We start from the raw sequence: 72089 nt of genomic DNA on the forward strand, positions 1-72089 counted from the left end.
TGAATGTTCTCGTGCTGTAATGACCTTGGATATGTGCCTTGTTTGTACTTGCACCAACTCTCCACTAGGAGGCAAACTCATTCTACACATGAGAGGGGTCTTACAACAGGTGTGATTTTCCCTAATGATGCTTACATTTTAAGAACACACAGTTAATCAGTTACTATGGATCATTACGAATATGTTATAACTGGCTATATGCTGTAAATATGTGAATATGTACAAAGAACAATGTTACTTTGCTTTAGTAATGTTACATTATTTACTTTATTATACTAGAAACTAGTGTCCCCTGACCCCTGGTGGTCCGTGACCAACAGTAAGGGGTCTGTGATATAATTTGCCATGAATTATAAAATTGTGCTGTATCATTAAAAATGCATAACTGCAGATGAGGACCATTTGCACCAATGAAACAAGCATATTGTGTCCTTTTCTCCAACCCATGTTAACTTTGGGCCAGTGGAAACTCTGATAGCTACTCATCCTGTCAATCTGTCTCGAATCACTCACTTCACTCAGAGTGCAACAAGCTGCTCCTGCTACTGCTTAGTTTGGGTTATTAGCTAACCAGCTAGCTGGCAAGCATGGAGAAATATTTGAGTCAGACCCCAAGTGACTCTAAACCCAAACTACTCAAATTAAGAAAATATGACAACAGTTATATCGAGTTTGGTTTTATTGAGATCATCGATAGGAAACCAAAAAGCATCATGTGTCCTAAGGTGCTGGCAAACGAAGCCATGTTGCCAGTCAAACTTAATTGACATCTGATCATAAAGGTTTTTGATTATGGGGGCATCATTGGAAATGTTTGTACCCTGTAAGGAATCCCAGGCCCCCAAAAGTTTGAGAACCCCTGGGTTATACATCCAGTCACTTTGCTATAAGACGTTCGCAACCCTGCAAATGTTCTTCAGAAGAGGTAGAGTGCACACACTGCAGAGAGGCTACGTATAGCAATGGAATGTTTTGATTGGCTATAGCTCATTAGCAGAGAGGAAGGGTCGACACAAGCCTACAGTTGTCGTGAGAGGGCACACTTCCGGAAAAGTAATCTCTCTGTGGCGCCCCTCTGGCATATTATCTTGTGTCCTACCCAGTGGCTAATGCCACGGGCCACCCCTGCTAGTGCCAATCTGATGTTGACATATTTTTTTTACATTTCAAAGCTTAGGGTTTATATACAAGGTGATTGTTTATAAGTACATGGACATTCAAAAAGCACATGACAAACAACCTGGAATCCATTAGGACATAACATTAAGACATGGACACCATGGATACTTTTGTTGTATAGAACAAAATACTTCAGACATTAATGGAATATGTGTAAACCTTCAGCTGTGTGCGTGTGAGAGACAAAGAGACAGACACAGGAAGGGGAAGAAAGAAGGGGGGAACAGGTGCTCATCAGACCGGTGGGGGGTAGTCATGTGGGAGGGGAGGAACATGACATCATTTTTCCTCCTATATTTTGCAATGGCGTAACTGTCACAACCACACATATGATGATAGCATGCCCCAATCATCCAACAAACAGGTGACCACATATGCATGCATATACTTAACAACTCATGCGCACCCTTATGTGCGTGGAACAGGAACTTCTACACAAAGCAAATTATATGTTCAACCAACGCATTAATCCACAGTGCACTTGGAGCTTTGATGTCTGTTGTTGTCAGTCCAATCAGGTCAGCTCGAACATCTGTTAAGGCAACTTTAAACCATAAACTATATTTAATATTAGATCTATATTTATGATTGTACCTTCACCAGATGAAATGAATGGTCTGACTTCCTGTCCCCTTCTCTCTCTCACCTATTATCGTCTCTTTTACCCTGTGACGAACACCAAACCCCCACCCCCACCCCCTGACCTGCTGAGACAGCACACACCAACCTGTCTGTCAAACTAACTTAACAGGTGGTCCATTAACGACCGCCCTTCCCCCACCACACTCCCTTTCAACTGTACGAGACCCAACTCTCTCCCCAACCAAGTCACACACACACACGCACACGCACACACACACACACACACACACACACACACACACACACACACACACACACACACACACACACATATGTACAACAATACACACATGTATAAACCTTATGCATTATAATCCTTTTTCTAATGATCTCATAAGCTCATGTGATTGGGCCATTTTAAATTGAGGCATTTTTTTAAATTGAAATATATAATAAATGAAGCATAGTCAGGGACAGGATCATTCCCCTATCTGAACCTTTACAGATGCACAGGCCTAGAGAGGAGCAGTTATACAGGCCTCTATCACATGGAAATGTTTCACACACATACACATACTAACAAACAAGTTGGTATAATCAGTCTGTCTCTCCCTGTAGCTCATTAGAACAACTCTGCATTTAACTCAGCAGTTATAGCACTCAGTAAATTCAGGGCTTGAGTTGAGGTTGAAAAAACGGTAGGAAGAATTGTGGATGAAGTCTTACTGTTGTGTAGTTGAAGGGAATGAAAATACCTCACTAAAATATCCCATTCAAGTCGTAAGTAGGTCTGTAATCTGCCCTGTCACACACTGATAACCAGGACAGTGTCAGAGATAGAGGGGACTGCTAGTCACCAATGTCAGCATCAATGAATCAGTCAACAGATGACTATCAGCAAGTAGGGGTCTGTAGGGTTCTCTGTGGAGGGCTACTGGGAAGGGTTGGGGGAGAGTGTGTGTGTGTGTGTGTGTGTGTGTGTGTGTGTGTGTGTGTGTGTGTGTGTGTGTGTGTGTGTGTGTGTGTGTGTGTGTGTGTATGTGCTGGAGGTGGGGGTGGGAGGAGAGGGGACTGGTTTGACAGCTCCACACAGTTGGCATGACCCAGGAGGCAGTGGGGCAATGAGGGGGGAGCAAGAGAGAGGCAGGGACAGAGAGAAACAGAAAGAGAGAGAAGGATAGGGAGAATTCTGAGAGAGGTGAAGAAAGAGGAAGGAACTCTGGACCCTTTTCCCCAAAAATTCATCCTTCGGGGAAAGATAGATAGAGATAGAGATAGAGATAGAAATCGGTGCAATTGTCCAGAGAAATTGCCTGATTAAATGTGCCTGACTGAAGTTCTATCCCCCCTTCTCCGCCAGGTCTCTCTCTCTCCCTCTCCAGTTTTATCTTTAACTTACTCTGCTGTCCCCAAGGAATCTCACTGTAAGTAAGTATTCTGTTTTTTTCCGACACTTTCCCCATGCTTCAGAACTCTACGTCTATGAGTATGTCTGTATGTGCTTCTCTGTGTGTTGGAGTGGAAGTGTGTGCATTTCTGCGTGGACATATGCCAAGACATACAGATTTGCCCAGTGATTTGTACTTAATGATGTTGCTTATGCATGCTGAGCAGCTGGGCGTCTTGATCGATGCTGAAATGAAGTGGTCATGGCCAGGGACAATAATTATGTGTAAATCACTGAAATAATTCCTCTGCCATCCCTAGTAACTCCATCTTCTGTGCGCACACTTACGCTGTTGAACAGTCATTTGTGGGCTCAGAATGTTTTTCATGCAAATACCCCATGACTGTATGTTTATTTGTGGGAGTGAATCTGCCCAGTTGAATATATTTTCTCCTCTTTCACTTGATAGTAGGTTTTTTTTGCCGCTGGTAGCAATAGGACTCTCTACTGTGCCTCTGTTTCTGTCAGTCACCCTCTCTCTCTCATTCTCTCTCTTACACTTTCTCGCTGTTTCTCTGTGTGTTTCTATCTCTCTCTCTCTCTCTCTCTCTCTCTCTGTGTGTGCATGCCTTTATCTGTCTGTCCTTCTCTCTATGATTTTAGCATTTCTGTCTCTGTCAGTGTGCCAGCCAGTCTCTGGGGGATTAGTGAAGTCTGTCGTAGTTTTTGGATCCGTTATTGGGGCTTGTCTGAGTCGCGCTCATGCACTTAGACTTGTGTTTGCTTGTGTATTTCTTTGGTGTGTTTTCCTCGCTCTGAAAAAGAGAGAATATTTACGCACTGCTGACTGCTGAGTATCCCCCTATTCTCCTTGGTCATACATCTTTGGAGAACATTGTGTGTTCTTGCTTGAGTTCAGCTGAAAATTGAACTCTGCAGCTATGTCAATACCTCCTTCTGTAGTTCACATAAAGCGAGGGTGTCAAGAATGATTAGTATCCTGGACATACACAGATCTCACAGTTCTCTCTTTTCCTGTTCTGTGTTTTTTGTCCAGAGGGACATACAAGGTTCCATTCCTCCTGGGCTCTTCCTGTGGGAGATAAAAAGCCAGGGTCCCTCTCTCTCTACTTTTGTCCAGCCCTTCTCTCTGTCCTCTTTCTCTCCATCCCACCATCATGACCTTGCTGGCCTCTGAGAGGTCAATTCTCATTCGCAACAAATTCCGCTCAGGTAAGCGCCCAGGGGTCATGGGAGTGTGTGTGCAGGGTTAGTGGTGGCAGGGGACTGTTTGTGTATAAACCAAAGGCAGCCATTTTGGATCTGATTCCATCATGAGCTAGTGGTTGTCAGAAGCTATGGGACAGAAAGGATTATGGTTTTATGGCTCATTTAAATGACATACTGTGCCATTGTTTTAAATGTTAGACTATCTGGTTTTCAGAAGGATATGGTATTTTTCCACCATAGCTGCTTAGAAAGTTTGAGACCTGGCGGACAGATGTGTGTATATATTGGGATACTTTACACTGGTTTTGGATTTCAACTTTAATACTTCTCATCTTATTATAATTTTCCATTGTGCATATTATCTCATCAAAAGTAGGATTTGCCCTATAATGTTTCTTGCCTTTTAATCATTAGTTGTCTCAAGACTAAAATAAAAAAAATAAAAAAAAATGCAACCCATGTTCACAAGGGCAGCAGATAAAATATTATCTGCTGAGCATGACAAATTCTTAACTTGCCAAATATTTGTTACCATTATATTTAAATTTCCATCTGTGGATGTATTTGATTGTGTGCACTCTGCTTGCATAGTGGTATAGACTCAGAGCCTTAGTGTACTGTGGTGAGTGATGATTCCTTCTATTGTACTCACTGTGAGTAAGTGACATTGCACCACAGTCTCCCCCTCTTGAAGGACGACTGGACGTTAAACAGATTGGCTCTGCAGGCTTCCAACCGCACTGGAAGCGTGTCAGAGTTTGTGCTTCCCACCTAGACACCTCTCAAGAAATTGCTGGCAAGGCTCTCAAACAAGCATCCAGCCCCAGTGTTCACTTTTGGCACATCGCTCATTCAAACTTCATTGCACAAACCCCTTATCCATTCACACAAATCCCAGTCCCGTGCGTTCAACTTCCCTGGTCTTGGCCAATGAAGATAATTAACTATCATGAGAATAGTGGTTGGATGAATAGCTGAGGATGCGGTGTCAAGTCTCCATAAATCTGTGCCTTCTTCCTCTTAACATGATTGCATAGTGTAGCCTATGCTTAATGAAAACCCTAGCTCAAAATGTCACCATTCGTTTTCTTGAGTACTTCAGAATTTGATGTCACTGTGAGGAACCTTATCGCTATTTGGTACATGACCGTTGACACCAAGAGACTATGCCATGTTTTGTTTTTGTTTCGAGGAGGCTTTGTGTATGCGAGATATGCTTTAAGAACCTCACTCTTGCCAGAATGTCGACCTTTCATCTAGCCAAGCCCTTGGTTTGTCATGTTCCCTCATTAAAATGATAAGAGCCTTTTGAAATCCTGAGTGTCCAACAAAAAACGGGACTTCATATTGAATTCATGCGAATTGTCACAGGGGCTTTGGAGGTCATTTAGTCAGCACCTGTGGATAAGCAGATTGTCACTGTTTAGTCCCCTGTGGAATGTAGTAGAATGATGTTATTCAGACTGTGGCGTTCAGTGGGGGCTAAGTACTATGCTTAAAACATATCTTTTTGGGGTACGCCATGCTGTTTATCTCTCTTAAGAGACTTATAATGTGGCCTAGGCAGGATTCTGCTGCAGTTAATCCTTTCAGAATCCTTATGGTGGGATAGGGGGTAATTACAGTGCATAATGACATCGCCACACATCATCTGCTTGCAAAAAAAACATCAGATGTCATATTATACCCATATTGGCTAACTAACCTGTGAGAGTGTCTATTAGAGGAAGTGTTTCCTCGAATAAGCCTAAAAGCCCAAAACAATCACAATCCTATCACACCTTTCCCAGTTCAATTTTCTCTGCAGTATTTTTTTCCGTCTCCCCCCATTTGCTTGGTGGAAAAAAAGATAACGTGTGTTAGAATGACTGTATATTATCTTCCTAATGAAATATGACAGAGAATTGACTTTCATTAGGTCTTGGTGTTCAATGCATACCGATTACGGAGGATTTCTGGCATAAAACTTAAATTCGGGATAAGAAAAGTATATATTAAATAACAGAGCAATATTATGTGATTTTCTGAGAGGTGTTCTTTACATTAGCGTTTCACCATTCTTTTCATTTTATAGCTTCATGATACTGGCAGATTCGTAACCATTTCCCCTTTTAGCTTTTCATAAGAAAACTAGAAAATGTCTCACATCTCCTTGCCTTAGAATCCTCACACCACTGAAAAATGGTTGGGCCATAAGTTAACAGTAGATAAAACAAGGACAACACAGCTCTGTAAATCAACATGCGACTTCATCAGACACCAGCAAGGTTTACTGTCAGTTTTGAGAATGGGTCTCTGACTCTTTTGAAAGAAAGCGCTATCAGACAGGCAGACGCCTTATCTGCACCTGGAGGAGTCAGTTTAGCATGCATGGCAGCTGGCAACAGGCGCTACACTGCTGGCTGCACTTGGGGCAAGATGTTCTGTTTTACAGGGAAAGATCAGCTGATAGAGAGAAAGAGAGGAAGAATTTACTTAGCAGGCATGACAGAGAGACAGGGAGAGCGCTGGAGAGAGGGAGAGAGAGAGGGACAGCTGGAGGGGGGATGGTGGATGACAGAAATAGACATACTGATGGATAAATAGTTACCCTCCACCCTCCCTTCCTACCCCCTCTGCCCCCACGTCTCCTCTCTCGCTCTCTCGCTCAGATCTCAAAACTCAGCAGTGAGGTGCATGTTAGGAAGAGTCCTGATACTTTACATTGGGTGCTGTGGCTCCACCTGATGCCATTTAATCCTTCTTGCAGTCAGAGGGAGGCAGGGAGGGAGGGAGGGAGCAAATGGGAGAGGGGGACAAGGCATGTATGACTGTGCAAATATCTGATCGTCTACATCTTCAAGTGAAGGGATTCATTGACACATTCATTTATGGAAAAGCTCTCCATGGAAATCCTTGATATTGCTAGTGCAACACTGAACCAGACGGCCTGTCACCGAAGGCAACGGTTTTGTTTAGCATATCTAGCGTTCATGTTGTGCTTTGCATTGAACATTTTTGGGTTAGGCAAAGAATATGAAGAAACTTAATTCCTGTTCTTGTGTTTTTTCAGTTTTGCAGTTGAGAATTCAGAATCGAAGACAGCAAAATGAGATCAACGCTGATTCTGGTATGTGGACTTAACAGCACTATCATTACTTATGAGTCATAATAGTAGACATACACCCAGGGTACAGTGCATCAATTGACATTTCTCTTCCATTCTTTAGGGCTGAAAAGTTCTTGCCCGCCTAAGAAAGGGGAGAAACAGACGAGTCAAGCCGTGGTATGTCAATCAATGAATGAAGTGTTTAAAATGATTCCTTAGTGAGTATGTGTGTGTGTGTGTGTGTGTGTGTGTGTGTGTGTGTGTGTGTGTGTGTGTGTGTGTGTGTGTGTGTGTGTGGGTCCATGAGTGGGTATGTGCCTGAGATGAATGACTCGCTGCTATTGTATGTTTGACCTGCTATTTCCTGATTCAGCGTCAAACAGACGATGGCGCCACTCAGAAGTCGCCCCCTAGTGGTCTTACTGCAGAAACTGCACAAGGTGATGCTTCAGCTGGGAGCAGTGAGCTTTCAGTTATACCCAGTTCTCATGTTTCTTCATCCCTGACAGTCTACTTTTTTCAAATACCACAAACTGCATTTTAGTCTTGACGGATGACCTTTCCCTTAATCATTTTACCTCATATGTTAACTTCTCAACCATCAACCTCTCAATCAAAGTCTCTTGTGACTCCACCCACCCCACAACCTGTAACAATATTAGTATATCTGGATCAATTGGTTGGCAGACACGACTAAAGCTGTGTTTTACGGTGTTTGAAATACCACTGTACCATATTCTACCTCATTGTCTTCAAAAATTCTGAAATAACAACATTCTACATGCAAATAAACTACTAACTAAACGTATCACAAATCACGTGCATATGTTGTATATGAGAAAGTCACATAGTTTACCCTTCCGAGGCATGTTCTCAAATTTCTAGCCTTTCCAGCAATGGTACAATTATTTCATTTCACTTCACTCTACTCTCTCCTTCCTCCATTTTGTCCTCCTCTAATCCCTCTCCCCCGTCACATTCTTCTCCCAGCAGACCCGAGTATTGGAGGGGCTCAGAAGCAGAAGAGGGCGCGGCTGGCTGATGACCTCAGTGAGAAGATTCAGCGTCGGCCCAGCCCTCTGGAGCTCCACAAGAAGAACAGGGTGCCCCTGGAGAACAGTAAGTGGAACTCACCTCCCCACACCCCATTACACAGCACAGGCACAACACAACACACCTCCCCACACCCCATTACACAGCTCAGGCACAACACAACACAACACACCTCCCCATTACACAGCACAGGCACAACACAAGACAACTTACCTCCCCACACCCCATTACACAGCACAGGCACAACACAACACACCTCCCCACACCCCATTACACAGCACAGGCACAACACAACACAACACACCTCCCCATTACACAGCACAGGCACAACACAAGACAACTTACCTCCCCACACCCCATTACACAGCACAGGCACAACACAACACACCTCCCCACACCCCATTACACAGCACAGGCACAACACAACACAACACACCTCCCCATTACACAGCACAGGCACAACACAAGACAACTTACCTCCCCACACCCCATTACACAGCACAGGCACAACACAACACAACAGGGCAAAACTGGACACCTCAACACAACAGCACAACACAACACAACACAACAGAACAACACAATACAATGCGATGCAATGCGACGCAATGCGACGCAATGCAATGCAACGCAACACAACGCAACTTAACTGTTGCAATACATTTTCTTGCCATATAATTTGAAAGACACAAGATCAAGATGGTGGGATGAATTTCCAATGGTGATACTATGTACAGTGTGTTTCCCAGTATCCCACTCTGGAGCCCCTTCGTTTAACACCCATGAACAAAGGACAGGCCTACTTATCAGCCTACTGTATCCTGACATTAACATCAACACATCCTTTACATCCAACAAACCTTTAGTGCCATCGAAACACCAAAACCAATATATCATATCACTACAATGCAAAATAAAAAATGTAACAGTTATGCTGTCCTGAATCAGTTAGACCAGCTGAACAAGATCTCATGCCACAAGTTCCACTAACAGTCTTTACCCCTTTGAGCTCCATACTGTGCATGAAACAGTGTTGTCGTACAAACACACATGATTAATTACCCTTCTGTCCCCCCTCATAGCTTCAATCTCCTTCCCTGTGACCTCTGATGTCTTCGAAGACGACATCTCCTGCTCCTGCTCCTCTTCCTCCTCGTCTCCTGGGCAACTCGGGGTGCACCAATCCCCCGCTTTTTCTCTGTCGCCGGGGCTGGGCAGTGATCAGTCATTGAGTGACCTTTCACCTGTGAACACGCCTCTGAGCCACAGCCCAAACCAGGTAGAGGACAACATGGTGCATTCATTAACATCATTGATATGGTGACAAGAATCCCAATATTTTTCGTTGCATGAGAATACATTTACTGGATGCATATTAGAGTGCCTACTTGATTTGTGTGTTTTAACCCTCTTTGAAATTCTTTTTGCAGTGCAGCTTGGCGTTGCTCCCGGCAACCGAGAGCATCAACCAGCCAATGACCATGACTGTGGGTGAGACGAACTCCATGGCAACGACCGGGAGATCGAAAGGAATGTATATGACCTCTCAGACCACACCATTGCTGCCAAAGGTATGTTTAACTACCATAAGCACACACAAATGCACAGACAGACACACTCACACACACACACACACACACACATACACACACACACACACACACACACACACACACACACACACACACACACACACACACACACACTATTAAGTGCATAATTACACACACACACACACACAGATCTCAACGCCGCCTCAAATCCAAATGCCCAAATACATTCGGCTGCATAAATTATACTTAATTGGCTCCTGTTTTTCTCTCCTTCTCTCTCTCACTCTTCCTCGCCCACTTAAATTCTCTCCCTCAGACAGCTTCAGCTTCACAGCCCATCCCCCTTCCTCATTCCACACTGGGCTCATCCCTCAATCCAACCAGACCCCCTCGGCCCAGAAAGCCCCGGGATTCCAAGCCCAAGATGAGGGAGCTGAAGTACCACCAGTACATTCCCCCAGACCAGCGGGGAGGGGCAGGGAGCGGCTCATCCAGTAACTCCTCCCAGAAGAACTCCGCCCCCGCCCAGCCCATCGACCCTACCTACTCATGCCTCCTGCAACAGCAGCAGGTGTTCCTCCAACTGCAGATCCTCAACCAGCAGCAACAGCTCACCGTGGCAACCAGGTAACCTGGAACAGCTTAAGTAGCCCTACCTGCTTCCAGCCAACTAAATCATGCTAAAAGATGCATGCAGTTTTGGCTGATTTCTGTCTGCCGGTCTGGTTTTGATCAGCAAGGGAAATGCATTCATTTGATGTTTGTGCTGCTATTAACAGTTGTTACCCTTTATCTTTGATCCCCCTCTCTCACCCCCTCTCTCTCCCTTACCCTCTCTCTCTCTCACACCCCCCCTCTCTCCCTCTCTCCATCTCTCTCTCCTTCTCTCTCTCTCCTTCTCTCTCTCTCCCTCTCTCTTGCTCCCTATCTCTCTCCTCTCTCTCTCCCTCTCTCCCTCTCTCTCACTCTCTCTATTCCACTCTGTCTTCTTCTCTCTCTCTCCTTCTCTCTCTCTCCCTCTCTCTCTTGCTCTCCGTCTCTCTCTCTCTCTCCCTCTCTCCCTCTCTCTCCCTCTCTCTCTCTCTCTGTCAGCAGCGATAAGCAGGTGGTGAGGCTCTCTGCAGCTCCACAGCAGACTCAGCCCCCGGCTCCCCCGCCAGCAAACCCAGCGTCTCTGGACAGGAGTCCCCCTCAGAAGCCTGAGCTACTCCCTCCCAATCTGGATGACCTCACAGTAAGATCTTTTCAACTTTTTACTCTTCATCTTTGATATTCCTCCAGTCAGGAGCCACTGGCTCTTTAGACTTCTTGTGTGAGTTAGAGATGAAAACTGTCACATCGTTTTCCCCACCCTCTCTCTCTCTCTCTTTCTCTCTCTCTCTCTTCCCCTCACTCTCATTCCTAGGTGTCTGAGCTGCGACAGCAGCTGCGTAAGCGTGGTCTACCCGTCTCTGGCACCAAACCTGCCCTGCTGGTGCGTCTGCGCCCCTTCCAGCTCCCCCGCGCCTGCCTCACACCTGTCCCTCTGTGTCAGCTCGGTTCCTCTCTGGACTCCAGCAACAGCCCCACCAGCCACTCCCCTGAGCCTCCAGCCAACCCGGGACACGTCTACATCCAGTCCCCAGGTGTGGTGGCGAGCTTGTCCGATCCTGGCACGCCCAGCCCAGGCTTCCTCACCCCCACCACGCCCCCCTCTAGCTACAGCCCTGGCCTGCAGGCATCCTCCCCGCTGCCCAGTGGCGCCCCCTGGAGGTCAGAACAGGCAGCAGAGGAGCTGAGCGTAGAGCTGAAGATGAGGGAGAGGATGAGAAATCGTCCCAGGGACAGACCTCGAGAGATGGGCAGTGAGGTAAGGAGTAAATGGTTGATGGAACCATTAACACCACAAATCAACATACAGTACATATAGACACATTATTGCATAATGGTAGGGATGTCAAAATGATCTTGTTTAGTATTGCAATTCAAAAGGCCTTTATTACCACCATTAACTATCATGACCTGCTTCACATGCACAAATCTTCTATAAATGAGTGGCAATTCAGAGTGTTTGGTTTTTAAAAGTCGTCTGCAGTAACTGCAGGATGAGTGGGATGATGCCTCCTTCTTGCTCTGCTTTAGAATGATGTGTTCCTTGTCACAGCTTCATTCCTTATTTTCATATTTCAGCGAACCTCATTTACCTAATTTATTCCTGCCATACCACATTTCATGACAATTTGTAAATTTCAGAAGATGACAATATATTGGGGGGAAGAAAACAACAGTCAAAATACATACATGTTTTTGAAATGCTGCTTATCATATGTTTATGAGAATTTAGTGATATCACGCGTCAGGTAGGTCCTAGAGCCTGTTAGTTTCCGGGCTAATCAAAATTAGAAAGAAAATAATTTCCTTTTTATTGATTCAACACCATTTGTGTGGTTCATTGTTTCAAAATGCTTTTTTTTTTTTTTTTTTTACTTTTTTTTTATATGGATTTTCCAACAATGATACACAAAAAATAAGCAAACAAACCATACGAATCAAGTCAAAACACACCAAAAACAAGGATCAAAACTTCTCCCTCAACAAAAAAACTAAACAAAAAACACACAAAGCTTATAGGTCCTTCCATTCAGTCACAATGCAACAAGTTTCAAAATGCTTTCAATGAAAATATTTGAATACAATAAGAAATTGCAGTCAATCTCAAGTAATCACAGGAATGTATGCAACTTATTAGTCATTATTTAATCAATCGACCGCCCTAATTTTCATAGACAGGAACAGATGGTGACACCCTAAACAGGGGAGGAAATAATCCTGTTCTCTCTTTTCCAGGCTTCTGGAGCTTCCCTCCATCCGTTCCTGCAACAGGAGCCAGGATGCAGCCAGGGAAGAGCTGACCAGGACAGCCAAGCAGAGGTCTTATTCCCTCAGGTACGCCAGCAAATCTAGCACACTCAATCTAGTGTGCCTCTATTTGCACCGAAAAATGGCTGAATGAATATCTTAACCTTGCGCTGATTGCACAGATTAAAATGTGAGAAAAATCAGAGGCCGCTATGTTTGATGGAGGGCTTTAGAAGTTTCATGCTTCATTTCTTGAGTTCTCTGGGGGTTTGTCTCTCAAGCGTCAAAATTGATGGTTTGAAAATCGGAGTGGTGCTCAGGCTGTGGTTGAGAGAGATTAACCTCTCCGTCTCGTGCTTAATGGCATATGAATAGGTGTTCTGCAGCCAGCCATGTGACTTGATTGGTCAAGACTTTGAACTACCAAGGCAAATCACCGCAAGTCCCATGCAAAGTTCGCCCAGTGTTCGAAGTCTAGAGGAGGAGCTTCAGGAGGCCATCCAAAGAGTGCAAGTATGTGTTCACAAGACCCACATGGCTTGATAAGCCAAAACAGACACATAACAGTGCAGTTATAAAGACATGCCCATAAAGGAGGGCCTTGATCCCTTGCCTGCAGAAGTGCTTACGAATGCTTTATGTGGTAAATAACTCAACTCCGTCCCTAATGCATGTTGCATAAAGGGTTTCCAGGAGTTGTTGAGCATACACAATACATCACACTGTACACATAGCCTGACCTGTTTGATGTCTTAAGAGAGTCACGCTATTTATTTAGGTATTTCACAGTCCATTTTTTGTTGTCTTTCTTATGATAGATGACTCCTAATCAGTCCATTGATGATATTTTGGAAGGGACCATTGCTCATTCAGGTAAGCTTTACATGTGGTTCTGGAAATGTATTTTTGTTCACATGCAAAATCTGTCATCTATTTGAAAACTGTCATTACTCACAAACTTGAGCTAATGTCACCTGATATATAGTACAAAATAAATCAACACTTCATGCTTCATGCCACATTTTAAGACCCTCCTGATGCTTTTTTCAGGTGTTGCCGCCCCTGTTACTGCGATCCAATCACCTGTCAATGTCCTTGCCGGATCCTCCCCACCATCACAATCCGACCAATCGCAGGCACTTCAGAGCCAGTCCAGGGATGAGAACTTCCTCTCGTCCCCTCTCTGCTCCTCTCTGCTGTTAGAGCTTCCTCCCTCTCCGTCAAGCACCCTGCCCCTCACTCCCGCGCCCCCTCCCCCTCCTCCTCCTTCCATCTGTACCACCCCACCCCCGAGCACCAGCTCCAGGAAAAGGCGTGAGGTTGCCACCTTTGACCCCGCTGACTGGCTGGAGTCGCTGACGTCGGGGTTCCGACCTCTCACTCCTCCCTCTGCCCCGTTCATCGAGACTGACTTCGGCCTCGATTCAGATCTGAGCGTAAATCGGGTTCTGGATCTGATGGTAGAACAGTGGTGAAGGAGGTGTATACCTCCTATGTTTATCTGTGTGTGTACGTATGTGTTGATGTTTGTCTTGATGAGTCCCTATGTGAGTGAGTGTGTATGTAACTGGATGTGTGCTTGGGTTTCACCTTTATGTCAAAGCCACATACGACAGGTGAAACCACACATTGTTCCATGGATGCATCCATCGATCCATCCAAGCATTCTTCTACCCATCCATGCATCCATTACTGTCAACTGATGTGACCAAACAGATCATTACAGAGAAGCAATGACAGCAAGCCTGTGTTCCACGCAATGTCGAGAGACAGACACTGCTGAGAGGTAGAGTGAGTGACAAAACAGAAAGAAAGAGAGAGAGAGAGAGAGAGAGAAAGAGAGAGAGAGAGAGAGAGAGAGAGAGAGAGAGAGAGAAAGCTGCTTTGGTGACTCATACTGAGACAGAATCACACAAGCATACACATTCTGTATATACAATACAGGCACTTGTTATGTGCCTGGAAATCAAACACTTTAAAATGTATGTTGTAATACAAAACAAAATGTAAAAAAAGACAAAAAAGACAAACGAAACAAAAAAGAAAAATATGCGGGTTGCCTGTGGACAGTCTCATCGCCGGAGTGCCAGACGAACAGTCGGCAGGAGGCGGGAGTTTGTGCCAGCAGATGCTTTCTACACACTGTGCTTTCTGGCAGGGAAGCAGAAGCGCTCCCTGTGTGTGTGTGTGTGCTACGTTGGGCTGCTCCTGTATGTGTGTGTGTGTTTAAATGTGTGTGACTGAGTGTGTATTAGTGTATGTGCATTTGTGTGTCCAATCGAATATGTTCACCATACTGCGCATGCATTTCCCTCACACTGTATACCTAGGTGCCTGCGCACCCAAATGCACTTGTCTGTGGAACTGTACCATGTCTGTGAATAGCCGTAAGGATGTACAGTTTTATCAGATCAAAAAAGAACACATTTCTTTCCATGTTTCTTATTGTATGGTCTTAGTCAGGTACCGTGAGACAGCGATGCTTACTTCCTGGCGCTCAGTGAAAAGCTTTTTTATTAACTGCGCCTTGGGAGCAGCGCACTGGTTTTCCCACAAAACACTATTATTGAACTCGACCAGAGGTGTCCTTCTGAACCAAGGAACTGTGTGGACAGAGATGCTCCCCTAGAGCAGACGAACAATTTAAGTATAATACTTAACCCGAATGCCACTGTGGGCCAGCACAGCACTGAAGCTAATTCTTAATGCTAACATGAACAGCCATGGAATCTTACTGAATGTCTGATGTTACTTTAATCAGAAAGGCTTCTGTGTCTGTGTTGAATTTGTCCTCCCAGTGCACATTCTGAGTTTGGGGCTGCATGATTCTATTTACAGTTTGTCTGAGGTACACACAACAGACAAAGACATGGCCTTATTTGGTGAGACGTCCTCTACCAAACTTGATTACTTTGTGATGGGACCGCACAAATGTCACGAGCCTTTCTGAATGACTGCTTATGCCACTAATGCCTCCGTCCCTAAAGTAGCCGGGACAACATAATGCTTACAAGTGCAATATGCTAATATGTGAAGGGCACATCCACTGGGCAAAACCACACAGTATGTTTTAAATGTCCAAAATGTCCAAAGTAGTTATCAGAGAGGGAGAATGCCTTCCTCGTCGTTAGTTGATATTTTGTACCACATCAATTGTGAGTTCAGTCTTTATGATTAAATCCAGTGCTAAGGGGGTTACTATGTCTGATAATCAGAGATGCTGTCCTCACTTAGAATGCAGTGAGACACTGGAGAATCTAAGTGTCTATTTGTGAAATGTTTTGGTCTTTTAAACCTGTCTGCTCTGAACAATCCAAGAAAAAAAGATATACTTCCAGTGATTTAATTTACCCATTGGACTATTTATTAAGTAATTTATTCAAGCATTGGTCTCACTCCTGTTGAAATTGTATGTTTCTGAAAAAAAATAAAGTCTTAATTGATTTTTTTGCCCACCCACTCTGATGTGATATTTTATAACTTACAACTTTATAACACCATGTAAATAATTTCATTGACATTTAAAAAAAACAAGTGGGTCCTCAGTAAGTGACTGATTAAATGAGAATAAGAATTGTTTTGGGTTTGCATTTATGATGCTTCAATGAGTTCACAAACAACCAATATATATTATGTTTCAAAGCTATTCTAAAGTCACTCTTACAGCTTTGGATATACAATACAAACATATAAGTTATATAATACATGTACATATTTATGTAGCTTTATATAGCTATGCTTCATCACATTTATCACATGAATAAATAATTTAGTACAACAGATTACCATGATTTGGTACTTATAGCTAGAAGCTGAAAATCATGCCTGCAGAACTAAGGATATGATTGGATGCGGGTCAACTGGAGTAGAGTATGCTCACACAAGCGTAAAGAAGCAACCATACAAATACTACACACTGACAGTTTAGATAAATCTTTTGATCCTGACACCCCATTAATGATGCATTGCTCCCCAACTTTTACATGTCCCTCTTTGAAAATGTTTTGCACACTGGTTTATTAAATATTAAGCCAGTGTAATAAATACTGTTTACATAGTGTATGTCTACATAATTCATCCTATTCTCTAATGTCCAGGCTGGTTGCATTTGTAAGGACTTCAAAATGTAATATCTTGTCAAAATGGCTATATACAGCAGTTGCAGGTCAGGTGAATTCATTTTACAGCTATTTGGATGATCTGAGAGATTTCTCATCATTCTTTGTTTCACTGGGCACAGACTAAAAAGCTATAGCCAATACACTTCTATGCTTTGAGAAAAAAGTGGGCCTAGAACATTGGTCTTTAGGAGATAAAAACTTTCCTAGGTGGTAAGTAATGCAAGAAGAGGAAGAAGATAAAAGACATGCCGAGTAAAAATAAAAATAAACTTTGGTAACCATCTAACAAGGGGAATCTCATAAAATATATATCAGGCATTCATCTATCGAGGGGATAGTTGCGTTTTCCTACACCTAGATCCTGTGCTCGACATGGGTGAACAGCATTTAATGAGTTTCCATATAATGACTTCTGCAGTCCCGCGGATCTTGCTGTTCCCTCGCCTTGCCTCTGAAACCCCATTCTCCCACTATTTCATGGAAATTAAGAGCGAAAAGGTAGGCTACATTTCATATGTAAAGCAGCCCAATGGGTGGACGACCCAGTGTTTCTCTCCCTCTCTCTCACTCTCTGTTCTCTCTGCGGGGGATTGCTGAGACGTGTTCATGCTTTGATCGCCAGCAGAAGGTCAGGTTCATTCGATTTCCACGGTTCATCGCAGAGTTGCATGACTCTGGGTTCCGGCCCCCTGGGTAGCTAAACTGAGGGGAGCTTAATTGCTCTGGCTTCAGTGCCACTGCACACACGTCGGATTTAGCCGATCTAAACTAGCAAACGTCAATATCGCCATGTGGTAAAATGACCAGAATGTGCTCGGAGAGGGCCTTTAATCACTAAGGGTCGCTTACCTGCAGGAACTACAGGGAAACTGTTTTTACAGGCCTTTTCTGACCAAAGAAAGCCTTGCTTATCGGTTTTGTTGCAGTGTGTCGTTAAGCTGCAACCTCATGCGCTTTCATATTTTGATCAATCATATCTAAAGTAGGCAACCTGAAGCGATCCACTTCATACCACTGACTTAAAACATTATGTATGTTCGATCTTATGCCTCCCCTAGAAGATTCTTTTAACAGAATTTTGAGTAGATCAGATTGATCTGTCAGACAGCCATTCGGCAGAGAGGGGGTTGACACTCCACAGCCAGTCCTTAACAGACAGTCATTCATGGATGCATATATTCTTTTTAAAACTACCAATCATGTCTTCATTGGAAAAGTGCACAAAGGTGCATCAATCACCGTGAGTGACGTCTAATTTCATTGACTATTGAAAGGCAGCTCATAGTAAAGTCCACTGATCAATTGCATGGCGGTTCTCCAAAGAACTGTTTTCCGATCATATCCGAAAGAAAAATCTGAATCAATGTATCACATGTGCTAGGCGTTTGAAATGACCTTCTTCAAGGCATTTCTAAATGAAGGCCAAGCTTTTATGAGGTGTGTGGTTGCGTGTGATGGATGGTGTCAGTGGTATGTGCGTGTGTGAGGGTGTGAGGGTGTGTGTCTGAGCCTGTAGTCAAGGACTCCCCTCCCCTTCTTCTGTGCTCTCGTGCACAGCTGATTGGCTTAGAGGCGCGTCTCTGGAAAGCAGGGATGCAGCCAAGATGCAACAGGGAGTCACAGAGATGAAGGTGAGAGGATGACCTCTCCTCTATATTCTGTCCCTCCATGGTGGTGTGCTTTCTCTCTCATTTACTGTGTCTGTCTATTTATCTCCCTCGCCCTCAAACACACACACACACACACACACACACACACACACACACACCTAGTGTTGGGATCAGTGCAGCTTGAGTAGAGACACATTGCGGTATCTGTTTTCTCTGCTGGGTGTCTGTCTGAGCAGGTGGAGTCATGGCAGCCAAATGACCCAAATGAAAATGATTACATAACGACCTGCTCATAATCACTATGCATATGTCAACACGCTTAGCCACTGAAGGTCAAATGAATGCAGTTTACAGTGTGTTTAGCAAATGTCCAGTCTATTTGGGCCAGTTGGGTCTTGGTCAAGTTTTATCTCAACTTTAATCCACCCTTAAAAAGTCTTGTTGGATGGACAAAATGCTATGAAGGAAAGAAAGTGAAGATGGATTAGAGGAAGAGAAAGACAGAGACCATCGGCGCCATGCTAGATAATATTGAGTGATGGTGATGACTTTATACAGTACATGCTTCAGATAGTGATCTACGCAGAGAAGAGTGGTAATTACTGCAGCATAAAGACAAGAGATTCAGAAGATCCACATCAAGTGGCTATGATAACAATCAGTTGCATGCCTTTCTCTCTCTCTCCCCGTGTCTGTCTGTTCACATTGTTTCATTTTTTCTCTTTTCTTTTCTTCCTCTTCGCCGCTCACTCCCCTTCTGACTAATATCGTGTACATAGTATATTATTGTCTGTCCTACCTGCTCTCTCTTCACCGGTTCCTCTCAGATAATACATTTTTTCCCCTGATAATAATAATGGTAATATATACAGGGTCTTTGATATTTGCTCTAATAGTTGGCCTTCATCTTGGGGGGGCAGGGGGTGGATGCCTCTCTTGTGCTCATGCATATGAATGTTCGAGTAGCCCCTAATTCCCACCGCATGCAAGGTCAGTGTCCGCGAAGCTAGTCAGAGGGGATTCGCTTTATCTGAATACCCACACGCTAACACAGAGCCACGAGCATGTAAGAGCTTCCCCATAGGGCCATGGGATCAGGCTGTCAGGAATTACAGTTTTGCTGTGTGTGTGTGTCGGTGTGTGTGTGTGTGCCTGTGTGTGTGTGTGTGCCTATGTGTGGGGCTGCAGAGCGATGTTCACTCATATGCTAATCTCGGCCTGGGAAAGTTGGCGGCGACGAGAAGAGCGCCGCGTGGAGCCTCTGAGAGCAGTCAGCATGTCCTCCCTGCTGCTGAAGGGGCCGGCGTCTGTGCCAGAGCAGGCAGGCGCCTCTGTGCTGTGTGTCAAGAAACAGTGGCCAGATCCCCAGCAGCAGCACGACTGGGACCCCGGCGGCTTCTCCCCGGCTAAATCCAGCGCACCTGATGCTACCCATCAGACGGCCCATTTAAGACCTTAATTCACTGAATCAGATGTGTTCTAATTTGTGGGAAATTAAAGTTTGGCCGCTTGATGTTTGGAAGTGGCTGCCCCCTTGCCTGCAGTCAGTTCCATCAAGCGGTGAAATAAATCTGTGCAAATGCACACCTGGCTATTTGAAATCCCAGGAACCTTTGTCTCTGGAATTAATTGAAAGCCATCCATTCATTCAGTCATCCTCTTGTGCCCACAAAGGCCTGTGACAGGTCCTGCACTAGCCAGCATCACATCCAATACCCCCCCTCCCCCCTTTGCTGCAAGACTGTGGAGATGACTTCAGCTGGTCCTGCCCATTTGTGTCGCATCTTCACTGGCCTGTAAAATAACGCTGACTGACAGAGACTGACGGGGGGTTGGGGGTTGGGGGGGGTTGCCAGCCGCTAACACTTTCCGCCCAGTCCCCCTTGATTGATGGCACGGGAGCAGGAAGTCAGCTGTGTGGAAAAGCTGCCGTCAGCCTGACGAGTGGTACCAATCGTTTCCTAATTCCTTTGCATGTCAAATCCCCCTTTTTTCCACATGGCTTTGACCCAGCACTGGTGCCATATGTACCGTAACATCGGTCTCACTCAATTTCCTCTGGTGACAGTTAAAAATGTACTTTATATCAGTTCACAGTGATACGGCAAGGATATCTCGTCGACCTTGCCTTGCCATGTATTCATGTATAAGCATAAAGAGGGTATTTTTTTTGTTGCTGAGGTGTGTGTGTGTGTGTGTGTGCGTGCGGTGTAACGCCATTCAGACTAAGTAAGCCTGCTTTTTTCCCCCGCATGGTTTTTATTTAAAACGGACATGGCTGGGGGAAAAAAAGCTGGAGCCTGTGTAAACACATCCTCCTCTTTAGTATGCACGGGGTAGCGGAATGTGTGCCTAAGGCCATGTACAGTCATGATGGAAGATCTGTAAGGAAGACTACAGTCCCCCTTTTTCCACAATAGCCTCCCATTAATATTCATTAAAAAGCTCTGGGGGGCCAGAAGGGCAGTGGGGGAGTGCTACACTCGTCCTCCAGTTGGACTGAATGGTGCACCGTGCAATATGGAGTTCACAAGGGAAAAAAAAAAGTTCCCGTAGCAACTAAGCATTAAAAAGCACCACTCATCTACATACAACGGATAGTGAAAGAGAGAGGAAAGGTCTGAGTTTGAGCACAATGAAGGACTGAGAGCTGCCGGGCTTATCTCTCCGCGTGCCTCTCGCTATCCATCAGCCTTGGCTTTGCTTAGACCATCCATCCATTCCCCCCGCACAGGTCCGCAGGTCAGTGCACCTCTGCGATGCGTCGTTTTTACAAACGATCACAGCAGCCCGAGATATGATTTCATTAGCGCTGTATGCAAATAACAACAAAGAAATGGAACTGTGATGGGTGTGAGGGTAGAAGGCGTGAGATGAAATGAGGATGGGAAAAAGTAGCAGGGAGAGAGGAAGGGAGTGAGAGAATGAAGATTCACCTCCAGCTATCTGATGCATGTTTTAATAGAAATGTTCAGGGCCGCCTTACAGAAAAAAAAGCAGACGAGAGAGAGACACATTGAAGATGTTCATTAGATTTCTTCCTATATGCTGATTTTCTATCTCCTTCTCTCAGTTCTATCATTATGATTCCACTCACATCGGATGGGTGGAGGTGGTGGTGGTGGGGTTCTAGTGTTTAGGCTCATCCATTATCACTTGTTACTGTATTGTTTTGCACGTGTTCCCACTATGCCTATCTGTTTGTGTTATGATGTATGCCATAATTGCCTTGTCTTAGAGCAACTGAAGAATGTAATTTCACCTCTGTGGATCAATAAAGGCTCTTCTATTAAGCTCCATTCTGTTTCATTAAAAAGCATATGCTGCATTGCACTGCAGTTCTGCTGCTGAAATTAATGGGCAGGATGGGCCAATTAAAGTTGGGCTCTTCATGGGCGTGCTGATTAGGTTATTTAGGGCGTGAATTTCAATGAATGCCTTCCAAACATTCATACACTACTCCCTCAGGGAGAGAGAGAGAGAATGTGTGCACTCTGTGTATGTGTGTGTGTGTGTGTGTGTGTGTGTGTGTGTGTATGTGTGCGTATGGGTGTGTGTGTGTGCATGCGTGTAAGAGACATAATTACACCTCATAAATTACCCCGGGACTGCCTTTTTTACTGTCCCATAATTTGCTAGAAAAGAAACAAAGTAGTGTCTTTATCAGGGACCAGGCAGCTCTTCCTGTGGATTAAGCTCAGTAATATGAAGCACTAGACCCAGATCCTAGGACAGGATCAATCGCCTTTGGCAGCTGAGCATGTAGGAAATTACAGGCCAAAATGGACCACAGGCACTTGTAAGTCTTGGCACAACTGTGGGATATTATCTGTGAAGGACCTAATGGCCCCTTCTGTGGGAGAGACATGGATATGGAATTGAAATGAGACGTTTACATCATGAGGCTGTTGATCAATGCTTGGCAGTTTCTGTGGGCCTGCTCTAAAGGTGTATTGATCTATTGGTTGAGCTCATATATCAGGGGGTTAATGTGTAGGACAAACGCATTATTTCTGTGAAAGACCTTCACAAAACACCCCCTCTCCAAGTTGCTGCAGTGCATCAGGATCAAATGTTGCCATTTTAAAATAAAGACTGGGCTTAATCCCTCAGAGGCCACAAAAGAATAAAAAATGGCCACCAAGACCAAGGGAACTAAAGAATGAGAAAGCGCCGAGCTAAGAGAAGGCAGTGAAGACAGTTACTTTTTATACAAAATACAACATGATATTGCAATAGGAGTAATTTTACAGTTTTTCAGATAAAATGTTCCAATATTATAATTTAGAGGCAGCGCCGATGTAATGAACTCTATACATCACATGCTTCAGAAACGCTCTCCGGAGACAGGGAGAACAGAAGAGCAGCAGTGGGGCAAATCTAAAGGATGAAGACAGAGAGAGGGCGAGGCGCAGGATGATTATTGGAAGTGAGAGCAAAAGCTACTGCATCTCTGCAGACCCTTGCAGTGCTTCAGCTGTTTCTCTTTTCTATGTATGGCAAGGCCTGGATCTATCTCTCTCTCTTTCTCTATCCCCCTCTCTCTCTCTCTCCCCATGCCTTTATTATGAAGAGAAGCATGAACATCAGATGAATGTGGTGGAGGAGAACGGGAAGGAGGGCAAGCCTCGGCGCAAATTACACGCGTTGGAAGAATAGCCGATGACAGCAAAAGAGGATTCGTCTCTCTCTCTGTCGATTTGTTTCCTCCAATGTTCTCAAACTTTTCCATCTCAATTCCTTTTAATCATAGCTTCCTCTCCACTACGCGCTGCTCAGGGGGAGATGTGCCGTGGACGTCAATTTTCCCCCTTTGTTGCCTTAAGACTGTGGCGCTAACCCAATTTCCTGATGAATACCTCACCTCTGTAGTGATCAATCTACTGCTTGCTAGTTTCTGACGGCAAAGAGGATCCACTGGGGAGGAAAACATACATTTCTAGAGCCTGAGGGAATTTATTGTGCTTGTGCAAGTTTCACATTGACAAAATATATACATACACTTATGTCCACTGTAACTTTAATTCTCTTGACATCACACAGTTTGATTACTGCTGTTCACACATCGATTGCTATTGGTTTTTAGGGGCAGGGTCACGCGTCATTATACAGCCGTGTCAAAATATTGACAAGGTTAAAGATAAACCAAGCTTTCTCTGTTGCCTCTTTTACCTTATGAACATCGTGAAGCCAATGATTGGACATCTCACTCAATAACTAAACGGAACGCATGGGATTGCCATTCGAGACACGGCGTGGTGCATACAGCCAGGGCTCATGGCATGAACTCGATTGTAACTTCACCAGTCTGCTGTCCACCAGCTTGTTCTGGGTTAAATGAGTAGTGTGAAAAAAAAGTAGAGGCACCAGCGAGTATGTGGGAATTTGCTGTGGAAGACACATATTTATAAACACAGCCACTTTAGTTGTTTTATATGTAGACATGGTTGGGGAAGGGGATGTAAGGCACGTTATATTGGCTTGTTTGGGGGTGGAGGCAGGGCATTAGGTGAAGCCAGTCTATGGAACATGGCTCCAAAGTACCATGGTGAGAAGGGGTGGGGTGTTTGGGATGATGTAGTTATTCTGGCGTGGAATTCAGCCTCCCTTTGCTCGACACCTCCATCGATGAGCAGGAGGAGGACTTGGAGGAGGAGGAGGAGGTGGCAGAGTCGGGGATGGCTGCAGTCCTCACCCCCATCTTCTTCAAAGAGCACTCGTCTGTGACCGAGATGGAGCGAGAGAAGGCGGGACGAGGGGCTGCTTCTAAGAGAGAGAGAGAGAGAGAGAGAGAGAGAGAGAGAGAGAGAGAGAGAGAGAGAGAGAGGGAGAGAGAGTCAGGAGATTGAAGCACTGAGTGTGTCTGTAGTGAGTATATGTGTGTGACAGTGAAAAGAAGGAGGGAGAAACACTGTGTGTATATATGCCTTGGGAGGGAGATTACAACCAATTTTAGACTCATCGCAGACAAAATAATCTCCCTATGAATAGTGCATAACATGACAAACACAAAAAATACTCCCCTTGCCAACTGGATACCCTCATTTGTTCTGGGGTATTTCCATGTTTGCACATATACTCACTTGTTTGCATGGATATTAACTAATGCTGGCGGAACAGCTGCTCCTATTTACAACCTGACTTCATTGGGCAGCATGCTGCTGCCATAGAGACATCCTGCAGTAACGCTGTCCTGCCTGTGAGTGGCGATGGCGACACACACTGCCGGGGGATGAGCAATGACTGCAGGTCTATTACAGAGTGATGGTTCCCATCATGAGGGGAAAGTGGCAGGCTGCTGCTGGCCATATTGTGGACGCTGACAGGGATATTTACTATGCTGCTGCAGTACCACTGAATTACCATTAGAGGACAGTGTGGAGCCCATAAGAGCAGCACCAAGCATAGGCAGTCAGAGACCTGCGCTTCTTTGGCAGGCGCTCTCACATTGAGATGCATACACTGCCTCTGCTGCTAAAGCTGTACAAGCGCTAACACAAGCACACATTTAGGCACACGTGCGTCTGAAAGCCACAACTGGCAAGGTTAGAGAACCACCCCCTCACCTCCAACCCCTCAAGCGTGTAATTCTTTCTGCTCAGCTCTCACTTCAACTTGATTTTTCACTTTTTCCATTTGGTTGATGTGGTTGGTTGTATGAAATAGCAAACCAAGAGTGCCTGGGCAGGTAGAGATAGAAAGAGAGCCCATCAGTGCCGCCTCACATACACTAAATGTGGCTGGGACTGAATGAAAGTGTGACTGTGTTTTAATAAAAGGCTCCTACCTCCTGCAGCTACAATGCACTCTTACATATACATTTCTATGGCAACACACACAGCATATACTTACATACTCACTCTTAGTCACTCTCCTCTATCACCTTCTCTCTCCTTTTTGCACCCACACACACACACACACACACACACACACACACACACACACACACACACACACATACATACACACACACATACACACATCCCCAAACATATGCACACACACAGTGTGACATTTACAGTAAGTGCTGCATGGCTAGATATTTACGATGCAGATGTGATGATGGGGCTGAGTTCAGGAGGGTAGCTGCATTACACTATTCATCACCACTGACGCAGTGGCATTTACCACACACCATGGCAGAACACCTTACATGGCTCTCCACCATTCTCTCTCACCCTCTCTTTTCCTCGCTCATCATTCTCTCTCTTCTTTATCTCTCTTTCTCTTTCTCTCACGCTCTCTCTCCCCCTCTCTCTCACTCACTCACTCACACACACACCCACACACAGACACACACACACACACACACACACACACACACACACACACACACGCACACACACACACGCACACACACACACTCTCTAATAGCATCATTGCAAACAATCAGTGCTTTAACTGTACCTTTATTCTCTGTGTTTTTGAGTTTGTTATTGGTCTCTTCCTGCAGGTGTTTCTCGTACTCACGCACGTCCCCCAGGCTCATCCCTGGGTGGGGCAAAAACAGAGAGAAAGCGTGTCGGCAAACCACCCCGCTCTGAGTCACGCGTCTGACATACCGTATTATTGACTAAACGAGCTAGAGCATGAAGATGCATATGCTGTCAGCGGTTCTTCCATACGCAGTGTCTCCTCTAACATTTCAAAGCGAGCGGTGCATCTCACATCGCCTTTATCTTACAGCGCGTGCTTTTGAACCGTTGTCAGCTGGTTTATGAGTCTTGGTAATAAGCACAGGTTTGACCAATATTGTTTGTAGTGTAATGGGAGTTACATGAAGGGTAATTACCATGCCAGTCATCTAACCAGGCTACAGCCTGTCTGTGTCCCACTAGCAGGATGTCACGAATGGCCTGTGAAGAACATATCACAGCATGTCAAGTTACGTTACACACAGCACCTCTACATGATGCAACACCGGGACAATCAGAGAACAGCATGACATTGTCTTGTTGAGTTGTAGGTCATGGCATGATTTTTGTTAGAGTGTAATAGATTTAATATGCACGCTTTAGACTTTATGACATTATGTAGAGTAAAATGGCATTTGGCTGAGGGAATAATAAAATGGCTTTAATGTCACTGAGGGACTTTTCCTCAGCCCCTTTTACTGACAGTTTCCCATTTGGACAGGAAATAGCAATTTGACCACAACCTTCATCTTACTTCTTCACCACTGGAGTTTTTAAAAGGTAATAGGCAAAGGTGTGATGAGATTTTGAAACGAACGCTATTATGGGAGTTAATGCCTTGGCGAAACGCATAATGGCGTACTGTAAGGTGATTGCTGCGGCTGTCCAAGAACACCTTTCAAGCTTCACATCTCCATATGAACTGCCATCACTGGATTCCGCTCTCATCTCACCGCTCGAGCTAAATTTATGTGGCAGAAGGACACGGAGGGAGGGGCGCTGTTGTTCTCTGTTCCCTACCTTGTGGATGAATTCCTCAGTTCTGGTCTGAAGTCCGTACACCTCGAAGCTGCAGTGCACCTTCTTGTAGGAGCACATGATCGGCTTGCTGCTGTTCCTCCAGCCATCCACCAGGGGTCCGCGCCCAGTCTTCGCTGACACCCAGCTGCTGAGGTCCTGCCGGGGGTTAAGCATTTAGAGATTACCTGCTGAGTGAGCACCACACCAGAGGTGGCCCTGGGTGTGTGTGCCTCTGTGTGTGAATGAGTGTGTGTACATGCATGTGTGTGCATGTGAGGATCGAGTAAAAAGATGCTTACTGAGAGCATACTATATATTTTTGAGCAATTGGCGTGTGTTGGTGTGTGTGTGTGTGCATGTATGTGTGAGCGTGAGTGTGGAACAGGGAAGGACAGAGCAAACTGATGTTTATTGAGAGCCAACTGTATATTTTTCTGGTGGTTGTGCATTGGTGTGTGTGTGTGTGTGTGTGTGTGTGTGTGTGTGTGTGTGTGTGTGTGTGTGTGTGTGTGTGTGTGTGTGTGTGTGTGTGTGTGTGTGAGTGTGTATGTATGTGTGTATGTATGTGTGTACATGTGCGTGTTTCAAGGGAGGATGCAAGAGAAAAATAGGGCATCTACCTAAAAGGGCAACAAGCAGAAATCCCTTGGATCAGAGCTGACCCTGGGTTTCTCACTGCAAGAGCTAAAATAAATAATGGAGCTGACACTGAGTGATCTCAGACTGCACATCTTAGAATAGTGCACGTTTGATGTCTCCTGTGTTCTGACTGCAGGAGACATAAGCACGCATTATAATGACACAAGCTGTTACTGTGCAAACGTCAAACATAAAAGCAGTGTTCTGCCTAAGTGTGTAGGTGTGTGTGTGTGTGTGTGTGTGTGTGTGCGTGTGTGTGTTTGTGGTACCACTCACAAGACGTGTGGGAAGGTGAGGCTCACGTCACAGTTCAAAACCTGCTTGCCTGTATAGACCTTTTTCATACTATATGAGTTCTGTGCATGTGTGTGTGAATGTGTGAAATACACTTTAACCACACATACATTCATATGCGTAAGCTAATGAAAAACCCTGATGCTGCATTTCACAGAGATTAATTTTGTGCTAGCTAGACCAGTAGTGCAGGTTTACCAGCAGAACAGACAATCAGTAAACAGAATCTAGAATGCCTTTACAGCATATATGTGTTTTCATGCATGTGTGTATATGCGCTTAGATGTGCTTTAAGAATGTGTTTTTTTATGTGCTTGTACCTCTGACTTCTTGCGCTTACATGCGAGTGTGCTTTAAGAATGTGTTTTTTTATTTGCTTGTACCTCTGACTTCTTGTAGTGCTTCTCAGGATATGGATCCGTCAAAATGTCCAAAAAGCACACATTGTCTTTTGGGGTGGGGCTTCCTCCAAACACCTGAATGATCACAAGATAAAAAAGGGTGACACGTGTTTTAGCAGTGTTGATGGTCACACCTGAATTATCACAAGATAAAAACAGGGTGACGCGTGTTTTAGCAGTGTTGATGGTCCAAACTCTGCCTCGCAAAAACACCCCCACAGATGCACTGTCGCTCGCAGTATCACCAATGCACCTCTGGTGAATACTAGGAGGCAAACAACCCTTCATGACACACCTGACACCCACAAATCTGAAATCAACAAGGTGGAACAACCTGAAGAACAACCGGGGGTTCAGTGGCCCCCGGTGTGGTGTCCCATCGAGGCAAATGAGAGAAGACGCCCAGCATGTTATTTCTTATCATTAGGCCATAACTGTCTGGCTTTCACAAGGCCGAAGTGCTTTGGTGTGTTTAATGGCCGCTGCGCCTGTGGTGTAGCGCCGGCCGTTAGTCCTGTGTAGCTCTCCCCGCCGAGCTGACACTTTCATGTGTGTTATCTGTTATACCCGCTCCACCATACATCTTCCTGTGTTACGCAGTGCTAAGCCCGCGCGTGTTCTCTCATTCTTTCTCTCCCTTCGCCTTGCTGCGGTTTGAGTGGTGGCAGTGTGATGGAAACAGTGAGGGAACAACAGAAACAAACTCCCCCGGTCCTCTCATCTCCCAAGTATGCCGCTTGGAGCTGCTTCAGCGTGTTGGGGCTTGTTTTTTCTCTGAGCCTTTCTACCCCAAAAACATTCAATTACTTGGGGACTGTAGGAACAGTAATGACACCGCGATGGGCCTGAGCAGGTTCCCCTGGCTCTGCGTAACTGCCATTGCTCCAGGACTTCTCAACTTACACCAGTGAAAATAAAGATAAGATTGCAGTGAACACCATGCAAGGCAGCAAGGTCAATAAAGGTCATTGTGATGTTGATGAATAGGTGGTAATGCCCTATTGTGCTGAAAGCAACACCGGTAAGAGGATTAGTTTCTCTTTGGAGTAAAGACAGAATTGTGTTGCGCTAGTGCAAGACTCACATTATCGCTCTCCCCATTGTCGTTCTGGAACTTCGTCTCAATCCTTATGTTAAACTTAGGAATGAAGGAACACTGAAAGAGAGAGAGAGAGAGAAAGAGAGAGAAAAAGAGACAGAGAGAGAGAGAGAGAGAGAGAGAGAGAAGGTGGGTGGATTGGTGGCAAATACTGGTACAATTAAGATGAAAAACAAGTGAAGGAAAATAAAAGGATAAAATAGTATGTAAATCCAGCAAAGAAGGGACTGATCAAATGAAACAATAGCAGTCAATATAAATGTAACCTCGATCCCTGGCACCTTAAGAGAAACACGCTAGCACCCATGAGTTTTAGCCTCTTTGCAAGCACACCTGTCTCCCATGTCCGAGGTTGCAAGTTGGAGTCCGGTGTGGGACTGTGGCTATCTACACAATGCAGGCTACACAAACACAGAGGAGCCAAAGAACTAGACAATACATTGTAGGGAAGCTGCATGGGAAGACTAGAGGGGAGCAGAGAACCTGTGCTTTATCCAGAAGACCAGCAAATGAAAGGCTTATATTATACTGCATCCATCTAAGGGATAATATGTGAGCATACTTACTGAGTACTCTGCAGCACCGTGGGGTTTAGCATGAGAAACGCGAGAGGTGGGAGAGAGAGAGAAGGAGAGGGGGAGAGAGGTGGGAGAGAGAGAGGAGGAGAGGGGAGAGAGGTGGGAGAGAGAGAGGAGGAGAGGGGAGAGAGGTGGGAGAGAGAGAGAAGGAGAGGGGGAGAGAGGTGGGAGAGAGAGAGGAGGAGAGGGGAGAGAGGGGGGGTAGAGAAAGTGGGAAAAAATGGGCTGGTTAGATCAATGATGTCACTGGTGCATTAAACCTCTATATCTATAGTTTTCTTAAAGGACACCAAGTGTAGGACACACAACAAGAACAATACACACACACACACACACACACAACAAGAACAATACACGCGCACACACACACACAACAAGAACAATACACACACACACACACACACAACAAGAACAATATACACACACACACAGGCACGCACGCATGCGCACACACACATAAACACACACTGAGTCACGTGCCAGCATGAGCGCAGTCAATAGCACCATTCTTTAAACGCTGTGTATTGACAGTAGCCAAAGTAAATGGGACATGTGGTTCATTAGTGGTGCATTACCGGTGACAGATGAGGTTGTGTGCTGATGTGTTGGTGTGCAGAGTGTGTATACGAGACTCATTGTAGGTGTGCAAGCATCCGTGCACGCACGGTGCATGCCAATGGGAGCGTTTGACTGACCGGTGATGGTGTAAGGGTAGAAGTTCCAGGCAGTCTCTGTCACATAGAATATCCGTGGGATGAACCTCCTCATCCAGTCAGGCAGCTTACTGGACATGGGGAAACATGGGGGACATGGGGAAGACAGCGATGGGGGGGTTTGAGGTTAGAAATGCTGAGCTTTTGCTTCTTTTATTGTTAACAGCTATGCTGGATTTGAAGAGTTGAAACGGTGACGAGGGGGACAGATGGGGGATGATAACTCATTATGTTCTGCTGAGAAAGGCGCAGGACACCTTTTAAAGGTGTGTCCACATGCCCTTTGCATTAGAGGACGCAAGCAAAAGAGCACACAATAACAAACTATGCCTTTCGAGATAAGACGAGGTAGGAAAGGAATGGGGCTGTTTGTTTTCCCTCCCTGACCTGTCACCGGGAGGCAAGATGGAGAGCTCTTCAGATGGATGGACAGAAAGATGAATGGATATAATGATGGTGGGTAAACAGAACAAAAGGCATACGTTCAGATAAATGACAAGGAGGGTGTGCATAGAGATAAAGACCCCACACAACATTCCTAGACTGGCTCTAATCCAGCAAAGGGTTTAAATATCTTTCTGAGGTGGAAAATGCTCCATATACCTTTAGGGCATGGTGAGACAAGCATTAGTCAACCCTGGTAATTGAGCCAGTCAAGGTCATTAAGGGATCCAGAGGACCCCTAGCGGGGCTGGTTAAAAGGATGCAGGGATGAAAGATGGATGGTTAATATCTGAGGAGGAGCAGGAGAGGGATAGGAGGCGCAGAGCAGTGAGGAGGCCTTGGACAGGAGGTGCAGGTGCAGAGACGTGTAGTTAAGTTGTGATGTCAGGGGGTTAAACAGCACAAAGCAAAAGGATCGAAGGAGCAACTCAAACAGTGTGCAGGAAAATACTGGCAGAAGTAGACTTTTGTAGAACACATAGTACACAACATCAGGTATGAAATATTAGACAGGACACGTAACACACTAAAAATCAGTGGAATAGGGGTGACAATAATACAAGGGGGATTCTATTAGAGAGCAGGACAGATACAAGTAGCAAGAATAACGAGGACTGTGAGCAGACACAGAAAAAGGGCAGCCAGTGTCAATGTACAGGAAAGGTCAAGAAATTACAGATGTAACCTATGAAGAGGAGATGTTCATAAGCCGGCTACCACTGGGGTCAGTGGTGGGTTCACTGGCAGTGGGACAGCCTCACCTGCTGAGGTAGACGCGCTTCTCTGTGACCTGGCCGACGCCATGCTGGGGGTGTGTGTCTGGCTCGTTGCGGAGCACCTCCACCCCCTCCCCTCCCACACTCTGCTCACTGCTGTGTTTGCTGATCATATAAAGCTGACCAATTTGATACTGAAGGAGAGAGGTTAAGAGGTGGTGAGATAGAGGCAGGGGAAAGGGGTGGTGTGTGTGTGTGTGTGGTGTGTGTGACTGTGTGTGTGTGTGTGTGTGTGTGTGTGTGTGTGTGTGTGTTTGTGTGTGGGTATGTGTGTGTGTGTGTGTGTGTGTGGGTATGTGTGAGAGCGTGAGAAAGTCAGAAGTTAAAAGAGATTACAAGCAGAGAAAAGTCAAACTTCACCTTCACCCTCTTGCCGAGCCTATACAGTAGTTCTATTTAGTGGTTTTATTTTTGTTTGTTAAAATCCATGTGTTTAGCCTAATCGCTTTTAAATAAATATGCTTATTAAAACCGCTTCCTTCTCATAAGGGATTAAGGCCGCAAACTTTTTCATTCACACTGAGATTACAAAACCAATCTGTTTCCAAAAACATTCCTAATTTTTCAAGGGAAGCACAAGTGCATTTTTATTCAACGAGTGAGTAGGACCTATTTCACATTCTTAGAAGTAAGAAACACAGCTTCCAGTACTTGAAATGGTTTGTTTCAATTTTTGAATTAACGGGACATTTTTCTAGGATGGCGGAGTACTGGAGTAGAGAATAAAAAGTCATTACTCAAAGTCAAAGAGGGTAAGTGCTGTCAAAGAAAACACATTCATCTGGTGAGTGATGGGGAAAAATCCCACTTTTTTTGCATAATGTGAAGAAGACAAATGAGGTGTACATTCCCTGCGTAGCTGTGAACCCAATACCTATGGCTAAACTCAAAGACCATCCACACTAGGTGTGACTGCAAAGTGAATGTGTTTCCTGCAGCTATATTTAGCTCTAGTTAAAAGAAACAGACAAATTGTGGGGGAGGAGGGTGTATACAGTAAGAAATGACATTCAAGGAAATCCCCGGAAGAAGAAATGATTTAGAGCTCAGCTGGACTGAAGCTCGCTTTGTTGTCCTGTGTTAAACTCCAAGGTAAACTCCAGTAAACACTTGGACAAAGGAGGGAACCAGTTTGACTAGTTTTTGTGTGATTGGACAAAGACACACACACACACACACACACACACACACACACACACGCACACACACACACACACACACACACACACACACACACAACCACACACACACACACACACACACACACACACACACACACACACACACACACACACACACACACACACACACAGGGCTCCATGCATGCAAATAAAACATGATCTGTCAGAACACAGCAATTGTGTTTTTAATAATTCTGTGCCTCAGCTGGTTGTTAATTACACTACAGTGGTGTGTCATTATTGTAATTAACGATGCTTTTGAGACCCTAACTCTAACAACTATTTACAGTGAACTGTGATACCATGAAATTGCGAAAATTTCTTTCCATCACAATAACAAAACCCCTGAGTGTCTTTTAACCATTTGAAGATTTCGTTTGATCTAACTTAACCGCTAAAGTGCTGTGATGTGTAAATAGATCAATCTTGTTTGTTACAGCACTGCAGACTTTTCCCATAGTTCAGGTTGACATGGAGTACCTGCTTGACATCGACAGAGGAACAGCTACTTCACCGTTGATTGAAACTACATGCTTCACACACCATGTTTACACCTACAGTCTGCCACCAGACCACAGCAAATACAAGCATACTCAAAACGAACGGAACTTTGACTGCTCACTTACCTCGTCTACTGTCAGCGGCATACATACTCTGTACTCCTTGGTTAGCATTGTGAGTGAAGTGGTTGATAGCTATCTGTTGCTCTGTCTGGGTTCCTACCTCTCTTTCTTTCAGTATTCTATGCTCTATGTATACTAAACTGAAACATTTTTAAAAGTCTCAAAACCATTACGCTGACCTTCTCTTTCCTTTTTCTTCTTCCTTCCTCTTCCTTTCTCGGTCACGTTCTTGCTCTCTCGCTTTACTGCTGATGTCAGTTGCCCTTTGTGTCTTGCACTGATCACACAGTCAATGTGTATCCACAAAACTAATTTTATGTTCTCCCTCACTTTTTCTCATGTGTCTCTCATTAATCTCTTCACTCCTTATGTCAACATTCAGCTCTGTCCTTCGCAATCATTGCCAGCTCTTATTTGCCTTTGTCTTTAGCAGGCAACTGTCGCCAGTGTGAAACTATGTCTGTCTTTCTTTCCTTTTTTTCTTTCTCTTTCTTTTTCTGTTCACTACTGGCCTCTTTCAAGTGTAACTGCGCTGTTGTGTTGCGGAACGTGCCCCTCCCCTTATTTTACCTCTTGACTTCAGGTTTCAGTGAGTTCCTTCCCTCCACTTATCTCACTCCCCCCCTCTACCTTCAGCACTCCCTCTCTCTTCCCCTCCTCCCACCTCTCCTCACTCCCTTACCTGTGCTCTCCCACTCCCATGCTCTCTCTCAATCTCGCTAATCTCTCCCGCTTTCTGGCTCACACACACACACACGTACAGTAATGCTGACACAATCACACACACACACACACACACACACACACACACACACACACACACACACACACACACACACACACACACACACACACACACACACACACACACACACACACACACACACACACACACACACACACACACACACACACACACACACACACACACACACAGTATCCTCTTTTTTGGTTCATGTTTAAGCTGACACTTACTACTCATCTTTAAGAAAATTTAAAATACAAACATCTGATATACATGATAAAAATAAGCTCAGTAAGGCAACTGTGAAGCTACTGTGAAGGAAATACACATGTAAACTGAATCTAGGTCATCAAAGATAGTTTCAGACTCTTGCTGTGCCAGGGAGTTTTATGGTCTCTTTAAAGCTACAGAGGGCCTCAAAATGGATGACTAGAAAGGTTGGGTCCAGATCAGATTAAATATTACCACAGATACAGTAGAAGCAGGGGGACAATTAAGGGTTACATAATGGCCAGCCTGTGGACTGGAATTTCAATTTTGACACACCTGCGCTCATTAAGTTTCCCTACCAGCGCATTACAATTGCACAGTTGTGCCTAATATTGCACTGCTTATACAGAACCCCTCTGAAAGCAAAGCCAATTGAAATGGATGTCAGAGAACGGTTGCAGAGAATGAAAGGAAGCTTGGGTGCATGAGAAAATGTGATATTTGTGAAAAACAAAAAGGTATATCTGGAATGACTCTTTTTAAGGAAATCATTTGAATGTTAGATAAGCTGGAAATTAGCCTACATTGATATTAAATTCGTTTACTCAAAGGATGCCAGTAACTGCTGAAATGTGGTACACTACGATCAGAAGTCCTTCCTAGATGGATACCAACTCCTCTATGTCCTAATTGGCCAGTTTCATAACTGACAAACTTTAACTAATGCTTGTTATCCCTCTGCCAGTGGGATTCCAAGTTTCACACACAGTAGACATCAATGAAACACTTCTCAAGATACCTACTGTTATTTATTGCATTTGTGGAGATGCAGCTAGCTAACACCTGGGAACCCCTAATAGTCACTGCATGAGTCATGTGATACTCTGCCAATGCCTGCAGGAATCCTGGCCCCCCAGGAATGAGACTACTGACCAGAGGGCTAAAGCTTTGATCATGCAGGATGAGAAACACTCATGATCAGTGTGTGTGTGACAGTAAAGTATCGGAGATTTTCCCATCAAGACATCTTTCTCTCAGACCTTTGAAAAGATAGTGAATGTTCCATCTGCCACAACACAATACACACACACACACACATGGGTTTTAAGTAGTACTACCGCAGATCTCCTTTAAAGTGAGGATAGAAAAGGGTCCTTCACATGTGTCGCTACAAATTAAAGAAACTGTGTTCTAGCCCTTAGTACCTTAGAGCAAAGTTGCATATTTCTCAGAGATATATAATCTCCTGTGATACAGGCAGTAATCAGGGGAGAGTGTTTCCTATTTAAAGCGTGGGCGGTGTGCCACGGGCAGAGAGTGGACACTTCAATTTCATGGCTGGTCTTACAGTCAGCAGGTCACCGCATCAGACACTTAGCATCCAGTGAGAGATGGGTCTGCCACCGACTCTGAGCTACCCTGCCTCTCCTTGACAGCTCTAATACAGCTCTAATACTTTTTAACTAATTATTATGTGAATGCAGACTTCTGTATGGGTTATATCTGGGCGTCAAAAATTACTTCTTTATGAGGATAGCCAGAGAATTGCATGGATTTCAAACTGGTCACAGTAAAATGGTTTTAAATCCCTCTATGAAAATTGAGGTGGGGGGGGGGGGGCTATAAGTAATGTTGGCTTAACTCAATGCTTGTTGTGGGGATAGTTGGTTGGCCTGCAGCATTGATTAGCCAGCCCTTTTAATTGATATCTCCGTGGAGGACGGCCCGCACAGGGAGAGGGCCAAATTCCCAGATGAACCGGATTAAGAAGAGCACTCTTATTTCCATCGACTCCCTATCTCCCGCTGTCAAACCAGACCCAGATACTACGGATGGGCCGGGGAGATGGGTTGGTTGTAGACTATTTTAGGCTACACAATTTGCAAAATACAACAAGCCACCAACCATGGGAAGTGTCTATGAAAACCTGAGAAATCCAAATACTGTTCAAATTGATTGCTGCGATTTCTCCAGCAACCCACAGTGGGCTACGATGGATCATATTGTGCATTCACGCAAAACTGTGCTCTTGAGTCTCGTCCCTCCTCATCAAACTAGCAGCCAGTCAAGTCACTGCAATCTCCAGTTTCTGCAATGTCTGGGGTCTGCAAAAAGAATAATTCATATCATTCCTATTTTAAAATGCACCAATTACATTGTTTGATTTGTGTTCTACAATCAATTATGCATGTTTCGTCAGAAACATGTACATTGGTGTTACTTGCATTTGCACCCAAGTCTGTAATTTTTTTCAGTACTTCGCATGACAAGAAATGTCGTAGCTAAATTTGTGTGTTTTCAGATGAACAAAGCAAGCGGTAGAAGCCATGTGGTGTCAATGAGTAGGCCTATCTGGGGTCCATCAATTCATTTTCGTGGGGAACGGGTTCAAGCATCTTCATGAAAAACTGTTGATGGTCCCAAAAGTTCTAACTATGATGATGAATACATTTTTTTTGAGAGAGAGAAGGTGAATAAGCTGCATGAGATTGGTCAGTTTTGTGGATACTGTTGCGATAGTGATGTTGTGTTCCCATTATTGATTAAAGATGCTGTTTGCTATTCTGGTGAAAGGCTGTTGATATTTGAGCTCAACAGCCAATCACTCCTCTCCCTTCCGTGCTCACGAAGCAATGTGCTGGTTGGCCGGAATTGTTTATGGCTCGGTCCGAGCCACTATGTTTGTTTCCCATTTACTGAGCAAGTACTGTTTACGAAAACTGAGTTTTTTGAGCACATACAATTAACAGATATCTAAAGGACCGTGAGGAGCAATTTGCAAGTTTGACAAAAATGTATTAGATTAGAACAGCAAACTTTGCCTCTAAGACTAATATCTACCTTCCTCCTGTCTTTTTTCCCATATGTTGTATTCATCATAGCTGGTCCCACTTGGCTCACTCACACTGATGTCCAAAGGATGCCCTTTTATTCTGTTCAGTCTGGCTACGTATCCTGTGTAGACACCACCAATGGACCTTATAATTAGAGTGAAAATGACTCATCCTAAATAAATCATCCTAAAATCACAGACATATCATGCCCCCCTACCTAACTCAATCAATCTGTTCCCATAGTAATGAATAATTTATATGAGTTTTGCTTTATCAAGTCATATCAAAGTGGGTGTGTGTGTTAGAGAGAAAGGTCTACTGCAGTGTTTGAGAATTAGCTCAGAGGAAAACAGATGAGCAAACAGAGATAGTCAAACAATTCGAATCAGAATCAGATTGGAGTAGTGCACAAAATGCACACACACACACACACTCACACACACACAGAGAAAGAGAGAGATTCCATGGAATCCAACTCCCATGGTATGTTCTTTAAAATCGCATTTTCCCATGTATTTTACGTTGCTGTTGCAACTGCCAGTCCTCTGTGTCCAATGAAAGTCAATGGTGTGCAGAAGAGTGATAGAACAGATGGGAGGGGTAAATTGATTGATGAATACAAATGAAGATTAATGCTTACAGGAAGTAGATAAAACGCATCTGACACCACACTCTTCTTCAGATCTGAAGATTTAACCATGTTTTATGCAGACTGACTGGCCTGTGATAGTGTGGGTTATTAATATAGAGGGCCACCACTAGGTCTTAATGTCGATTATGATCCAGATATGGATTACTCCATACCAGGTTTGTCAAGGAGACTGAATGTATATGTGAAAAGCTGTATGTATAAGTATGCAGTGGACTGATAGTATCACTGTGGGTAAAATGCAGAGATAGAATTCAGAGTGTGTGCGTGTCACTATCTCTGCCATAAACATAGTCACTAGTCACTAGGGCTCATTCCCATCCATCCATCGTAAGCGATTTCCTTATGGTTTTCCTGACGTTTAATTAAGAATACTGGCTGTATCCACCGCACTCTCTATAAAGGCACAAACCTGCTGGCACAAACAGGCACTCTTGCTCTTACCACACTAACAGACACTGATGAATGTTTACTGAGGGGGAACTGACGAATCTACATGTCAATTAAGCCTGTGAGGCTTTCTGCTTCTCCATCAATAGCGCATCGCGAAGGCTTCTGAAATGTACGAACTCACTAAAAGGTTAACCTTCCCTGTCAACACCAACGTCTCCGAAGAGTCCCGTGATGACCCGGAACCATTGTTTTTTATCGTGACTTTTCAGTTTATTATCCACAAACAGAAACAACGTTAGAAACACAATGAGGGTTTTTACCATTTGAAATCTTACCCCTCTTCTAAGTGACTGTTGTTCAGGGAGAGACGGACAAGTGTGCAAAAGAAGGAAAGACAGAGTCGATAGCAAACCAGTTCTTGTGACTTCTCTGAATCTGATAAAAAAAAATCTAAACTGATTCCAGCAGTTTTACAATTCGTATGCGCACTCAAGCGTACAACACACACACACACACACACACACACACACACACACACACACACACACACACACACACACACACACACACACACACACACACACACACTGGTCCTCCTGGTTAACTGGACTCTATCTCAGGAACTGCGGCACTGGCTGCTGCTACACACGATACTTCACACGCCCCATGCATAGTCTCTTTCTCAAGAACCTACGGCATGTGTTGTATCACTCATGCTCCCACCTTGACGCGGGCCGTAGCCTATGCATTAAATGAACACACTGTTAGGGTGACACTCACATGTTGTCGGGTCGACAGCTAGTGTGCAGGCAAACACCTCCGTTTTGCTAGAAGAAGCAGAAACAGCGATACGGCGCTGGAGAAACGCAGAGTGGGAGGGGTGGTGGTGGACATGCAGTCGGAGGGAGGGGGTTCAAGCGCAATAGAGGACTGAGTGGTTCTAGTAAATATTTATATTGCATTATGATACGCGAGAGTGAGTGAGGGGAGGGGTGATGGAGAGCGGGAGAGAAGAAGAGAGAAAAGGACTGTGTTATTAATACTATTCCACACCGCTAAGTTTAGCATTCAACACGTGTCGCCGGTGATAGAGAGAGGAAAAGACGGAGAATGAGTGAGAGAGAGAGAGGGAGGAGGGAGAGAGAGGGGTTGACGGTTGCTAGGTGACGGGGAGCATATACTGAATTTTAACAAAAGAACAGGGAAGAGGGAGAGGGAGAGAGAGAGAGCGAAAGAGGGGAGAAAGGGAGGGAGTGATAGGTAGCGAGAAAGACCTCGAGAAACTGAATACATGTTGGATATCTATGTACATGTATTTCTGGGGGGACAACCAGTAAAACAAGGATACCTCAAAAGAAATGATGTGAAAAGAATGGAGGGACGAAGGGAGAGAGGGGGGACAGGCTCGTGAAAAACAGTAAGTATATCTTTAATGAATGTTGTGCTTCGGGGAGATGTTTGGATAGCCTATCTTTTGAGATGGGCAGACGCAGTCGTGCGGAGCGGGGAAATGTGTCATTGACAGTGCGGGTAAGGTTCCGGGTGGCGGTGTTTGATGCGCTATATGTTGGAAAGATGGATGGCAGCAGATATAGAGGTGGAAACGGCCGGCGCACGGGGCTTTGACCCCTCTGTCATTGCTTCGCGTGCACATACATCGTACACTCACGTTATAACACACTATAAAAACAAACATTCTTTTCCTTAGTCTTTTTCTTCCTCACGCACTCATACAAACGTTTACATGTGGATTCACACACAGACTCTCACACACAAACATAGACGAGATTGCGCGCACACACACACACACCGCACAGAGAGGGACACTTAGTCGCGAGCTCAATTAGTGAATTCAGGAAAACAGCAGATCTGCTTGTCAATAGAATATTTAAACCCAATTTAAAATGCTGCCCCGTCTTTGGTTGGAGCTGCAAGTATCGTTGTTATGCGCTGTCTCCTCTTGCCGTTTCACTTGTGTATGTTACTGCGGATTTATCAATATAAGTGAACGGAGCTATTGATGAAGCACACACTTCACATCGTATAGTTTGCATTCGCGCCTCTGTGTGTCTCCTTGCAGTTTGGATCGAGCTTTTTGTTAGTCGGTGTATCACCTCAAGTGTTTCTATTTATGTCTGAATATGTATTTATGTATGAAAAGGTGGAGCATTCTGATTAAAAAAACAAAAACTGAATTTTTCTTGGGAAATTCAGTCATTATTGCATACAAAAAATTCAACAGAGAATGTTTTTCGTTCTCTAATCAAAACGAATTGCTCATGTTGTTCACATGCAGCTGAGATCAAATAATTATTCCCCAGATTGGTTTGAGCCTCTAGACATGCAGTGGTCTCACAAGCATTGTGTTGAGATTGCATCGTCATTTTGCTCAACTTCGCCTAGTGGTATTTGCACCAAGTTACTATGTTAGAGCACAGGTTGACATAAAAAGAAAACATCCCCAGGCCCAAGAGGGCATTGAGCCCATGGACTTGTTACTGCACCGAAAGGGACATATCTGACCTACATGACAAGCATGGTGAACCTGCTGCAGTCTCTCTCTTTCGCTCTCTCCCTCTCTTTTTGTCCTATGGAACATACAGTGATGATGATGGACTAACAAAAGCTCAGGTTCAAGTGCGGTATGCTTTGAGGTTTTTGGGCTGGTTCAACTTCATGGACCTCACCAAAGGCTGAAGCAATGCCCTGATTTGACATGGGGGTAAATAACTGCTGTCGTTAGGGCTGCTTAAATCCTTCCAGTGTGAGGCTGTGACTCATGTCTCGCATTTCTGAAACAAGACTGTTTTTTCCTCTGAGATTTCTGCTTCCATTTCCCCCATGCTTGTTTCGTATCTGTGTTTCGTATTAATCATATTGATTTTAATTGTATTAACCATTAAACATGTTTTCTAAATACCAACATGGAATAAAAGAATTGAGCATGGGAATTTCACATGCAATATGCATACACACATGCATGCACACACACACACACACACACACACACACACATACACACACACACACACACACACACACACACACACACACACACACACACATGCACACACTGCAGCACTTTAATGCACACATTGCTGTTACCTTCAGTGTCAATACGACCCTGCTCCACCAATCTGTCTTACTGATGCTCTCGAGGCTCTACTGTACCAGCTGAGCCTAGAAACACTGGTGATACAGAGTGAGAGAGAGAGAGAGAGAGAGTGAGTGAGAGAGAGAGAGAGAGAGAGACAGAGAGAGAGAGAGAGGGGGGAGAGGGAGAGAAGGAGGGAGATAGGATGATGTCGAGATGTGGAAGGAGGTGTAGACAGAGAGTGTGGTGAAAACCAGAGGTGTAGAGAGCGAGTGAACAGGAGAACAGGAGGTGTGGAGATGGAGATGCAGGGCGAGGAAGGGGAGAGAGGCATGGGAGTACATGGCACTGAGATGGAGGATGGAGAGACAAGTGGAAGGGGCAGCAGAGACTGATGGTGGACAGGGATGGAGTGAGAGAGGTGAGATGTACATTACAAAATCGGTAACACTGTTAGAGAGGGGCGAAGGAGTGATGTAAGGGGAGAGAGGAATGAAAAATGAGATAGAGGAAGAGAGGGCTGAGGGATAGGAGAAGACAGCGGAGAGGAGGGAGGGAGGAGAGGGGGCAGCTAGAATTGAATATCAGAGGGTGAACATGGTTGGAGGGTTTGATCAGAGAAATGAGAGCAACAAGAGTCAACGTTTGTGTTCCCTCTCCTGCTCTCCCCCAGTTCCCTCATTAATTACACAGAACGGGTTCTTTTTTAAAACTCACATTTACTGTGTTGCTTTTTTCTCATCCTTTCGTGTCTTGTCTCCCTCACACTCTCACTCCCTTTTTCTCCCAGCGTTTTCTTCTTCCACCCTACACTCCCCTCCTTCATCCTCCACAGAACCTCACAACTTTACATCCCTTGTGTTCTTTCCATGCAATTGCTTTTTTCACTCACCCTTTTTCTTGCTTTTTTTCCTGACACTTTTCATCAGTCCCCCCCCTTTCTCTCTCACTGCTCCTGTTTTTCATGTAACATCAGGGATACTTTCATAATGCCCTAAACCAAACTCCCATCATCCCCTTCCCCTGGAGCACCCCCTGTTCATTTAAATGTGACTAATTAAGGTAAAGCTCGTTAACATAGAACATCAATTAGTCTTTAATAAGATCAGAGACTGGTGTTTTAAAGAGATTACAGTGCTCCCCGTTCCTTGTGGTCTCATGTGGTTTGGTCTGGGCAGCATTGATAAACACCACGCTCATTCACATTATCCTATAGTTGCAGTTTTGGAGCTGAGGGTAATAGAATGTCTGGTTACCACATGGCTGCACACAGGGGCTCCCACAGGATTCTCGTTCATGGTACACACACTTAAGAAAGTTGTGCCACCACATAGTGTGCTACACCAACTTAAGTGACAACCTTTTATTTTCTGTGAACGTAAAGAACCATCTATTGACGTAAACAGAAGTGAATAGGAGTGCCTGGAGCTTGGGACAGTGTGACAAAGACAAAGACTGCACTGTGAATCAAGCCATGTTTCAAAAGAGATTGGTTGGTTGGAAAATTATCTTATTATATAACTTAGCCTACTTTGTGGTAGCTTAAAGGTCTGCCCTAGCCAAAACACGATATGGCTCTCATTTTGCCATAGTTTTGAGTTAGTTAACTCATAAAAAAAATGTATAATCATGTTTTCTTTCTATTTTTGATCACTTTGATGCCCACTAGGTAACTTGTTAACACTGAACCCATTGACAGAGGGCTAGCATCCACAGATTTTAAACGCATTTTGATAAATGTCAATCAGATAAATACTGAAGCAAATGTTGTTTCTTGTTTGCTAACTCATTATGTGCACCAATAGTAACCCAACCCTGGTTTACACTCTTGTTAAAATAATTAAGCTCACCCTACCTTACAATGCAATATTGACTCTTCTGGTCCCTGTTGTGTGACACTCCCTCAAAACTCTATATCCATTTCAAAGTTTGTATGGATAGACTACTCATTAATCCTGTTATTATAGCCATGTCTCTGTCATACTGTTCCTCAGGTATGTCTTTAAACGTCTCAAGCATCTGAATGACCTTTCCACCAAAGTAGTTGAGACAGGCATCATCAGTAGACCTTAAATCATATTGTGAATGTTTGGGTACGTGTCCACTGTTCCCTGCAGCATCGTTGTGTTGCACCAGAGTTCCAGCTCCACATCTGCCAAGTCCAGACAAGGCATTACTATGCTAACTCAGTGATGGCTTATACCTTGATTATACTCGGTTGTGGACGCACACATGGACAGCAGTGGACACCATGGGCGCGTAGTTGATCTTATACTTTCCACTTGGAGCTGTGCCTGCACAGTTGGTGCCCTTGCCAGGTAAATGGAGAGTACATGGATGTCCACGCTCTGACCCTAGTGGACCCTCACACACTCATGGACGCACAAAGTATAACACTGGCCTGAGTTACACAGGAACAGACTAGCAGTGATGTAACGACAAGAGACTATGGAATGTTATTATAGCTCTGCGTCTTGCAGTGATTTCAGGCCAAATGATAATTGGCAACATGAAGTGGTAGGGTTCTGAGATAAACTAATCTCAACTTTGAAGCGATGCAATTTATCCATTTACCAATGGGAGTTAGGGATACCATTGACTGACCAATGCTGCCAAGACTGAGTTCCCTTAATGTTGCCAGTGTTATGTCAGCCAGCACGTAGTTAAGCACCTTAAGATACAGGCGCTAGCACCCATGGGTTTAGGCCTCCTTGGTAGCACACCTGCCTCCCATGCCCGAAGTTGTGAGTTCCAGCCCAATGTGGGACTGGGGTTATCTACACAACGCAGGTCGCACCCACAACAAAACAATGTCCACGATCATAATACATCCATGAACTGTTAACTGTTATATCAAAGTTAAATTAAACGTGGGTTAAATAGCCGTATCTTACGATTTGCTCATGGTCTATAGATTACCGCAGGGGTTTGCAAAATGGTAATGCGACTTTGAGGGGGAAAACAAACTAGAAGTATACCATTGATTTCAATGTGAAATATCAGTACCAGTTACACTTTACACTTAGCTAAAAATTCAGAAACTAAAAAAACGTCTCAATACTGAGGACACATTTTTCTGGTAGCATTTAACGTTAGCTTCACTGTAAGACTGTTATTTTAATTAAGTTTGTGAATTTTAAACTAAGTGTAAAGTGCAACTGGTACTAACACAACCCCTGCAGTAATATATGGACGATGAGCAAATAATTTTATATGTGTATGGGGCTTTATTCTTCACCACCTGCTTATTTGCGTTAAAATGTATAATGAAACCACATTACTTTTTTTTTTTTCTTAAACATTCGGACATTATTTCAATTTACTTTCACATTATTAAGTTTCGCTTCCTTCAATTCCACCTTCAATATGACAGCCTGCCCCGTGTCACTGCTAGGGTGGCCTGCGCCACTGGCTACACACATACACACTGGCTACACACATACACACTGGCTGCACACATACACACTGGCTACACACATACACACTGGCTACACACATACACACTGGCTGCACACATACACACTGGCTACACACATACACACTGGCTGCACACATATACACTGGCGACACACACACACTGGCTGCACACACACACACTGGCTACACACATACACACTGGCTGCTGGGGTCTTTTTAATTGTAATGGGAATAATGGCTCTGTGAAGGGAGCCGGATCTTATGGCTCTATTCCTTTCCAAGAGCCAATTTTTTTTTCAAAAGAACAGCTCATCATTCTTTTTTTTGATGGGGAGGGGGTTACTAGATTTATCTGAGAAATAATCACTAAGACAATGATAGGTTAAAACTTGAGATTAGATTAAAACAAACGTCCCAACGTCAATCAGGGGTAAGAGTGGTGGTGTGGTTGGGATGTGGTCCTCTGCATAGACAAACTGACCTATAGCGGAGACATCTTTCTTTTTCCAGCAGTGAAGGAGGGCATCACATAAAACACAAAAAGTTGGCCACATGCAAAAGGAAATATTGAGATTACTATCTCAGTTCCTGAGTCATGTAGGTTTGCTGTAAGCCCACTCAACCTCCAGCACCAACATTGTCAGCTGGCACCTGTAGGTTTACCACCACTGCACTGGCCTACTTAAGTCTGTGCTCTTTTGGTTTAGTCGTTTGTTATCTAAGATTTTAGAAGGGAATATGCATAGCGAGCTTGTGTAACATCAGATGTAGAGACTGCGCTAACGTCAGTCAAGGATAAGAGATTAGTTTGCATGTTGACACGGCCCGCGTAAGGCAGTTCAGTGACATAAGAGAGTGTGATAATAGGAAAGGCTCAAGATGCGTCAAACATTGCTTGTTTATGTTGCCAGAAAAAAATACAGTAGTGATGATTATGGTTAGGCTTCTTCGATAGTTTGATGATCATTCACAGAGAAAGACTCTTATACAGACTGAAAGTTCTCCCTACTATATGATGGCTGGATGTGAACCAAAACAAAACGTGCGCTTCCTACAGCAGAGGCTTCAGGGACATCTCGTCCATTTGCGTTACCTCCCAGCACAGGAAAGAGTTATTACACTTATTATTATACTTTTTTGTTGTAACAATTGTTTATTTAGTCCAGATAAATGTATTTAGGCCAACATATAACGTTAGTATAAAACATCAGTGTATTATGAAAATATAGCCACGATACCCGAATAGTGATGAAGTTACTTTTAACACAGCATTACACAACTGCATAGCAATTGTTTTAATTTCACTGAAAATGTCTTACACCAGACGTAACACATTGTATGCTTGATTGGGAAAAAAAAATTTGTCCCGTATGTAACCCTGACGGGTTTTCTGAATTATTGAAATGTTGTGTCTATTAGGTAAGCTTTTATTGAGTGTTGAGTGTTTAGACAGTACATCAAGTTTGAAGTTATTATTTCCTTAAATTCCAGCCATTTGTTTTAGGAATCTTTATTTAGTCAAATATGTAGCAACTGTACCGACCATCGGTGCTCTAAATCCTCATTTTACAGCCAATTGTACAGACTGAAGCAAATTAAAATTAACGAGACTCAGTTCCAGTGCAGAGGAAATACTCATGTAGCTAAAATATCAATTTGCATGAAGTAAAATGTTAATAAATGTATTTCAACTGCGATGCAGTGATCAGTTGCTGGCAATATTATATTTAATTGGGGTGCAGAGCAGACAGAAAATGTATTCAGGTGTGCCCTGCAAAGTGTCAGAGTATATTTCACAACAACTGAAATGGGTCTGTTAATGTTATGATATAACTCATTACAGCCAAAGTAAAAACAGTTAAGCCTCCTCCTAGCAGGCAAAGAAAGGATTTTTAGTTTTATTATTTTTTATTTCATTATTTTCTATTTAAACTCTAAACTTTTTCCATTTAAACTTGAACGTTCCCAATTTTCTAACCCTTTGATATGTATTCCACATAGCCATCATATATTTCCTTTCTACCTTTGCATTCTCCACACATTGTACATACATGCTTTATACTATGTATTTGTAGCCACAGGTTAAAGACCCTTTCATGCCTTAGGCATTCATATTGAAAAATTATGTATGACATTGTATTGTGAAGGTGCACACAGGTGAATAAGTCTGCAATGTCCAAAGAATGAGAGTTCCTTCACTGGTGTGGTACCTGTGTGTCCGTCTCTCTTTGCTGTACAGATGATGGATTGCTGTGTCTGTCACCTTTAGCCTGTGCTTTGCATATAGGAAGGTTCTTTATGGCCAAGCGTCCCACAAGGCAGCTGTATAGAGCCACTCACAGCTGCCTGTTGTTTTTTTGGTCGCTCTGATCTGCCCAGATTTGATTGATTAGAGCTCGCTGGTGTTATACATTTAGGGATGTGCCTCGTGGCCGTTGTTCTGCGGACCAGTCCTGCCTACACCTGCAGGTATAGGGTCAGCTGCAGCATTTTGCAGGTGATGGACAGGAGGTGAAAACAACAGTTCTCAGACCAGCTGCTGGAGGCAGGGAGGAAGTGGAGCGCCACTGACTGGAATACATTATGAGGCCAGATCCACCCAGGAAACATTTTGGCGTTACAGGGACTAAACCAACTGCATACATCTAAAGACATCTCTGCATTCTCACATCTGCAGAGGCCACCACATAATGCCTGCGAACAGAAGTGTTTGACCACAGGTGTTCTGTCTTTTTGATGCGCTTAGGGGGACTCTCATGTTTGTGTGTGTGTATGTGTGCCTGTGAGTGTGTGTCAATGTGTGTTGAGAGTTGGCAGCTGTATGTCCCATGTGCCAGACGTGTTGGCGAGGTCTGCAGTGTGTGCCGGTGTGTATGAGCTTAGCCTAATCTGCGTCCATGTGTGTGTGTGTGAGAGAGAGCATGTGCTGGTGTGATATGTAATTTGAGTGTCTGCCAGTGTGTTCATGCATGTAGCAGACCAGAGGCTGTGCCCGTGAGAGTGTGTGTTTGTATTTGTGTTTTTTTTTATGTTGAGCTATAGGCCTCCATCGAGATGTGGTTGAAAATATAATATTATTTGGTATTTCTCGCCATAGGCAGGTGTGTACAATTCATATGCTTTTTTTTCTTTTTTGGATATTGGCAGCTGTAGGCATATACCCGTGACCGGTAGTATGTTAGGGCTGTGCGGTGTGCATCCAGTGTTTTCAGCATCCAAGTGTGTGTGTGGAAGTGCCCAGATGTGAGGGTTTGTGTGTGAGTGTGTATGTGTGTGTGTGTGTGTGTGTGTGTGTTTCTGTGTGTGGGAGGGCACTTGCACCAGGAGACAGGCTTAATATGCTCCCCTCATTATGAAATCGGTTGTCTTCACATTCACTGACAGTTACACAGCACGTAAACGTAGAGACCAGCTCATGTAAAAAACAAAACAAAACAAAACAAGGCACTACCGAACGTAAAACCCTCATTACGTTGTTCACCATGCAGATTCAAAATGGAACATGCAAGGCATGGCCTGTTTTTCAAAAATCACCTTACTGTCAATTACCTACTTGGTTTCACTGAAAACTAAATAGGACTACACTCTCAGCCTGAAATTGGTCCCTTGAAAATTTCACAAAACCCCTGACTGAATTGGAAATGAAAACATTGCCATTGTGTGCAAATGACTGAAGCAATAGCTTACGCGTTTGTAGAAACATGAATATATGACTCTTGGCTTGGGTTTTCCCCATTCAACGCTTCTTGCCCAAGGTGTGTGGTGTAGCAGCTGTTGCCTCACTTCATCAGGTTGTGCGTCTCGTGAGGTAGCTGGTTCTGAAAAAGCCACCAGGACCCTGTCTGAAGGGGCTTGTACTGGACAATGTTCTCCAAGGTTGTCGCAGTAAGAGCGGCTTGTACTGGGGAATGTTCCCTGTCATGTATTTTTTGGAAGCTTGAGGGGCTGAAATAAATAAAATATGTTGCAATTCCTCTACCATCCTTTAACACTCAATTCCAAATTTCTCACTAATCATGTTATTTTTGTTTCTGTTTACAGAAGTTTGCCTGAACTCAGGTCCAATTCAAGTTATAAATTGTGCAGCTACCCATTGTCAGTCACAGCTGGGAGGATATGATGTGAATATCAGAAGTGGGTTCATATTATTTTTTTTCCCCCCCAGCTATCACTGTCGTCCCCTGCAGCTTTGACTGAAATTATTCCTGTATTATCATCAAGAAAAGCAGCATGGGGTGCAAAGCACAGGATGCCCCTGGTGTCTTCTGTTTATGTCAGACAGGTGATGATGAAAACATGCCTGTGTGGTCCCGCTAATAATGCATCAGTGTTGGTATAGCCCTGGCTAATCAAAGCGGTGCAGAGTGGGGCGGAGGTGGATATCTGCATAAAAGTCCCCGTCCTGAAAGCCTTTGTGACATTCATAGGCATATTTAACTCGCCCTCAAAAAGGCTGGCCGGCTGCCAGGGGAGTTTGGTAAGAATTCATTCAGGTGCTTTTTTGATAGTGCTGAGTAAGAGGCAGCTTGTGTGCGTGAATGCCACTCAGAGGCACAGGAATGGATGCTGGTGTAGACGCAGGATTTCACTGATGTAAAACAAAAAAAAAAAAAACATAAAAAAAGCGATTGTTCAAAAAGACAACTGCAGTCGCAACAAAGCATGGAAAATATGCTGAAAATGATCCCTACTTGCACCAGTAAACATTCTGTTATGGACAAGAGCCATTTAAAAGACTTAACCTATCCTCTGCAGTAGCTTCTGCATGGTAATAAAAAGGCAGCCTGTTGAAGCCAAGCGTGCATAAATACTGTGTGCAGTAGTGTTTACTGCACTGGTGAGGCCACACTGTTCCTATACACAAAGCCAACCATCTCATCTGCCAGATAAAAGACTGATGCGGACTGGAACGTGTCCAGAAAAAGACACACAGCTCCAACTGGACAAAGTGTAAGGTTGCTTCCCATTCAAACCCCACAATCTCATTTATCATTTTTTACATAAGGGCTGGTCACCAGATGAGTCAGGTTTTAATTATCCTCCCGTAGCGATGGGCTGTGCTGCTGCTGCTCTAATTTGCACGTGCAGGGTAACAACAAGTAACATTGTGTGTCAGAGAATAGCCCTCGATGGCAGAGTTAGTGATGGATTAGGGGGCTGTTTGTCACTTGGATGGCTTTTGATAGCCGGGGTCATCAAAGCATAGGCATAACGCTTTACGACAGGTGTTTACAGCAACACTCGTAATGGGGTGGAGGGGGTGGGAGAGAATGCAGTGGCTCAGCATCCCTTCCCACGTGCCTCAGACACACCACAGCCCTGCCTGCTGTAATGTGCTATCAGCCCGACTGCCCGTGAACCTGCTCTGCCAAGGCTATGCTATGTGCCTGTGTGAGTGAGTCAATGTCTGTGAGTGAGGGTGTGGGGGAGAGAGAGAGACAGTGAGAGAGGGGAGAATTAATGAGAGTGTGTAGGCTCCGTGTGCCATTATATAAATGTACATACATATACATTTAAATATGTGCTTATTTGTCCTCTTTTTATTTATGAATTGTGTTGCCTTTTAATTCATTGGGGGTGTGTATATTGTGTGTGTGTGTGCGTGCGTGTGTATATATGTGCGTGTGTTTTATGCGCGCGTGTGTGTATGTGTTCATGTCCGTGTGTGTGTGTGCGCGCGCGCGCATGAGGCGAGTGTGTAGGGTGTGTAATAACTTTGTGCAATGCTGCTCGGCTTCAGAGGACACATGGTACAGCAACTGCACAGCAACGGTCAGCCGAGTCTTAACTCTCAACAGGCAGTGATTGAAGTGTGGGGCAATTAACACAGGCGCCTACAGTACCCTGTTTTAAAACCCAGCTCTGTGGACCAGTATAATCATCTGTGAGGAATTATGCATCAGTACTCCCCAGCATAATCAGCTGTGTTGAATAACATATCACCTCACGACAGTGTAATTATCTATGTAGACTGTTCTAATAAGTGTGTGGAAGACTACATTACTGCATTGCTATGTTAATGTCTGTGTGGAATGGTGCAGTCTCATATGCGATGCGAGACCATATAGCTGCATAGGATTAGAACAGGGTTGGAGAGAGTTTTTTTTGTTTTTGAACACGTATGGAAGAGGCTGTGAGTGCACACTCACACACTCGCTCACACACACGCTCAATCACTCACACACACTCTTCACAAAATATATAGAGTTTACTACAGCTCCATAAATATCAATACTTTATTGTGTCCTCACCACAGGAGGCTGTAATGGCTTCAGTGCAGGGTAGCGTGCCGACAACGAATCACAGTATACTGTACAGTCAGAGCCCTCTTTTCTCCTTCTCTTCCTGCCTCCTTTGTTCCCTCCATCCCTCTATCTGTCTGTCTATCATGCACACTCTCCTTTCCCCCCTCATAACCAGAGGTTTCGCCAATATGTTTGTTTAAGCCAAACACGTATATGCGTCCTGGTAATCAATATTTCTCTCTTTCCTTCCCTCTCCCATATTTTATTCTTCAGCTCCCTCCCTCCCTCCCCTCTACTCTCCCCTCTGCATTCCATCGTCTTATTCATTAGGACTATATTTACCTCTCTCCCAGATACTGAACGTTCTTATCCAATCTGTCTTTCCATTTCTCTCCCTCTCTCTCACTCGTCTCATTTCCTCAGAATCTCTTTCCTTCTGTTGTTTTGTGCTCCCCATTCCTCGGAAGGAATCAGCAGGGTCAGAGAGAGACAGACAGTCGAAAAAAGAAGGAAGGGATGGAGAGGTAGAGGACCAAGGGTGAGGAGGAAAGGGAATATTATGTCAGCAAACTGTATGATTCAAAGCAATTGCATTAGCACCTGAAGTCATGAAAAACAGTTAGAGAGAGAGGGAGGGGGGGGGGGGGGGGGCTGGGGGTAGTGGGGGGGAGGTTGAAAGAAAGAGGGGAAGGGAAGGGAGGTTGGCACCGAAAGTAAATTGAAAATGATTTGCCAAGATGTGTGTGAGTGTGCCTGTATGGATATGTGTGTGCTACAAATTCTGTGCGGGTGTGTCTGCTGCATTAACCCTTATATCTTTCAGTCAATCATCTCACGGCTGTACGTGGGGGTGTAGAGTCTTTATTGCCTATGCATTTGTGTATGTGTTTAATACAGTATGTGGGAGTTGGCTTAATTGTTGTTATTATTCATGCATCTCCATAACCACCCCCATCTCTCTATGCTATTTACACACTCCCTCTCAATTACTAAATGTCTCCCTCACTCTTTCCGTCCTCCTCTGCGCTGCTATATTCTTACCTCTCAATGTTCCTTTGCAGCCTGTAGCCTAAATAATACCTATTTCATCTTCTGCCCCATTCCTCTGTTTTCTCTTTTTCTTTCTTTGCCCTTCTCTCACTCCCCCTCTCTCACTTGTTTTTGTTTGCCTTCCTCAACTCATTGGCACTGCTCCCCTCACTCTATTACTCTCTAACTAGATTCCACCACAGGCACATTCCTCTTCTATTTTTCCTTCCTCTAGTTTTCAATCTCTCCTTCTCTCCTCTGTCTTTTTGTCAGCCACCCCCACACCCCGTGTTTTGTCGTCCATCAAGCTGTCTTTCTTCATGCCTGTTTTCCTGTCTTTCTCCCGTTTTTTTCCCTCCTCAGGCACCTCCTTTCTGTGCACGCTGCAGCTCAGCTCCCCCCGATCCCCTCGTCCGTCGCCATGGCAGTGTTACCCGCCCTCTCTCTCCTGCTGGTCCTGAGCGAGTGGGTGGGGTCGGTAGACTCCTCCCCTCACCTTCTGCTGCGGCCTCGCGAGCGGGAGCGGGAGCGAGACCAGGCCGTGACGATGAACTTCAACATTGCTGTGATCCACGCCGGTGCCAGCGCCCACGCGGAGGCCGTGGCGTCTGGGGCCGGGGGCCGGGTCCTCTACCCGGGGTTCGGCCGCGTTTACAGCAGCCTGGGGGAGAGCGTCGTCACACAGTGGGGCTCTGCCAATGTCATTTGGCTCCAGGTCAGTGCCTTAAATGCATGTGTCTAATGTATAATAATGTATCTCTAGTTTGGGTCGGTACTATTGGCCAGGTCAATTCCATGGGGGTCAAAATCAGTAATGTTCAATATTGAAGGGTAGGCTAAATAAAAAAAAACTGTCTGCACACACAAAATCAGAGAGTGGAATTTGCAGGTGAAGCGTAACTTGGCAGGAAAAGCCCAACATGAAAAGTTGAACACAGAACTCTAGGAATATGAAGTGCTCTTCATATCACTGCTGGATGGAGATCTTGACCTAATTAGCGGAAATGAATTGTGAAAGAACAGAGTGGGAGCTTGATAGGAAAATTATTTGAATATGATTTGAATGTGAATCACATGCCAAAAGCTTTCAGGTTGAATATAATTTAATTTCAGCCTCAGCCTGAATGTGAATTGCTTTGAATGTCAATTGAATATCATCTCCCATGTAACCTAGATGTGAATCGCTTTCAGAGTGTTTAATATCATTTCAGTGTACCCTGACAGTGGATTGCTGGACGTGAATTGTGCTATTGTGTAAACGGTCCTCAGGTGAACGACAGCAGTCCCAGGACCCTGCTCTCTCAGCTCTGTGACCTGCTGGCGGCGAGGCCTCTGCAGGGGCTGGTCTACGAGGAGGAGAGGCCGCCGCCCCTCGCCTGGGGGCCCCTGGCCCCGATGCTGGAGTTTGTCTCGGCCCAGACCGGGCTGCCCATCGTGGCCGTGGGTGGCGGAGCGGGGCTGGGTAGAGTTCCACAGGTAGGCTTTTGGGGCTCGCTTGTCCTATAGTGAGACGATGGATGCTGTGCTCTCACAACAATTGGAATGAATTAACACACTCAACTTGTTGCATCACACTGGCATATTTGCTTTCCTTAACTCTTATGAATCACAAGCTCATAGAGAAATGGGAAAAATGGTTTTCCGAGCGATTCTCACATCCTGAGTCACGCCACTCAGGCCCTCTTACTTTAAATCAGTGTATTGGACGTTCCGCTGTGAGTTTTAATGCTAAGAACTCAATCAGACTGTTTGCAGCCCTGTGCGGCTGCTGCACCAGCCTGGTAGAGGAGCCTGCTGTGGGTGAAGTTTCTGCTCAGTCTCCGGTGCCTGTGGCGGTGATGGCATTGGAGACTGGGTAAATGAGCAGGAGAAGGGGTGAGAGGTTAAACATCACCGCCGCAGGGCTTTTGGTCGATTCCTTTGTTTCGCGCTACCCTGTAAACGGCCTCAATCTGGCCTGCATTACTTGCCTTTGATTTGCTCTGCATGTATTGAGCCAGTGTGTGGGGGGTGTTTGTGTAGCCAGCAGACATAATAAGGATAGCTGTATGGCCTCATCGTTCCCAAGCAGTAGAAAGTAAGTCAAAACAAAACAAAAAAATGCCCCTATAACTACATTTGTGTTTACAAATGTCTTTTAAAACAGTTTACTTGTGAGGAATGAGATCGAATCCCTTTGATGATGTTCCTTTGAAGCTCATTCCCAAGAATACTATTTTTCTACAAACATAATTTAAGTCTGTATGGGACTGACTCCAGTGGTCATGAGAGACTCTCCTTACTGCTCTGTCCTAATGTTTTTCCCATCACTGCCTGCAGTTACTGTAGCTCCTGCCCATAAAAATAATCATTAAAAAAATCAATTCCCATGGTGCATCACACAGCTAATAAATAGACTGATGTCATGGGAAATGTAGTTTTTCTTTGTGGTCCTCTCTGCAGGAGGTGGGGTCCATATTCCTTCAGTTCAGTGCCTCTACAGCCCTCCAACTTGAGGTGATCTTTGAGGTGCTGGAGGAGTACGATTGGACGGCCTTTTCAGTAGTGGCCACACGTCACCATGGTTACCAGGACTTCCTGTCTGTGGTGGAAGGCTTGACTGACGGCTCGTTCATCGGCTGGGAGAAGAAGAGTGTGGTCATGCTGAACCTGACCGATGACCCAGGGGGGGCGCGGACACGCAGGCTGCTCAAAGAGAATGATGCACAGGTAAGAAAAGAGGACTCTCGCCCCCTCTCATCGAGCTTGTCATCGTCCTTGTGTTACAGTGACTCACTCTCGTTTCTCTCACTGGTATTCTCATGCACTGAATCACCCACTCACCCACACAATCGATCCGTTTTTCATTAAAGCGCTCACTCTCATTCACGCGCTCACCCAGAGATGTATTCACTTTTCATGTTCATTAGCTGGCCAGCTGCCACTCACTCACTCACCAACTCAGCCACACATGCATGTAATCGCTCTCTCTCTTGTTTGATCACTTATTCATTAAATGCTTCACTCTCACTCAATCACCAATCCACTTAACCTGTCACTTGCATTTAATCACTCACTTACCTGTTTTATCCCTTACTCATTCACTCAAGCACCTAATCTCACTCGTTCACCCACTCAGTCACTCACTCACTCACTCACTGATGTGTTGCTCCTCCCTAAGGTGAAATTCATCGGGCTTGGTCTTTTTTGCATTTTCTCACCAACACTCTCACGTCTTTTCCTCTCTCATCTCTCCCTTTTCTTTTCTCCCTCCTGTTGTCTCCTTTGTCCTCTGTGGTCATCTCCTCCCTCACCAATTGCTGCTTCTTTCTTTCTCCATTCCCTCACTTCTGCGTTCTCTCCCCACCTCCTGTTATCCACAGTCTTATGTCCAGCCCCCCCCCCCCCCCCCCTTCCCAACCTCCCTCCGTCCCGCTGGTGCTCTCTCCCTCCCCCCCCCCCCCCTCACCCCCCAACCTCTATTACCATCTCTTTTCATGTCTCTCCTTTTCTCTCTCGCTCTCTTTCTCTATCTCTTGCTACCTCTTTTTTTCCTTCTCTGCGTGTTGTGGTCTCTGTTAGTTTGCGACTGGGTTTCACCCCTTTAATGTCCCTGGCTGGCCAGTGGTGTTGGCCCGTGTGTGTTATTCTATTCATTGGGTGCCTTCAGAGCCTGTGTCAGTGTTAATGTAACATAGTGCCTGTCATGGCATAGCCTGTGCGTAGTGCATTAACCCTTGCCCTGTCTGGCTCCCTGTGTGTCGCTGGGAATGAGCAGCTGGACTCTCACTGGGCCACGCGAGGCATTAACGCCGCTCTCCTTCACTCTCAATGTCACTGGCTCACGTTCCCCACTTCCCTTCATGGCCACTGCTCTCCCTCTTCTCTCCTCTCTTCCGTTCTCAAGCACAGGTGAACCCAGGTTCATTTCTGGCTGAATATCTCTCTTTTCTTTGCCTCTGCTCTCTCTCGCTGTATCTCTTTCTCTCTCTATCTCTGTATCTATTTCTCTCCCTCTCTATCTCTGTATCTCTCTTGCTGTCTCTGCCTTCCCCCTCTCACGCTTTCACTGCCTCGCTCGCAAACACCCACACCCCCTTGCCACACTCGTGCACAAACACATACATTCTCATTAATTCTCCCTCTCTCCATTTCTCCCCCTCTTACTTGCTCACACAAACACACACTTTCATTAAATCCCTCCTTCTCTCTCCTCTTTTTTTCTCTCTCTCTCTCTCTCTCCCTCTCTCCCTTACAGTGGCTTTCACTGTCTCTCTCAATTTAAATGGGACTTTATTGGCATGGCAAGCAGGATTGTTTTTTGCCAAAACATTACAGCATCAAATTCAATTAAGGTTGAATAGTCAAAATCCCCGCTTACCCTCTGCCTTTTCTCTCTCTCGCTCTCTCTCTATCAGTCTCTCTGTATCTCTTCTTTTCCCTCTGTGCTCCTCTCATTTCTCTCTTTTCCTTCTTTTCTGTTTTCTTGCTCTTCTCTTGATTTTCTCTCTCGCCTTTCATCTTCCCCTCTTTATTTTTCTCATCTCCCCATCTTTCCCTCTTCCCCTGCCCCTGTTCCTTCCTCCCTTCTCGCAGATGATCCCCCGGCATGCCCTAACACCAACCATCAGTAACGACTTCTCTGCTCTAAAGTCATCAGACATGTATGCAAATATTATTATTCCCCCTTATAACTCTCCTCTCCCCCTCTCTCCCCTTCTCCCTCTGCTCCTGCTTTATCCTCTCTGCCTTTATCCTCACTCCCGACTCCTCTCCTGCTCCCCCTCTTTTTTATGGGTTTCGCTCAATTTTCCTGCCTCTCCTCTCCTGTTAATTCCTGTCCTCTCGGTGCCTCTCTTCTCGTGTTTTCCTTTTCCCTTTCCTTCTCTTGGTTCCTTTCTTCTTCTCTATCATCTCTTCTTTCCTTCCTTTCTATTGTTCTTGTCCTCTCACCTCCTCTATTCGCCTCTACCTCCTCTCTTCTTCCTCTACCTTTGCCTACTTCTCTCTTCTCTCCTGTGCTTTTCTTTCCTCTCCTCTCCTCTCCTCTTGTCTCTTCTTCTCTCTTTGTATTTTCTCCTCTCCTCTCCTCCTCTCTCCATTGCCCCAGGTGCGGTTGTTGTACTGCTCCCAGGAAGAGGCTGACCTGGTGTTCCGTTCGGCCTGGGCAGCAGGTCAGGCTGGTGCCTCTCACATGTGGTTTGCAGTGGGGCCTGCTCTGTCAGGGCTTAGCCTTGAGGGTCTCCCCAAGAGGCTGTTCGCTGTCCGTCCGCAGGGCTGGAGGGACGAGCCCCGTAAGCGGATCGCACAGGGTGTGTCCGTGTTGACCCACGGAGCTGTGGCGTTACGCAAAGACACCGGAGGGACAAACTTTGTCACCAACTGCCAGACAGACGCCAACGGCACACAGAGAGTTCATGGGAGGATAAAGTAAGGCACCATGATCATTGATTTAATGCCAGCATTCTTGCCATATCTATCTGGCTATTTGTTTTGAAGAGTACATGATTCTACATGAAATCCACTCTACTGCACTGACAGCAGGTTCAGTTATTAGAGCAGCTCCCAGACTGGATATCCTCAGGGGTAAACCGATTCTTGCACCTGTTTTGACACTTTGTCACTTTTGGCAAGCTGATGCAGAACCAAATGAGTTAGCCCAAGTCTTTGGGAAAAAAGTAAGGTGAGGTGTAATGGTGAATGAACTCTCTAAAGGAAGCTTCATTTTACTGCCACTTGCTGTCTACTGTCAGTAACTGCAGAGCTCTTTCATTTTAGGCAGATTTGTCACTCAGACCCCTCATGTTTAATTACAAACCAGTAATGAAAGGAGACTGCATATCCCGCCCAAACACAGGTCCACAGGTGGTGGACCCACAAATACATCCACAAACCAATTTACAGGACTATCAAGTTTATTTTCTGTAACCGTTTGACCATAAGGACTTTATCTCTGTTTTTACCTTGTATTAATCACAAACTAGTCCATGTTTATACGTCTAAGAAGCAACACTGTATTTCTGCACAACGTGTTTTTTTCATACAAGACTGTCACTCACCATCCATTCTTTCTGTTTGTCTCAGATACTTCAACAACATCACCCTTGCCGGGCGGGATTACTCCTTCAACAATGAGGGCTACCTGGCCAATCCATCTCTTGATGTCATTTCCTACATGCCGGACAGAGGCTGGGAGGACGTAAGCAAACACACAGGAATACCTCTCCCCATCTCCTGCCTCTTTTCCCCTGCCGAGCCGCTGAGATCCGACTCACGGTCCCCACACAGACACCACGCAGTGGAGCCTCTCAGATAAGAATCACGGCCCGCTGTGCCTAGTGGCTTTGCTCACAATGTTCAGATGGGATGGTTTGATAAGCGGAGCCAGGGTTAGGTTCTGTCAGTGGCATCTCTGTTGTCAGTGTCGGGGGGGGGGGGATGAAGTTTCGCCCACAGTGTGGTTGTCCCACAGACCCACAGAGTGCCATTGCTGCCTCGGCAGACTGGAGAGAACGAGCGGCTCATTATTAATGACAGCCCACTGACATTGACCTCAAAATCATGTGGCAGAGAAACTGCCTGAAAAACAAAATTTAGGGAGGAACGGGGGAGAATGCATCTAAACGATGGATCACCCTGACAACAGACTCAAACAGGAAAGGTGAATCACAGTAGGGACGCAGTATGTGTTCACAGTGTCATAGAATAGGAAAACATATAAAGCACCCATAACAAGAGAGGCACAGCACAATAGATACCAAAAAGCAACATAAAAAGATAACAACACAGATACACACACACTCAATGATACGGTATGAGTTTTGAGGCGACCCTCCTTCCCTTTGGGTCACATCTGTTGAAATTCCAATTTATTCAACATTGAAATGGGAAATGGACTTAAAATTCTGCTCCATGAAATAAACCCAAATGGAGAAGGATTTAATCCTCAAACCGGGACATGGCACTCCGAGGGAATGCTGTTAGAGGCAAGACGCTGGTGGGAAAGGGGAGGACAGATTGAGAGCGAAGTGGGAAAGTGGAAAATATTTGACAGCGCACACGCTACCGTGGGGAAGAAGCGCAATGCATGCTGTATGCACCAATGCCCCAGAGAGCGAAGTGAGTGAGCGGGGAGGCACAGCGCGCGCCAGCTCCAGGTAGGAGAGTTCAGGGAGACCACACTGCCTCGGGCACGCTGAAAGGTTGAACGCGACTCATTTAGACTCCCACAACGCCATCAAAAGTCAGGACTGTTACGTCTCTTTTGTCTCCTGCCTTTGAGAGTATTGCTGTTGGGTGCTGTGTGCCCTGTCAGAACCTTCACAATGAAACAAACAAATAGTCTCAGACAGAGAAACAAACAACAGCCTCTAAAATATTTTTTATTGTGGGTCTCTATGAGCAGCAGTAACTTCCCTCCAGTCTTTAGACCTCAGTTCTTCAGAGCCAGCTAGCTGAGTGATACCACCCCCAGTTTGTGGTTGTGTACTGCAGCAACCCTGATATCCATGTAATGGAGTCTGCCTCTCTTTCCCTCTCTGAGGTCTGTAGTTTCTTGTAAGGCTCTAAAATTAGGAACGGTTGGCTTCGGATTCTTTCTGGAAATCAGATGTTTCGTTGTATTTTTCTGTCAGTGGGCTAGAAGCCTATATCTGAGTGGTTATGTTGTTAAAACACTGCGTGAGCACTATTTTGTGAACACTATGTTCTTTGGCAGAATGCTCAGACTGCTTTTTTGTTTTTGCTTATTCCTTTTAAACAAAGCAGAATTATTCAGTTTGGTTTGTTTTGATGTCACTTTTGATTGCTTTTCAATTTCAGCTTCAGTTTCCATCCATTTCAGTCGTTTTGTTGTTTTTAGGGTGGTAAGGTGATAGGTCAGGAGAAAAAAATAAACACAAATGTATTAATAACAGCAAAGGTAATTTAATCAGGGTAGATGGTTAATTTAAATACACCACGCATTGTCAATTATATATTATAATAATATCGTAAGTAATATGATTTAACTGTTTTTACAGTGTCAGTGATGTGAAAAGTGTTTAATTAAAAAAGACCTCAAATACAAAAATTGCAGGCATGTTGGAGACTAAGTAAGGCATTCTTAGTGAACTCCACTCATCAGCTGATATGCTCTTATAAATAAAGATTTCAGTCTAGCTAAGCCAAGGTTCCCACCAATGGTGGATGAGTAGGCAGTTCTAGCTCTTTGTTATTCTTGGATGGAGCTCCTGTCTCTTGTGCTCTTTTGTTTCTGGTTTTGATCATTTTCTTGGCCCTTGGTTCAACGTTGTTGAAATTAAGATGTCTTCCTCTTTCTGACATGGCATGCCCTAAATAGCTACTATACTGCACATGGTGTGAGAGGTAAGCAAAAAAAAACAGTTCAACATATCTGAGGACATAAAAGAGGACTCTGCCGACATGACAGTCAGTGCTTTGCATCATTAGCATGTAGATATCAGAGCTAGAGGCGCTTTTTGGAGGAGAAAAAAATGCTCACTCACACCCTTATCCACTACAGCCTCCGTACTTTTGACATGTCATGCATATTTTATAGATCTATGTTTTGTTCGGAAAGCTAAAGTACAAGCTGGTACCACCTGTTTGGATGTGCTTCTTTTAACCACTGTGGTAGGCTCTCTGGTGTCTGCATCTCAGGGTGAAAAGACAGCTGTTCAGCTCGGAAACGTAGCCCCCCGCACCCCCCGTCCGCCCAACCCCCTTCTGCAGCCCCTCCCTTGTATTTACTGGTGCTTTCTTGCTGGTGCCGCCAGTTCAGTTACTAGTAAACTGCTGAATAGGTAACAGGAAGATGTGAATGTGAAGGGTATTGTACATGTATAAATCAACTGATTAATGGTTGGGATAAGGGAAGATTAAAGCATTCACTACCCAAGTTGCCTATGGTTTTGATAAAAACAGAAAGCCCATGAATTATTCAAACTGACAATCAATCAGATGTGAGGACAAATCAATAAGTGTGTTTAAAAAAAAGCTTAGATTCAGCACTGGCTTTGCTGGAACTGCTAATTGCACTAGCATAGCTGTTGCAGCGCTACCACCTAAAGTGGGCTAACAGCCCTACATAGGCAAGGCCCTGCAGGAGCCAACCTGCTGACTACTGCCTTTTCCTTTGAATCCCTTTCAATTAGCTTGCCTCTGCCTCGGCCCTCAGGTCTCGTTGAGTATGAACCCAGGATAAGGGACGGACAAGCACTTACTGCACCACAGCAATCTGCCCATTACACCTACGGTATATGTGCTGTCTCTGCTTTTATTGAATATTTAATATTCTTTTCACAATGACTTGGGCCCATTACTGTGGCTTCTGCCAGCACATGCCGCTTTGCTGTCGGGAGAAGCACAGCGGACTGTTAGCAATGATTAGCTTAGGTCAGTAGTGCCCCTGGGGAATTGTGTGGTCCTCGGCGTCTGGGTGGATTAAAAAACAGCCCTGCTGTAGCAATATATCTGCATTTGAATACAGAGAGTTTTGAAGGGTTGTAAGTCATTTGGATGTGAGGTGCCAGCTAGCGTAGTTGAACTTCAAGGTCTCCAACAAACCTCAGAAAAGGAAGGAATTTATCTCATCTATTCAAAAGATAATTTATTTTAAATGGGCGACCACGTTTTATGACTATTAATTTAGTAGTAGTAGTAGTTCACTGAATATTTAGTCCATGACATTGTTGTCGCCTTGCTTAACAAGGTAAGTTAACTTTAGGGATAGAGAGACACTGTACAAAATAAAAAATAAAAAAAGACAAACTTTGCATAAAATACTGTTAATATATATTGAGAGAGGTCTTACTTTGGATTGTTTTGTTCAGCAGTTGTTTACGTCATACCCTGCAATATACAGCAGTGCCCTTCTGACAGACCTCCAAAAGCTCCGTCTCCGATTGAAATAATGGAACACTACGTTTCTCCCTTGCCATGTGCCCATTTGACCCCCCTTGCTTTCTGTCTCTGGGAAAAAAGACCGTGACCTTTCACTGTCACACAGCACTTAGTGAAACACCCAAAGTCCCCCAACAGAGCGCCCAAGGAGAGAACTGCAGGAAAACACTGCTCATTTTTCACTGCCTCCCAATGTAGAGCTGCACTCGTCAGCCACAGAATAAAGGACCTTGTTAGGTAATGACTCCCTGCAATGGCCTTGCGCTTCTTCCACATTGCAGTTGAAATGAGTTGAGCCCTGATATGACCTTTGACTGTGGTGTGATTTGGCCATTTCCATAACAGCATGTGGGGTGGGTGTTGCAGACACAGCACAAGTCAAGCACTGACCCTTTGTATGTCTGCTCCTAGGTAGGATCATGGGAGAACGGAGCGCTGCGGTTGCGGTACCACACCTTGTCCCGCTATGGTCAGTTTCTGCAGCCACCCGATGACGCCCAGCACTTGCACGTGGTCACTCTTGAGGAGCGCCCGTTTGTCATCGTGGAGCTGGCCGACGCTGCCTCGGGCTCCTGCATTCGAGATTCCGTCCCGTGCCGCCGGTCCCTCAATACCAGGTTAGAACCCTTGTAATCTATCAGCTGCCTTTCTGCTCTTTGGCCCCGAGCCGCTGTCCTGCTAAGATGGGTCAGAGACAAAGACTTGCTCTCCAGCAGATTTTCAATCATTGATCAGTCACCTTTTGTTTTTTTCGCTGTCCGTTCCACCATTATGTCTGTCCCTTGTAGCCACTGAGTGTCAAGAAGAGAGGAAAGATGGGGTTTAGGGCACTATCTCTGCCTCTCAATCTATCTATCTATCTCTCTCTCTCTCTCTATATATATATATATATATATATATATTTCAATCCGGCTTCAGCTCCTTTATTTTATTTTCCATCTTTTTTGCCTCTGCCCTTCAATGTCAGGCCACACTGCAGGGGGTTTGGGGCTGTGTAAACCTCTAGTACCATTTCAATCAACTTGTCATTCTCGCTCGTTTATTTCCTTGACTCCTCTGGGCACCTCCTCCCAGGTGTAGGTCATGATGTAATCTATCACTCACCCATGGAGCATGTTGGTGGCCATGTTGGGTTTCACAGAGCTAAATAGCCATTTTCGTATTTCTGTCCATTCTCTCTATCATATTTCCAAATCTCCCATTGTTCTGCTGTTCTTTTGTTCACACAAATAAGGAGAGTGAGCTTCTTGTCCCTCTTTAAAGCAACATTCCTTTTTTTTAGTTTGCAGGTTCTACTCCATCTCTCTCTACCTCCCTTTTATTCTGCTTTTCTCTCTCTCCCTCTCTCTCTCACCTGCCCTTATTGCAATTCTCCACAGTGGTTTCCTGTTGGCTTCCACCTCTTCCCTTTCCCCTTGTTTCCTTTTCAACCCCCCCACCATACTCATTATTCATTAATCTGACTCTTCTGCTCCTATCTCAGTACCCTCCAGGAGGGGGTGGCCCCTGTAAAGCAATGCTGCAAGGGCTTCTGCATCGATATCCTTAAGCGCTTGGCCAGGATTGTGGGCTTCACCTATGATCTCTACCTGGTCACCAATGGCAAGCATGGGAAGAAGATTGATGGTGTCTGGAACGGCATGGTGGGAGAGGTAAGACAATAATGGAGTTTGAAGGAGTGATGTGCTGTCAAGAGAATAGCAGGGTTGGTCACACTGGCTTGTTGGTGTATAATGGGCTTTGACTAGAGAGGCAGTCAGTCCAGGGTGGACTATTGAGTCTCAGCTGTGAGTTTAGGCTGGTTCTTTGACCTATGCTAATTTCCACATGTTGCCATACAGTGTACAACTGACCCCGCTGTTGGCATATTTGTTGTCTTTGCACTGAGTCCTCTGGGTAGGCTGCATTCTCTGCTGGTGTGGAGAAGCCTCCGGGACTACCAGTGAAATACCACGCGTCTGCTCACAGGAGAGTTATGAGACACTAATGATGGCCTATGTGCTCTTTCAAACTCTCTTTCTCTCACTCTCTCTCTCTCTCTCTGTCTCTCTCTCTCTTTCACTTTTCACACACATACACACATATGAAGACACACACAGACATAAACGCACACACTCAGACACACACACACACACACACACACATACACACAAATCTCAGTTTTTTCTCAGTTTGTCGGTTCTCTCTTGGATACGATGGCAGTTCCCTGTGCGCGAGGAGCAGGGGGGCTGTTGTTTTGTGAGAGAATTCCCGCTGAGATTTTCACACCCCTGGGGTAGACTTGGTTAAAGCGGTTGCTAGGGAATCGGAGGCAGCTCTTTTTACCGGCACACTCGCAGCCTCGTTTAGCATCTTCCTGCAGATCTGCAGATCCTTGTCCAATGACGTGACAGCACGCCCCCAGAGACTCAGGCTAAAGGTTATTTTCTCAGGCTAATTTTTTCTCTCCCTCTTTGATTTTTTTTCACGGTATAGCCCAAAGGCCTCACCAGGATTTGACTTGTATAGCAGCTTGATGCACAGGCAGGCGTATTCACTAAGAGCTGGAAAAGTTGCAGCAGCAGCTCCACTGAAAATAGCTCTCCTTATTTCTGATTGTTGAAAGGGGTTCTGAGGTCTCGTTTAATAGAGATAAACCATTTTTTTTCCTCTTGGAGGACTTAAGGACGGGGTCCATAGGCTTTTTTAATTGGCCAGTGATATTGACAAATGAAGCCAGGTGGCTTGATTTATTATCGAATCAATGACCTCAGTTAACTTGTTAAGCTGTGAAGAAAGGCCCCAATCTTGCTTAGTGCTGTGCTCGACTCCAGCACTCACTTGAGATGAGATCGAGCGGGATTGCAGAGAAAATTGTTAAGCTAAATCTTTTTACTTAACATGTGGGTTAAATGAGGAAGGGAAATGCATTCGCTAAATTGATGTTTCTGTATTAATGCATAAATGTGCCTATTAACTAAAAAAAAGAGCTAAAGCATTTTAGGTCTTAGGTGTGTTAAATGTGTTTCAAAGCTTTTTTGATGGGATAGATTATTGTAATGATATGTAATCACCAGTTTCTGCTCTAAGTTGCCACATAACCACCTTTTTCCTGTCCTGGATAAACAATATAGGTGTACATTTTAAAACTGAAATGATACAGAAATGGCTTCTGATTTTCTGAGCTAGGTGGTGTATAAGCGTGCTGATATGGCCATCGGCTCTCTCACCATCAACGAGGAGAGATCAGAGGTGGTGGACTTCTCAGTACCTTTTGTGGAGACGGGCATCAGTGTCATGATCCCCCGTAGCAACGGCACAGTTTCCCCTTCTGCCTTCCTTGGTGAGTGGCAGGAGTGACAACAAATTAGGTCTGGATAGTCAACCACCCTGAGGCCTCTTATCTAAGCAGTGTTTTGTTAAGATAAGTTGTAAGACGTTTGATTGGTGTAATTGATATACCTGCATGATATGGTGGATCATATGAAACTTGCACTGGTAATGTCAATGATATCCTGTTGATCATATGAATAGATGTGAACAAAAAAAGATAGCTGACAAATATTCCTCTTCTCGTCTTTCCTTACAGAGCCTCATGAAATATATCAGAGTGCTATATTTGTTTGAGAGATTTTGAAATACACATTTTCCTCATTTTTCTTTTATTTCACCCTTCCAGAGCCTTACAGTCCAGCTGTGTGGGTGATGATGTTTGTCATGTGCCTGACGGTAGTTGCGGTGACCGTCTTCATCTTTGAGTTCCTCAGCCCAGTCGGCTACAACCGCAGCCTTCAGAGTGCCAAAAGTGAGTGGTCATCAATTTTGGTGGTCATGCTGTTTCCACAGAGCGACTTGATCACGTAACTCAAATGATGGCCATGTCCAAACAGCCTTCTCTGCAGCTCAAATACAGCAGTATAAACAGTGCTGTCCAGCAGTGTGAGGTGTGTTTGTGGAAGAGGCCAATAACAACATTCATCACTTGGCCAGAATTTATCATTTGCTTATTTATTCGCTGGTCTGCAGACCCCCTTTCCTACTATACAGAAAGCTATGTATAATTTAACACTGCAGGTTTTTGCTCCCATGGTTTTTTATGTACGCCTCTCCCTCATAGTCCATCTTCTCATTTATCTTTCTCCCTTCATCCTTTCGCTCTGCTCTTAACCCATTCTGGATCCTCCTAATACATCTTTTATGGAGGAACTTTTTTCCACATTCAGATTTTTCTAAAAATCAGACGTTTTATTGTATGCCTGATGCCTATGTATTTAGACTTTGTTCTCCCGCTATATATACTGTGTATATATATATATATATATATATATTATACTGTATATACGTATATATATATTATTTTGAATAGAATTCAAAAATCTGCAGCTGCAAGACAGACATGCCCGGTGCCTTTTTAGTGATTGAAGGGCTAGGGAAATGTTGCTGGCATGTCAACTTTATAGCAGTTTTATGGCCACTGTCAAGCGGTGGCGACAGCAGGAGAGTCCCTGCATTGCATAGCCAGATATAAACACCAGCATTTTGCTGGCAGAGGGGCAATGTGTAGAGTGAGCAGATTTGCATAGCCACGGATGCCTGAACAAGCTCCAGGGCTGAGCAGCACAGTCAACTCTTGTGTCACCCTGAGATAAAACCAGGAGAGAAAGTCTGAGGCTCTGAGCAGTGCCCGACTGTCTCTCCTCCCGCTGACGCACACATGGTGAAATAGCCTTTGTTCTCCCGCTGGCCGTGAAGGGACGTCAGATTTCTGCTGGTGCAACCTGGGTGCTTGCTCTGTGGCCTATCTGAGAGAAACTCTTTTTTTCTGCTTGAACAAACATTGGCAATGAAGAAAAAAGGAAATGCGCACAATGAAAATCAAATGAAAAGAAGAGTCAAGAGGATGCACACTTGATGTAACCATTACAGCATCTTCTCTCCTGAAACAGGAGGGTTCAACAGGACACTCAATTCAACTTCAGTATTCTCAGTATTGACGCTGACAACAATAGACACAAATCACTTTTTTTTTGTGGCAGGTCTAAATGCAGCTGAGACACTTTGCAAAACTCTGTTTAGAAAATGTGCCCAGTGGCTTTGTAAACATGCCATGTGAAAACTTTTACGATCAATATTCTCTGCATTGCCATCACAGTTTCTTCTGCAGCGTCTGAAGTGATTAATAGCAATGCTAATTCAGGGAGAAGAGCTTGATGCAGTTCCAAGCCTGAAGCTATGGTCCCTGAAGTTAACCTCTTTAAGTCAACAGGAAAAGAAAAACTGCCCGTTGCATTACAATAGGTGCTGATGCTCTCTTTGAACAGCAGCTAAAAATAGCAGCATTAAAAGACCACATAAATCCTTCTGGCACCAGTGAACTCATCTTCAGTTTCAGTGATCAAACTTAAAGGTTGTGGAGATGTTGCAGGTGTCAACAGGTTCATCACAGACTATTTCAAAACAGCTAATTCATCTTCTTTTTCAACTCCTCAAGGCAGTGTTTACAGCATATCAATACCTGTGAGAGTTCAGTGGCAGAGATCTATGGGTGGAACTGGCAAGTTTCATTAACGATATTGAAGTGACAAATACTGGAGAAAAACCCAAAGCAGAAACCAATATTTTAATCCTTGGCAGTCAGGGCAGAATATTCTGCAGAATGTTCAAATGGTGTTCCAATATTCAATTAGTTTTATACTATAATTTAAGTCACATTTCTTATGTAGCACTATGGTAGTATTATTTGAGAATTTACCTCTTTGCCTCCTTTTGCTAAAACTGAAGGGGTAACGCAGATGAAGCGCTTCGGTCTGAAGATCATACAAATAAGGAAGGTAACGTCTCCGTTCAAGGGTATTTCAAGTTGCACTGTTGAAAGCTGAGAGTTTCTCAGAGTCTCACTTATTTGCCCAAATTCACCCATTCACCTCACAAATTCACTTGTTTGCACACTCTCTCACCCACTCATATTCACGCACTCATTCACTCACGCACTCACTCACTCACTCTCTCACTCTCTCACTCACAATTTCTTATCTGTCTTCTGTAGAACCTGGAGGTTCTAAGTTCACCATAGGGAAGTCCGTCTGGCTCCTTTGGGCCATCGTCTTCAACAACTCTGTGCCTGTGGAGAACCCCAAGGGCACCACAAGTAAGATCATGGTACTGGTCTGGGCCTTCTTTGCGGTAATCTTCCTGGCCAGCTACACTGCCAACCTGGCTGCCTTCATGATCCAAGAAGAGTACATTGATACAGTGTCTGGCCTTAGCGACAGGAAGGTAAGTGATAGAGGGAGTGCGTGTGTGTGTGCGTGTGTGTGTGCGTGTGCGTGGGTGTGCGTGCGTGTGCATGTGAGAGGAGGAGTGTGAGAGGGAAAGGGAGAGGGAGAGAAAGAAAGATTCACAGTTGTTCAGATAGATATTTAGTTCCGGCAAAAACACTTTTAGAGACGATGTTGGCAAATCCCTGAGGACATTCCTCCTGCATCCTATTTGAATAACAATTGTAATGGCACTAGAATGGGACCAATGTCACATTATTTGTTAGGGATAATTCTGCGCAATTGCCTGTTCTGTTGGAATTCAGTGGAGTAATGAATGAGTCATAAGCATGTAGGTGCTGAGTTATGTTTTTGTAGCACTCTGGCTAAGCCGTCTTCTCAAACCATGCTAGCCTTGCACAGTCATTTCTCTAGAGAGACACCAGCAAGCTATTAACAATGTATTAACCTGTTGCTCCGACTGTATAACAATTCCAATTTAGCCTGGATAAATTTCCCCTTGGGATTGACCTCTAGTACTTCCACATGAAACAGGCTAGGCGCCTCATGGGCCACTTCCAATGGTGTCTCATTTCAGGGACAGAACATGCTCCATGTGCCACGCACTCTCTCTCTCTAGGCGCACTCATCCTTGATCCCATGGTGATTCTCCTGAACGCTTGGTTTTATAGCAACGTGATGGTGGGACTGAGGTTCAATTTTCAATTCATTTTTGTTTAGTATGGAGTGATGTTTGTGTTGGTGAGTGGGTGGCTGGTTGATTCATGACCAGTGGCATGCTATGGGGTCTGCGTTTGATGTTATGGTGATTGGATGTGTGTGTGTGTTTGTGGGGGGGGGGGGGTCTGGGGCTTGTGAGTCAGTGTACTGGAAAAAATTATGGGAGGCTATGGTTTCCCAGGATCCTTCAGGCTTCCTGATAGAAAAACAGCTATTTAGGGTCTGCAGTGCTTTGAGAACATGTCACAATCCCCTTTTCTGTGTAATCCCTGCATGCTTCTCTCTCTCCTTCTCTCTCTCTCTTCCGCTCTTTTTCTTTCTCTCTCTGTTGCTCTCTGGCATTTGTCTGTCTTTCTATATTAATCAAGCTTTATTGGCACGCCAATTTACATTTACAATTGGGCTGCCAGTGTGAAGAGCGCAATCAATAGCAAAATAATGAAGAGGACCAGCAATAACAATAACTGCAATAATGGCTTCTCTCTCTTCCTGTCTTCATCTCTCCCTTCTCTCATCACTACTTCTATCTTTCTGTCCTTCTCCCTCTTTTTTTTCTTCCTCTCGATCTCAGTTCCAACACCCCACAGAGCAGTACCCCCCTCTGCAATTTGGGACGGTTCCTAACGGCAGTACGGAGAAGAACATCCGCAGTAATTATCCAGACATGCACCAGTACATGGTTAAATATAACCAGAAGGGTGTGGAGGAGGCTATCGTCAACCTCAAGTCTGGGTGTGTGCTTCAGCGCCACGTCTCTCAACATCAGTGTGACCTCACTTCTCATCACTCTCTTCTCACCTCCATTAGGTCTCCTACTGACTTCTTGTCACTCTCTCTCTCTCGCCATCTCTCCATCTTTACGTGTTTCTCTCACATGTTCTTCTCCTCTCTTTCCTTTCCTTTTTCACACTCCTTCTCACTCCTCTCTCTCATTGTGTGTGTGTGTGTGTGTGTGTGTGTGTGTGTGGATGTGTGTGTGTGTGTGTGTGTGTGTGTGTATTGTGACTGTTTAATCCTCGAGAGTTGACTCTTCCTAAGCCTCTGTCATCTCCCTCCTGCTATCTCTTCCCACGGCCCTGTTCACCGTCAGATTTAAAGTGCCACAACATGAGATGCTTTCACTTGCTTGTGCCCTCTCTCTTGCAGCCTCCATCTCTCTTTCTCTCCATCCTATCTCGCATTCTCAATCCTTCTCTTGCCCTTGCTCCACACACACACACACACACACACACACACACACACACCCCCCACACACACATACACACACACACGTACCTTGCTTTCCTCTTGCTCTTCCCTTAATTTTCATCATTTCCTCACCCTGCTGCTGTGTGTGTGCGTGTGTGACTGGGTGGTTCCCCCGTTTATCTCCCTTCCTGTGTGTGCACGTGTGGCTCTGTCTAAATCCCATTCCCACTCCACCCCCTCTTCCTTTCACCTTTCCTCTGCATCTCTTCCTTAAGGCGGCTGCTTGGTTCTGCATTGGTGTCACATTGTTGCGCAAAATTTACTCATAGCAATTCATGCTCCCTTAATGGTTGCGGGTGTTGCCAAGCAATTCATACCCAGAACAATAGGCTTGCGTAAAAAATGGCGCAAGTCTAGAAAAAGGGGCCGACGCACGCAAGACGTGAAAAGTCGCGCTTACGTCTCTGACCATAAATCAGCCTTTACTCACTCTGTTTAGCATACTTCTCCACTCTTCCCTCCTCACCTCACTCTGTTTAGCATACTTCTCCACTCTTCCCTCCTCACCTCACTCTGTTTAGCATACTTCTCCACTCTTCCCTCCTCACCTCACTCTGTTTAGCATACTTCTCCACTCTTCCCTCCTCACCTCACTCTGTTTAGCATACTTCTCCACTCTTCCCTCCTCACCTCACTCTGTTTAGCATACTTCCCAACTCTTTCTCTGTCTGCTCTGACTGTCCTCTGCTTGCCCCATGCAGGAAGCTGGACGCGTTCATCTACGATGCGGCTGTGCTCAACTACATGGCCAGGAAGGATGAGGGTTGCAAGGTGATGACCATCGGGTCGGGGAAGGTCTTCGCCACCACGGGTTACGGCATCGCCCTGATCAAGAACTCCCGCTGGAAGAGACCTGTGGACCTGGCTCTGCTGCAGTTGGTGGGAGACGGTGAGGGCTCTGACAGGGGCTGGAATGAGAGAGGAAGGAGGGAGGGGTGGAGGAGGAGGGCTGGGGCAGGTTTGCAGAGATTAGCAATGGAGGGTGAGGAGATGGGGCCGAAGTCACTGAAAAAGTTGGAACGCTGAGTTTAACAAGACAGGAGCCTGAGGCTGAAAAGTGAAATGTTCCTATCTCTCTCTCTATCTCTCTCTCTCTCTCTCTCTCTCTCTCTCTCTCTCTCTCTTTTTCTTCCTTTCCATTTCACTCTCCACGTCTTTCTCTCTTAATCTCTAAATGTTCTTGTTCCTGTCTCAGTTTCCCTCTCTGTCATTGTGTGTGTATTGATATCTTGTTCTTTCTCAACTTCCCTCGCTTTCCTGTTTTGTCATTGTGAGGGCCGCGCCATCTCTGTGTCTGTTGCTCTCCTCGTTCTGATTGCTGAAAGAAAAGCTTGCCTTCAAGGTCACTTTGTTCGCCAGGATCATCTCACCATGTGTGCTAGTGCGGCCATAGTAATCACAGATTAACTGGGAAAGGGGTGGTGGGGGGAGGGGGGAGGGGGGAGGAATGGGGGGATGCAAGGGTGCGAAGGGGTCAATGTGAAAGAGAGTGAGAACGAGCTGCTGAAGTGTGAGTGCAAAGCAAAAATGGAAACGTGCTAA

At 44.9% G+C, this 72089-nt stretch overlaps 3 protein-coding genes across 6 annotated transcripts in view; 2 read left to right on the forward strand and 1 right to left on the reverse strand.

The window, feature by feature from the left end:
- The first annotated feature begins 2857 nt into the window (after positions 1 to 2857).
- LOC308380435 (uncharacterized protein) lies at positions 2858 to 16365 on the forward strand. 4 transcript variants are annotated; one of them, XM_080857772.1, is made up of 15 exons: positions 2858 to 3189; positions 4206 to 4381; positions 7431 to 7487; positions 7588 to 7643; positions 7840 to 7906; positions 8457 to 8585; positions 9602 to 9798; positions 9950 to 10090; positions 10389 to 10699; positions 11165 to 11306; positions 11478 to 11921; positions 12899 to 12997; positions 13286 to 13423; positions 13729 to 13783; positions 13961 to 16365. In XM_080857772.1, exons 2-15 carry the CDS (start codon positions 4327 to 4329, stop codon positions 14383 to 14385), a joined length of 2316 nt encoding a protein of 771 aa, XP_080713898.1. In that variant the 5' UTR covers positions 2858 to 3189; positions 4206 to 4326; the 3' UTR covers positions 14386 to 16365. The 4 variants fall into 4 exon arrangements, with proteins under 4 accessions (XP_080713898.1, XP_080713901.1, XP_080713900.1 ...); XM_080857775.1 differs by having other exon boundaries at positions 11168 to 11306; XM_080857774.1 differs by having other exon boundaries at positions 8460 to 8585.
- A 7745-nt stretch (positions 16366 to 24110) lies between these two features.
- Positions 24111 to 33875, reverse strand: pitpnc1b (phosphatidylinositol transfer protein cytoplasmic 1b; the record flags this gene model as incomplete). The annotated part of the gene is made up of 10 exons (XM_080857782.1): positions 24111 to 24407; positions 26049 to 26132; positions 26434 to 26497; positions 27077 to 27232; positions 28393 to 28485; positions 29495 to 29566; positions 30076 to 30083; positions 30783 to 30871; positions 32006 to 32154; positions 33828 to 33875. The coding sequence occupies 10 exons, from the start codon at positions 33873 to 33875 to the stop codon at positions 24223 to 24225; spliced, it is 948 nt and encodes a 315-aa protein (XP_080713908.1). The 3' UTR covers positions 24111 to 24222.
- An 18986-nt stretch (positions 33876 to 52861) lies between these two features.
- grin2db (glutamate receptor, ionotropic, N-methyl D-aspartate 2D, b) overlaps positions 52862 to 72089 on the forward strand; it is a gene marked incomplete at both ends in the record, with an annotated part of 26252 nt that continues 7024 nt past the window's right edge. Inside the window, 12 exons of the mRNA XM_080857768.1 lie at positions 52862 to 53155; positions 53710 to 53916; positions 54883 to 55149; positions 57530 to 57849; positions 58504 to 58618; positions 62734 to 62939; positions 63806 to 63974; positions 65491 to 65644; positions 65981 to 66106; positions 68348 to 68577; positions 69871 to 70031; positions 71249 to 71436. Coding sequence (XP_080713894.1) covers positions 52862 to 53155; positions 53710 to 53916; positions 54883 to 55149; positions 57530 to 57849; positions 58504 to 58618; positions 62734 to 62939; positions 63806 to 63974; positions 65491 to 65644; positions 65981 to 66106; positions 68348 to 68577; positions 69871 to 70031; positions 71249 to 71436 — 2437 coding nt within the window. The remainder of the gene's footprint in view (positions 53156 to 53709; positions 53917 to 54882; positions 55150 to 57529; positions 57850 to 58503; positions 58619 to 62733; positions 62940 to 63805; positions 63975 to 65490; positions 65645 to 65980; positions 66107 to 68347; positions 68578 to 69870; positions 70032 to 71248; positions 71437 to 72089) is intronic.

Source organism: Sprattus sprattus (genome assembly GCF_963457725.1).
Source record: "Sprattus sprattus genome assembly, chromosome: 19".
NCBI lineage: Eukaryota > Metazoa > Chordata > Actinopteri > Clupeiformes > Clupeidae > Sprattus > Sprattus sprattus.

Excerpts from the sequence above, each read along its gene's own strand:
- LOC308380435 (XM_080857772.1), top strand. The coding sequence starts at position 4,327 with ATGACCTTGCTGGCCTCTGAGAGGTCAATTCTCATTCGCAACAAATTC. Across the intron at positions 10,700-11,164 it reads CAGCTCACCGTGGCAACCAG|CAGCGATAAGCAGGTGGTGA; the intron begins GTAACCTGGAAC and ends TCTCTCTGTCAG. Across the intron at positions 12,998-13,285 it reads CAGAGGTCTTATTCCCTCAG|GTGTTCTGCAGCCAGCCATG; the intron begins GTACGCCAGCAA and ends GCATATGAATAG.